At 45.4% G+C, this 65124-nt stretch overlaps 1 protein-coding gene across 2 annotated transcripts; it reads left to right on the top strand.

Moving 5' to 3' along the window:
• The first annotated feature begins 10628 nt into the window (after window positions 1-10628).
• LOC129381945 (venom metalloproteinase antarease-like TtrivMP_A) lies at window positions 10629-63447 on the top strand. 2 transcript variants are annotated; one of them, XM_055065233.2, is made up of 13 exons: window positions 10629-10722; window positions 19598-19764; window positions 22000-22092; window positions 26638-26761; window positions 38470-38621; window positions 42207-42278; window positions 44525-44649; window positions 44834-44883; window positions 48077-48185; window positions 48499-48642; window positions 56019-56172; window positions 62711-62821; window positions 63313-63447. In XM_055065233.2, exons 1-13 carry the CDS (start codon window positions 10659-10661, stop codon window positions 63352-63354), a joined length of 1407 nt encoding a protein of 468 aa, XP_054921208.1. In that variant the 5' UTR covers window positions 10629-10658; the 3' UTR covers window positions 63355-63447. The 2 variants fall into 2 exon arrangements, with proteins under 2 accessions (XP_054921208.1, XP_054921207.1); XM_055065232.2 differs by having other exon boundaries at window positions 19595-19764.
• The last annotated feature ends 1677 nt before the right edge of the window (window positions 63448-65124 follow it).

Raw genomic sequence — 65124 nt, 5'->3', positions numbered from 1 at the left:
TTTACTTAACGTTAGAAAATGCTCGATATTGGTTTTCCTCCTTAGCAATCCCGTTAACATGTCGATATCCTATCGCCTCGAGACTATACCTCAAGTGGAGTGGGTGAAATATTTAGGGGTAGTATATGACGGCTCCCTCAGCTGGCTCGGCCATATGACCATATAGTTAAAGAAGGAGTGCGAGCAGTTGGTATGCTACGTGGCCCTGTATTACCATTACTTCCTCCAATAGCTTACCTAACGACTACGAGATTCAGGAGATATACAATTATTCAAGACTTCTTGAACCCAGCTGTAGCTAATTTTTCAGAATATCGACACCTCCTATTCCCTTGGCCCAAAAATTTCTTTCACACCAGAATAACTGAAGTCATCTTTGCCCGATTGCGTTGTCGAAAACCAAAATTAAACTTCTATCGTCACAGGGCTGGTCTGGTGCCCTCCCCTCTGTGCCAAGTCTGTGGAGAAGATGAAACAATAGATAATTTTTTTTCATATTCTGCCACCGTTTTACTTCTTTAAGAAAAAATATTCTAGAATCAAGATTTACACAGCTTGGCTCAAGCTTTTCAATTAGAAATATTCTTTCTCTAGGAGCCTCCTCTCTTGGGAGGTGCCACAGGGATATTTGCTCAACCGTGGCGGAATTTGTAATTGCTACAAAGAGATTGTCTTGGATTCTTAAACATATTATTTCTGTTCATTTCCTCCAGTTAGCATTACCAATTTTAGTATTTCATAAAGATTGCCTAATTTCACCCAAACCTTGGCCAATCCCCCACAGTGGGTGTGCGTTATCGCATAAGGAATACCATGCCACACCATACCGTACCATACAAACAGCAACGTGTCGGCGCTGCAAGGTATATTACATAATTGCTCAAATTATTCACAGCCACAAAAATTGCATTTATATCAGCAACGCAAGTACACAGGCCGAATAATATCCCTCATCCCTCGTAGGAGGTACTTTGTCCTTCCGTTCGTGACACCAGTTTAAGTAAAGGTTCGGGTGTCACAGTTGATTAATGCCCAGGAGGGACCTTCACAACGACTCATACGGCTCAAAAATGTAAAAAGCCTTTAACGCAGCAACGGCCTGCCCAGCTGCGGTCCTGAACTTTTAGCTTGCACGAAAACTGAATTTAATAAATGGTGTACGAACATTTCAAATATGAAAGTGATCTCAATTGTCACCCTCCAGTCACGTGGGGCTGGTAGGTATTTGGGCTTTGTCCAACTGAGCGTCCAAAACAAATGAATGCGTGTCAGTTTTATCCAAGTTCTCCAAACTCCTTGCACTGACAACGCTACCTGACCTTCCTAAGATACAAAAACAAAAATGAACATTATGAATCGTGACTAGCTGGACCAAATACATTCAAATGGCAAGATGTTGAACCCCTCGTGAAAAAAAGGATTCAACGTGAGCCTTTGGCCAAGCAGCTGCGAATCACAAGTTCAATAAAAGATTGCATTATAAATTATAAATCTAGCCTACTCAGAGAGGGAGAGTCTCGGAGTGGTCGACTGTTCACGTGAGCAGTTCGCATTCCTGATAACCCGAGCAGGATAAGCCGGCTTACATTACTACACTATAGAAGCACCATTTGCATGTTTGCATGCTTTTGCCGTGCGTTTCAGCAACATTGTTGAAAAAACGTTTTTCAGGGCTGGGACAGTGTCACAACATTTCCGAGAAAACAGATGCTTTTTGGAAAGCATTGAAGGCTATAGATTTCACATATATTGAGCTTTCATGAGTACCAAGAGCTTATAAATTGATAATCTGTTATCGATAAGTGTGAGAATGACATGTAAAGGTCCTCTATAGAACCACATCGAAATTACGAAAGCACAGTTGTCACGAAACAATGTATCGACGTTCTTTCAGTGCAGGAATGTGGAGCGGAGCGGCCGGCGGATAGCCGGAGAATACAAGCGCAGCATAACTCTGCTAAATACTAACCAAAAACATTTTCGGTTAAAGTACTTGCACACGTTTTACGTACGGTAAAATAATTACACAATCACTTGAATTTTAAAAATGTAACTATATCTTCACCAACCAGTGCTTTCATTAAAATATTTATGTTCTAATCACTTTAGCAAAAAAACAGCGTTTTGGTCACTTAAGTGATATGATTCTAGCGGACCGAACATTGGCTGGGTCATTTGAAGAGAAAGGGCCTAGCTAGCTGTGCTCTTTCATATTTTGTTGACTTTTGGACAGTTACTGTGCTTAGAAATTTATAAAAAAATTATTTACACCGTTCAATGTCTGAGTCGCTTCATGAGCGGATTCTGAATTTCCTGTTAAAACAGTCAGATACAAGGGCCTTGAGTGATGAAGCAATCTGATGTAAATACTTCATCAGAAGCAGTAACCTTAGACCTGACACCAAGTTTACTCAGGGGAAGGCAGCTGAAGCAACAAACAGAAACCAATTTCTGTATCATATTTCGTTTTCTCCAGAGGCTCCCACAAGACGACACTCCTTTACCATACTGGCATGTGTGCTTGTTTATTTTTTTCGAGTTAGCGCTTTTCACCGTCTAACAAATCTTATCGCTCAGTGCTGGACGCATCCGCATGTATCGGAAGTTTCTCGAGTGTTATCGATGGTTCTATTTTCTGTCTGTTGTCACCAAAGCTTGTGCAACTTGACTGCATCTGCGACGCGAATTGTGTAGAACATTCTGGAAGACACGCTGCCACCAGCGAATACTCTGGAACCATTGATGACGCATGTATAAAAGCTGACGCGCTTGACTGGCGGATCAGATTCCTATAATCGCCAATGTGTTCGCCGCTATCCTTGTGCTTTGAGTGCAACTTGCTTTTGTGGGCACAAGGTCGCCCAATAAAAGTCAGTTTTGTTATCCGCAGTTTTGCTTCTGTATTCTTCACAGTTGCTACCACGTGACAATATGACCAGACAAATGCTCTGATAAAGCCTTTCAAAGGTGCCTCAGCAAATGTGTTTTGTTATTACCACAGCATGTCTGCCCGGAAGTACTTGCTGTCTTCTAATTTACGTTTCCACGCTCAATACGGGTAACATTAACCGGTTTCACCTAATGGAAAAGATAAAAACTCATTAAAATCTTACACTGCATCGGTAATTCTTCCTTCTTGTTGATAATCAAACTCTGTTTGAATCTTCGCTAAGCAATTCTCAAAATGGAGTAACTATAAAGAGGCATTATAACAGTATTTCCAGAGACTAATGTCATCAAATAAGCTTCGTTGTTTGGGTGATTGAGATCTGGGGAGGGGGGTATAGGAGGGGAATACAAACATTTACAAATCAAATATTTTGAGCATGGAAACTTGTACGTTGAAACACAAAAAGGGGCAATAAATTAAAATTAATAACACCAAGAGGTAGGAGCATAAACCACCGAAGAAAACAAAGAGACAAAGTAAAGTATATATTTACAAACTAGGATATCTCCAATGTGTTTTGCGAAGAAATCAATTGATGAGGATGAAACGGCTTCTTGCGACAGGGAGTTCCATTCTTTGATAGCCTTTGGAAAAAAGCTGTACTTAAAACAATCGGTATGAATAACAGGGCAACGAATAAACATTGAATTACGATGTCTAGTGGCTCCACCGGAAAAAATTCAGAAAAGTCTGTATACCTAATATGAACATGATATGAATTATTAGGCAAATATACTTAAGTCTTTCATATTTAGTTCTAGCCTGTAATGTCGGTAGGTCTGCCTGTACACAAAGTTGAAAATTGGAGTCCGTCCGCCGATATTTATTGAATATGAATCTGACTGCCAGATGCTGTATTCTTTCAATTTTTGATATGTTTATACCAGTGTAAGGGTCCCAGACAGCCTTAGCATATTCAATTATAGGTCTAATTATTGTTTTATAAGCTAGAAGTTTTGTTTCTTGAGTTGCAAATGGTAAATTATGCCTCAGACACCAGAGTGACTTGTTGGCCTTGGCACACACATAATCTAAATGGTGGTTCCAGCGAAGATCACTTGTGAAAATCATGCCAAGATACTTATGCTGATCAACTCGTATAAGTTCAGGAGTATTAGTAAAATAAGAATAGTTTAAGTAATTTAACTTCACAACTCACGAAGTCTTACCTCATAGCTATATATATATATATATATATATATATACATATATATATGTATATATATGTGTGTGTGTGTGTGTGTGTGTGTTTGTGTGTGTGTGTCCGTGTTTGTGTGAGTGGTGGCGCTGGCTAACACTCCCAGGGTTCTACTAGGAAACATAAACACCCAAGAAAGTTGATGGGGAAACAGCGCAGTGGTAGCGCAATTGGTAGAGCATCGCACGCGAAATGCGAAGGTTGCGGGGTCGTTCTCCACCTGCGGCAAGTTGCTTTTCATCCACTTTCATTTCCATTAATTCATCGTTTCTTTATTTCATTTATTAAGCACAAGTAATTCCCCCTATGTTGTCCTTAGTGTCAGTGTTTGTTGGGTTCTTAATATATATATATATATATATGTGTGTGTGTGTGTGTGTGTGTGTGTGTATGAGTATAGTGCACAGGGTTTAATTTATTAAAAGCTCTATAGTGTTTGCTGGTGGTCCAGGTGCTTGGTAGCAGCATTACTCGACATGTAAGCGCCGAAAAAACGAAGCAGGAACAAAACGCAGTGCTGACCTTCAACTCAAGCTTTCTTTAGAGGCACCTTGTCAAATAGGGACAAGGACCCACCATTCACGGCAAGATTTAACAAAGAAAGAAAAGAAGGCGCACACGCGACCACATCGCAGGTGCCATCGAAGAACCACAAAAGGCTACATCCTGTCTATTCACGTGAAAACACGGTCCTTTCTTGATAATACGTACAATGTATGTTCATCTGGCACACAAGGTGCCAGCCTTCTATATTTCAATGGCTTCAATTACCTTCCATGCTTTCTTTTTTCAGCATTCTTAGATACCGTGGTCCGTTCAAAGTACTGATTACGGCCACAGTCACGGCAGTGCAGACCTACATTATCTGACGTCAGCCTAGTCCAATTACAGCGACGTTCTTTTTCAGCATCTCATTCAAGTACCTGCCTCTCCTGCCAATAGACGTTTATTTTATCGGCACATCGCTGAGATGATAATTTGGGTTCAAGCCTCAAACACACGCGAACGTGAGAGGCTGTAACTAGCCACTTGCATGACAGCTAGGTCGGGACGTCTGCCCACCACAGAGCAGACCATACGGAGGCTTGGCTGCACCAGAACACGCTGGCGTCGGATGCCCGCAGAGCAGTGGAGCACAGGGACAGTTCTGGCACAGGGATAGCCCGACCTGCTGTCCCTACTCATCTAGGAACACCGGCCCTGGGTAAATGGCTAAGAAAATTTTCTGCTGGAATAGTTGGTTCCTGCTCATAAATGAATACTGGTAAGTGCACTTTAAATATGGGACAAGAAAACACAAAGGCACCGGACAAGCGCTTGTCTTATACATCGGTGTTTTGTCTTATCCCGTCTTGAAACTGCACTTACCAGTGTCTATTGGTACAGAAGAACTTCAGTTTGGCCTTGTTGGTATTTACTGCATCTTACTGCATTGCCTATTATGTCCACTGGCTGCTGTGAATAAAACAGTTGAAAGTTACCCCCCGTGATGTTTATCTGTTCTCTCCCTATGTCCCCGTCTTTATTTGCGGTCAATATGATAAGCCGTGTCTAATGGATAGACGGACTGCTCGGCTCGTTGGGCACCAGGCAGCTCAGGCTGGTGGCATGACTGTTCATGTTCTTGTTCCCTAGTGGAATGGCGCAACCCACTCTGTGGCATCGGCCATGAATCGGGCGGTAAAGGAATTGTTAGCATCTTTTCTTTTAATAAATTAGGGTGAAATTAAGTATCTTCCAATTGGGATTTAAAGTATCTACTGTTACAGGTATGAATAATCAAGTATGTAGATATCTTTTTAAACATTCTGTGGACATTACAAGAATTTTGAAGAATTCTAACATACAATTCCTTTTGTCTCACGCCGAAAGATGCAGGCCCCTTCGGCGCCAGACACCGACTCATCCTCTTCATCGTCCGTCGCGGCACCACAGCAGCCACGCACATTCGACCTCGTAGTTCAAATAGTCTCAACTCCTATCACATCCCCTGTCCCGTGTTTTAGAAATCGAGGACGGTAGCGCACTGCCAAGAAAGAAACTATAAAATTACAACATCCTTCGGGACCGCAGCCTCTCGACTGCCGGACCTGCCCGATCCTATAGCCGGCTTCAACAGCCCCGAAATTGTTTAGTGTGACTGATGTGTGAGTCTTGTTCTCAGCGCTCACTTTCCGTCGAAGCAATAGACAGCACGAAGGTCTCTTCGCTCACTGGTGATGCCGCGCTTGCCACACCAGCGTTTGGACAGCGAGTGCCCGCGGTCATCGAGTTTTCGTGTTCGCTGTGAGCACTTACACAATGCTTGGTAATTTAGTCAGGAAGCGAATGTTCCCAAGTTGATACTGCCGATAAAGGTGCTATCCTTAAGTCATATGACTGTCTGCTAATTTCCTAACGCAATCGATGCTTCCCCTCTCTGGAGAAACTGCGACTTTTTTTTGCAGGTGCCCTGCGGAGAAATCGTCAATAATGGGCCACAATTGGCAACGCTCACAACAGATTTTTCGATGCAGAAAGTGAACCTGTGTCGCATTTTTCCTTTGCCCTCAATACAGTATCCTTGTGATAGAAATACAACCTAATCAAACTTGCGCACGCTTAGAAATATTGAGAAAGACGTTTTACTCGATTGAAAAATTAACCTGGAACATACCTGCACTGTCCAGCATTTCAGAACAACTAAAATAAATGAAACCGGCTCTGACCAGCGGATCTCGTCCTTCATGCAACAAGACAGGAATCGATTGGAGGTGTTCGCCTTAGATGAGAAATACAGGTGTCTGGAATATATTTTTGTTCTTGAAACCAATTTTTTACGTAATATGTAAAGTCCACACCAAGAAAATGGCATAAGATCAGCGAGAAATTAGGGTAAACTTCGGAACGGTTTTTTTACATGCCTTTTCCTTCCTATCTAATATTCATTCAAGATATCTCGTTATCATATGCGGAGAGTTGTGCACACACCAGCTAATGAATACAAACAAAGGAGCACGCTCACAGGTTTTGGCGGCGTCCTCAGGGATTGTGATCTGCAAGAAGAAATGGAGCTGTGTGAAACTTCTTTATTATTGCTTCGGTTGACTTCATGCGCTCATTTACATTTCCTGCTTTTCACTTTCAGCTCCTGTAATGCCCCAGGACAGGCTGTTCATGCTTTCAAATACAGTACAACTAAAGACTGACCTTCTTTCGCTTTTCGCAAGGATTATTCTCTGCATTCATGTAACCTTTATGTAGTATCAATTATTACAGCCTGAGCGATATTTGGTGAGGTTAGACAGAACACAAGAAAGCTCACCAACAGATGTTGAGTGCCTCATTCCCATACAAGAGCCAAAATGGTGGTTTTGTTCATTGTTCTGGTAACCTCTTTCCTTTCTAATGGGCTCTTGGCTGCATGAGATCGACTTTAATTACACAGCCTAACAGATGGATACAACACTGCCGAACGCTGCACAACACAAAAGGAAAGGAGTCACACACACGAACGCTTGTAGCAATCGCTGTTGTGGCGATTCCTTTCCTTCCATGTATTTATGTTGCCTTACTTTAGGAAGTTCTCATTATTCATAAATGCTGCTGGACTGCACAGCAACCACACAAATTCATTACGGTAACGTTACAGTCACGACGCCTCACAGGTCAGATTCCTCATGCGCCCCTTACGGTTGCAACCCTGAACTTGAACTTGCATGTTACATTTATGTAACTGCTTGCCCATGGTACGACACTGACAATGCGGTAGGTAACTACGGTTTTAAAAGTTTTTGTTCGTGGTATGGCATTGGCAATGTTGGGAGGTACTATGGCTTCAGTGGTAGTTTCATGAGTTACAGAATTTGTAATGCTAGAAAACAGGTATGGCTTCGGGGGTTTTTAGTTGGGGTACAGGATTGGTAATGTTAAGATTACCTAGGCTGCAATAGTAGTTTTTGGAGTTACGGCATTGGGAATGCTGTTTGGTAACTATGCCTTCAGTGGTAAAATGTATCATTTCGGGAACTTCCTGACATCAAGAGTTTTCAGGTAGTTATACCGAAAATGTTGAAACTTTTTATACCAGCGTAACACGATGGAGTATCGAGTCACACAGTTCACGCTATAACTTTCTTGTCACATTAATCCCGGTTCGTAGCTATTTTGCTTAAACAATCTCCACCAACGTTGTCACCGCCATGAATCTACTCTACGTGGAAGTCGTAATCGAAAAGGAATAAACTCATGTGTAGCACACCTGTTCACATGCTTCGCGGAATTGAAATATCGCAGTGGTTGGTGGTCGGACTGCAGGAGGAACGGGTGAGCGTAAAGGTACACATGAAATTTCTGTACCGTCCACACTATCTCGAGGCACTCTCTCAATTAAGGAGAAGGCAGCTTCACGAGGGAGAAGTTTCGGGCTAGGGTAGAGGACAGGGTGCAAACGTCCTCTGTTTTCCTGCAGAATAACTGCTTCAAGGCTTCGCGAACAGGTGTCCATACGTAACGAAAAGTGTTTGCTCAAATCTGGGGCGTTTACTACGGGTTGATGTGACAACAGCTTCTTTAGTCGCATAAACGCCTCTTCATGGGGTGTCTGCCGATTCAGCCGGGTCGTACAGCCTTTCTTCGTAAGATCGGTTAATGGATGGCCAAGCTCAGCGCAACTTGGAACAAAGTCCCGGTAATAGTCCGTGAGTCCTAAGAAGGCGCTGAGCTCCTTTTTGTTTCAGGTGGCTTAGCAGTGTTGATCTTGTCGGCTGTCTTCCAAGGGTTGTAAAATGCCTTGTCCCACCACATGGCCCAAGAAGCATAGTGTTGGGAAGCTAATTTCACTTTTCATAGGTTTTGTGGTTAGTTTAGATGGCATCGCATACAATGTGATGTCATCGGCGAAGGCTGTGACCTTCAGAACACCACTACCAGGCAGTGGGTGCGCAGGGAGGCATACCGCACGCGTAAGGGTTTCTCAGTACAGAGTGAAGAAATTGCTCAAGGCTAAGCACAAAGAGTGCTGAGAATAGACGGCACCCTTGATGAACACCATGAGTAACGGGAAATGGCGCACTTTCACGACCATCTAGAACCAATGTACTTCGGATATTTGAACAGGCATTCCTAATAAGTTCAACAAGATTTGACGGAAACCCGAACGAGGTCAGTACATTAAATATGTGGCTATGTTCAAGGCAATCGTATGCCTTCTTTTATATAGTGAAACCAACAGACTACATGCTGACCCAGTCAGCGCGTATGTCATTATTTCACGTCCAATGAACGAGAGACTGTTTCTCTTTGCCAGGTACTGAGCACGCCTGATGGTGTCCTATTAACAAAGGCATCAGGCTTCCCGTGCGTCAAGTGACAACAGCTGTGAAGATTTTCGTGTCAACGTTGAGAAGCGTGATCGGCCTCCATTCTTTTCGATGAGCTGATCTTGGATCGTGCTTAGGTTTCAGCGCAATAAGACCGTCGCGAAAACTAGACGGACATTCAAAGTTCTCAAAGCAGCGGCTCATAACAGACACAAGAATGTCCCCAATATGTTCCCAGAATGTTATATAAACTCTACGGGTAACCCGTCCGGCCCTGGGCCCGAGCCACGCTTCATGGAACATGATGCTGCCTTCACCTCGCCAGCTGACGGTCCTGCACAAAGATGTTCAGCGACCTCAAGTGGAACCTGAGGCCGCCCACTAAGCATTTCTACGTTGCCATGATCCATTCGCAAAGTCATACGAGCCATGTTTTCAAAAGGCGATACAAAGAGCGAATAACCAGGCCTGGGAGACAAAATAACAGGAAGTGCTCTTGGGCCGCAGATTAGCCTCGATTGGCGGATATATTTGTGTATATATTTGACGAAAGTTCCATGAAACTACCATCGAAGTGGCTTACAGAACCCTTGTATGTTTGGCAAGTCTGCCATAATTATTATGTTGCTTTCCTGCACAAAACCTGTACATATAAAGTGGACTCGCAGGCTTTTCTAAAGTACGCCTATCGTTCACTCGAATTGTGAAATATATTTAGGGGATTCTTGGATCTACTCTGCTTTCTTTGATTTCTTTACAAGCTGCTCGTTGTCGGGCAATCATTCAGACTGAGCATGTCCCACTACGACTCCTAAAAAAGACTGAACATTTCATGTCGCCTCCCACATATGGCTACAGCTCACCGATCACTTAAAGCATGTTGCCCAAGAGCGTCAAAACAAGATTCTACGGCACCGCACACTCTACTGAAGATCTACTCTACTGAAGAATAGGTGAGTGCCGTCAGCACAGCCGTGGCGCCTTTTTTAGCTTTCAGTGCTCGTATGAGGCGTCATAAGAACAGTCACCTTTCAGTTTCTCTCCAAGTCGGAAATGTGAAGGGGAAATTTCTCGTCTTTTGTCTTCGTGGTAAACACGAGTGGCGACGCAAACAATATGAGACTGTTGGGGTCCGCAGTATAAGGCAAAACTTCTCACCGTTTCGTTTGTGAAGGGTAAACATACGTGTTAACAGGCACTTCTGCTGAGCATGGACCCACTAACGATGCTTGCTGCCCTCTTTCTCCTACAACTTTTCCAATGCTCCTATGCAGGTAAATCTTCATTTCATATTTAACATTTCCCAACCCATCTATGATATCACAGAAGGAAAGTTAAGAATATTTACACTAACTTCACCATTCGTTCGAAGTCTCAATAATACAGATTTCTATATTAAGCACAATTATTTCTTGACACCGTGTCTGTACGTACGTTTCACGTTATTGAAACTTGAAAAAAATGCGTCATTGCTGTGATTACTTTAGCCCATTTACCAGTTGATAACGTTTCGTAATGAAAATTTCGTAGTTAGAGGTAAGGATGGCCTCTGATGTGGACCAGTTGGCTGCAGTGCGGGGAAGGTGCAACGTTGTCATTGTTAACTTGGTGTTGACGGCTCGCCACAAAATTATTGCGTCATTCTTCTTTAGTACTGTCAGCTCATATTTACTAATAAATTTATTGACTACAAATTATATAAATGCTCCCTGAGGGTGATTGCCCGCAGCTTGTTTTAGAACATCTGTAGTGCAAAATACAACAACGCATCTAGAATGAAGGAGTTTAATGGACGCTATGTTCGTGAAGGGTTTAACGGAATGCTTGTTCGATTCTCTCAACGTCCGAGGAAAAAAACGTAAAGTAAATCTTGCGCCAAGCGGTGTAAGAGAATGTTCATGGCCATGCCTAGTCATGTGTTTTGAATAGCTTAAGATAGGTGGCTAGAGTCACAGGTAATTTATTTATGTTTAGAAATCTTCAAATTCCGTAGTAGAACATTCGAAAGCATATTATCTGAAGGCAGCTCCTGTTGAAATGTTGGCTTTGTATACCGATCAAAGGAAATGAATGAGTTCATGCTGAACTGTTTTACTGGATCAACATATTTTATAGTGATTCAATTTGTGTATTATTACGCTTCACGTATCCCGTATCACGTATCAGCAAGTATCAATTCGCAGTGTGTGTTCGTAAGTTTGTACCATACTAAACACGGCTCACGCAATTGTGTATATGAACATGTCAGAAGTATGGAGATTTCAGTTCCATCAATATCTCTTACGGATAATATGTCTATACTGACCATGTTTCTCGTTTCCGTTGCAATATTTGTGAAAGATTCATAAACAGTTGTCACGAAGAGCTGTGAGACATTTGAGCTTACCCATGTCTGACTCGAAAATTTATTTGCCTTTTGAAATCCAAGCTTTCTTGCCTCTTCCTCTGACTTTGCACTTGCTGCCTGCTGGGAGCGGCCTTGCAGGGTTGGTAGATAGCGAGCATACAGCAAAGCGGCACCACTTACAGTTGTCATCAAGAACTGCGCGGGGTGGAAGGCGATGTACGCACATGAGGACATGAGCACCAGCACAAACACGCCTTTGTCATCATTCCCTAGTCGTAAGAATACACACCGTTCTTTGTGATGGCGTTGAAGGGGTGGTAGTAGACACTAAATATACATGTGTTCTCATTATTTACTAGTATAAGAGTAGTGACCGATGGACTGCTGCATTGCTGGACAACGCATTTTTTGATCGTGCCGTTGATGCGCTCCGGGTTCGTTTTCACATTGAAGTAGGTAGCTGGTGGTAGGGTTTCTTGTGTATCGGGGTAGCTTCTCCTTACTTGAGGTGGTCGTGCATACAGGAAATGCAAAGGAATGTTGCGTTGAAGAAAAATAGGGGACTGATGTGCAATCTGCGAGAACTCCTTGGAGCACAAGATATACTCGGCAGAATATGGCGAATTCTCTATCATGGGCGTCAATTCAGACGAGTAGCTAGCCAACTGCTGGTTAGACTAAGAAGATCGTGGAACACCTTGTACTGTAAATGCGAGTTCACCAACAACTTGCACTTCGAGATCAATGAGGTCGAACGACACACGTTGGGGAAACATTTACTATCCAGAGGAAAGCCAGACCGTCGAGGGCTTCTTGAAGTGTAAATAAGCGAAGACAACTGCCGGAAAGTGGATTCCAGGCGGTCAATGATGAAACGCAAGGACGGGTCACGGCGCTGCTCGTCGGCGACATGGAGCAGTGGAGAAACAGAGAGCACACAGGCATCGGTGTCAGTATCAGACGTAAATGTCGTGTCTTCGACTGGGTAGCGAGCGAGGCAATCTACGTCCTGGTGTTCGCATTCCGACTTGTAAGTCACTGTGTAGGGATATTCTTGTAGTCGGAGGGCCGAACGACCGAGCCGGCCAGTAGGATCCTTGAGCGAGGAAAGCCAACAGAGCGCATGATGGTCTGTGATTACTGAGAAGGGCTTGCTATATAAATTTGGGCGGAACTTCGAAACAGCCCAGACGAGAGCAAGACATTCGCGCTCGGTAATCAAATAGTTGCGCTCTGCAGTTGTCAGGAGCCGGCTAGCGTAGGTTATAAAGCGGTCGTGTCCGTGTTGGCGTTGCGAAGAGACGGCGCCGATCCCATAACCACTGGCATCGGTTCGGACCTCTGGAGGTGCGGACGGGTCAAAGTGGCCCAAGATCGGTGGATTGGTGAGAATCTTGATAAGGCGTGAAAATGCGGCAGCCTGATGTGACCCCACGTAAAACGCACGGCTTCAGAAGTTCAATGAGTGGTCGAGCAATTGCTGCGAAACCTTCCACGAACCGCCTGAAATAAGAACAGAGCCCCACAAAACTCCGGACGTCTTTGACAGACTGAAGCACAGGAAAAGCCATTACTGCTCGAGCCTTCTCCCGGTCGGGTTGTACGCCGGAATCATCGACGAGATGGCCTAGCACTATAATCGGTCGGCGCGCGAAGTGGCACTTCGATTAGTTTTATGGGAGTCCAGCCTTGCGGAAAAGGTCAAGGATAGCTGCGACGCGCTCAAGGTGCGTCTCAAATGTAGGAGCAAACACAAGGACGTCATTGAGGTAACAAAGGCAAGTTGACCATTTGAAAACTTAAAGCAGAGAGTCCATCATCTGTTCGAACTTGGCGGGGCATAACATAAACCGAAGGGCATAACCTTGAATTGGTACAGGCCATCTGGAGTGACGAAAGCGGTCTTTTCTTGGTCCTACTCATCGATTGAAATCCGCCAATAACTAGATCAAAGATCGATGGACGAAAAGTATTTGATACCGTGAAGACAGTCAGGAGCATCGTCGATTCATGTTAAAGGGTAGACGTCCTTTTTAATGATTCGGCTTAGGTGGCGGTAATCAACGCAAATATGCCACGTGCCATCTTTTTTTTTTTGACGAGTACGACAGCCGACGCCCAAGGACTCGACGAGGGCTCAAGAATGCACCTGGTGAGCCATATTGTTTACTTCCTGCTGAAAAAGTTGCCACTCTACCGTGGACACGTGATACGGTCGGCGGTGAATGGGACCAGCATCAACAGTGTTTATCCGATGCCTAACAAGGGACGTCTGCCCAAGTGGTCGATTGCCAGTGTGAAATGTGTCGTGGTAGTAAAGCAAAAGGCGATATGGGGCGGCTGCTTCGTCAGGTGTGAGGTCCGGAGCGACCATGGGACGTAATGGGCCGTCAAGGTTCAAGGCAACCTGCGGGTAATCAGGAGGATTTGGAGACGCGTCGGCTACAAAAGCAGTGACGTGGTCGTCTGTCACAGACCGGAGCGTGGCCACCGCTATGCCTTCTGGTAACACTTGCTTTGTCAAGCCAAAATTCATAACGGGAAGACACATCCGATTATCAAAAAAATCAAATCAAAAATGTTTTATTTCCAACAAACCTGTTGGGGGTCCTCCAGGCGAAAAGCTGCGACATACAGCTTGAATGTGCCTGAAGGCCCTCACATGGCAGCAGTACAAATACAAATACAGTATACAATGCAATGGGTTACATTTACAATAATTACAAAGATCACATTTCAAAAATTTCTTTACAAAAATTTGCTCTAAGCTGTTTTCGAGTCAAGGTATTTGTCATAACAATTTCTTTCCCAAATTTATTGAACAGTGAAGGTAGCGTGTGTTAGCGACTGCATGAGGTAATTTGTACGCCTGTACGCTACTAACCACCTGTCTTTGCTGCGGGTACGCGCATCACTCCTGTCATATTCAAGTCGTGACGTATTTTTTAAAAATATTTGAAACATTTCGGAGCCAAAGCAGAAAGAATACAGTAGCCTGTATTCGTAAATGTTAGTTACTTGTATTATGTTATAACTTTCAAAAAGTTGCGCAGTAGAATGGCAATAAGGTACATTCGCTACATGTCGAAGTGCTCGTTTTTGAAGTTGAAGAAGCGCATGAAGATTACGTTTCGTGGTGGTAGCCCATACAAGCGCACAATAATTCAGATGCGATTGAAACAAGGCATAATATATGTACAACTTTACTTTCTCTGGGAAAAAATGACGGCAACGGGACAATGCACCTGCGGCAGATGACAATGATTTCATAATTTGTTCAATGTGATATGTCCAGTTCATACCTTCTGACAGCGTCACGCCCAATACTTTGTATTTGGTTACAATCTCAACGGGCGCGCCATCCAACAATAATTCTTCATTTAAATAAGACCGCCTGCCTCTTGCCTTGAACAATATGGCCTTTGATTTGGAGCTATTAATTGTTAGAGCGTTATCACGAGACCAACTCGACAGTTTAGAAAGGATACTGCGAGATCTTTGTAACAGATTATCAAGATCATTGTCAGAGACAAACAGGCTCGTATCGTCAGCGTATAGTACAATGGATGTGTCACTTATTATTTCAGCAATATAGTTTACATAGATATTAAACAAAATCGGGCCTAAAACGCTGCCCTGGGGCACACCTGATTTAATTTCCCTATATGAAGAGCAGTATTTTTCGATAGCAACGCACTGCGTCCGCCCAGACAGATAAGATTGAAAGAGCCGATTTGCCACGCCACGGATACCATATCCTTCTAGTTTACTTATTAAAATTTGATGACTTAAACGATCAAATGCCTTGCTATAATCAATAACTATACCCAACGTTAGTTTGCCCGCATCAATATTATTAATTATTAGTTCTTTTTGGCGTAACAAAGCTGTTTCGGTTGACCTGCCCGAGCGGAATCCGTGTTGACAATCAGAAAGAATGTCATTCTTCGCAAAGAAATTGGTAATGCGTGCAGAAATCAGTTTTTCTAAACCCTTAGAAAAAGCGGATAAAATGGAAATAGGCCTATAATTCCCCAGATCATTTCGGTTCCCACCTTTGAAAATAACTGACACCCTTGCTTTCTTCATATTTGTTGGAAAATGTCCAGATTCTATAACAAGGTTAAACACAAATGCGAGATGAACTGCGATGACATCAATTACAAATTTTATAGGTCTGATTTGAATGCCGTCTGCATCGACAGCATTGCTGTTTTTTAAGCCCAAAAATATACGACAAATTTCGGCATCGTCAGTAGGCTCGAGAAAAATGCTGTGCGTACATCTCTTAACAGTAGTACCACTGACAGTGTTATTTGATGATGCCGTCATGTTCACAAAGTGTTCATTGAAACGTTCGGTTAAGAGGATGCCCGAAACCTTTTCATTATTCACGGTTATCTCACCCAAACTGCGATTCACATTCCCCTGTCTGATTGCATCATTGATAATTGTCCAAGTCTTCTCTGGATTTTTTCTCTGCACGGCTGCAAAAAGGCTCTCGCAATAGAGTGCTTTAGCTTTTCGCAGTTCTTTATTTAGTGTATTCCTTAACTTCCTAAATGCAACGAGATCACTTTGCTGACGCGTACGCAGAAATTTATTGAACATCCTATTTTTTTGTTAATCATTCGAACATGCTGTGGTTGCACCCACGGCTTTCTAATGCGTTTTTTTACCTTTCCTGTTTTAAGCGGGAAAGACAAATTGTATAGGCGACTGAATATGGATAGAAATTCATCGTACGCTTGACTAGCATCTTTATTGTTATAAAGAGAAGACCAGTCTGTGCGCAAAGCAAGTGCGCGAAAGTGTTCCATATTTTCGCCTGACAGGCATCTGTAGCTGAACGTGGTATCAGGTAAAGTTCTTTCGTGAATATAAAATGAGCATATTATGAATATCGGACAATGATCACTGATATCATAGCTGATAGTCCCAGCTGTGTATATCTCTGCACCAGCGTTAACAATGAAATTGTCGAGACCTGATTGACAAGATGGTGTCACGCGAGTAGGTGTCGTAATAACGCTGCAGAAACCGGAAGAATTGATTACATTGGTTACTGCACGAGTTGGAGCGCTTTCATCAAGCACGTTAATGTTGAAGTCACCACCAAGAAGCACTTTGTAATTGTGAAAAGTAGCATGCTCTAATAGCTTTTCAGTAAATTCTAAGAAATTAGATATATTACCAGTAGGTGGTCGGTACATCACAACAAACAGGTTATTGTCAGATTTAACGCTTAGCACTTCGTAATGTGGCGTGACGCAGGTGAATTCCTCAAGCACATCACACTGTATGCCGCGCTTGACATGCAATGCTACACCGCCCCCACGTTTATCGGTGCGATTAATAAAGAAATGACTGTAACCATCTATGATCAGCATTTCACTGTGTTCCTGATACCATGTTTCAGAGAACATGATAATGTCAAATGGAAAAGTAAACTCGGCTAGAAACATAGTTACTATGTCGTGCTTATAGGCAAGTGAACGCGCATTCACGTGAAGCGCGGAAATGTTTTTTGCGTGTGCGGGCAGAGAAATTTCGCTTGGGAAGCTATACTCACGATACATCGTGTAGTCAAAAGAGAGCAAAGTTTAACTTCTTTAGACGCTGCAGTTTAGGCAATCTTTTGAAGGTCAGTCTCTGAGGCAATGTGGACAACACTACTGGCTTCAGTCTTGCGTGCAAGTACTTTACCATTTCGCGTCCAGACAAAGCGCCACTGACATTCAAGCGGCAAGGGTTACGACGGAGTGTGGAACAGAGATGTCGCGCGCCAGGAGGACATCACGGATAGGTGCGACGACATAGTCGCCATCAGACACGGTTGCTGTTGAGGCCAGTTCCACGAACCTTAGGCCTTTTGGAGGTAAGCGAACAAACGCTGTATTGCAGAGGGTGTTCCGTTGTTCGGGGCGAAGGTCTGAAAGAAGACGAAACTCGAGGCACAGCGTACCGGTGGAACAGTCGATGAGGGCAGAATGCGTCGTCAGAAAGTCGAGCCCGAAGATTAGGTTATAAGGGCAACTATATATATATATGGGCGAGGAGCAGGGAATGAGCTCCAGTACTGCGGCATCCAGGTGGTGCGGCAGTGGCGGGCTACATGACCAGCGCGGTGGCAGCGGACGCGGATCGGTCTGTCGTCTGGGGTTCGCCATTCAACAGGTTTGCGTGGTCTGGGAGCGAAATATAGGTCATTACAGGTTGTGGACATGGGGAATTGGTGCCGAATCAGGTCGGGAGACAGAGCAAGCGGTAGGGATGCCAAGGTTTGCAATTTCTTGCCGCAGAACCGCTTTAATAGCAGAAAAAGTGGGGGGGGGGGGGCGCTTCGTCTAAGGTGCCGTCAAGAGGTCGTGGATAAAGGGGCGCCGTACTCGCCGCTTCAATCTCACGGCGAACGATACGTGGGACGTTCTCATGAAATGGTCGTGTGGCGGTAAAAGTGGAGCGAGAGGATGTGGCAGGGGTTTTTGGGAACCGGGAGAACACTGGGGCACGGCGGCGGCTTTTGGCTACCTCGAAGCGGCGGCATTCTTTGACGATGGCGTCGATGGTATAAACGTCGTTATAGACCAGCAAATTGAAGGCGTCGTCGGCGATGCCTTTTAGGATAAGGTCCACCTTGTCTGCCTCGCTCATGTGCTCGTCGACTTTCCGGCAATGCGCGAGCACTTCCTGTATGTAGGAGACATACGATTCGGTCGACGACTGGACACGGGTGGCAAGCTCTTTTCGAAAAGCTTTTCGGTGACCTGACGGGTTGCGAAATAGGTCGCGAAGCCTCTCTTTGGAGATGTGCCAGCTGGAGAGCTCGACCTCATGGGCGTGAAACCAGACACGCGGTGTCCCGTACAGGTAAAATATCGCATTGGCAACCATGATGGTAGGGTCCCAGCGGTGGCTTTGGCTAACATGCTCAGACATGCTGAGACAGTCTTCAACGTCAACGTCATATTGGGCGGAGAATGTCCAAGAATCACGGAGACTAGGAACCGTAACGTACGTTGTGGTAGGCGCCGCAGGTGTAGGTGACGACGGGGTGGATCCATCGGAAGCCATGGCTGAGAAGACGACGGCGCGGCCGCTTCGGAGCTCCGTGGCGAGGACGGGAACGTTCTACCTCCACCACAATGTTACGCGAAGGACGAGTCAGTAAGACGAGCAACTATTTGCAGGTTAGATTTACAACAGCGGTTGCGGCGCTTCCGGTTAGATTCACCGCGCGAGCCCAGTTGGTTCTTCCTTCTCCTTTCTCGAGTGATGGCGCCCACGCGCCTCGTTCAAACAATCAAATGCCACACGCGTGTAGCACTATTCCTGTGGCCGGAAACTTATTTCATTGAAGTGGGGTGCTATACATTAAAACTGTTCCAAAATTTTCTGTTCAAATTCTTCAATCAGCCCTCCGCAATTGGTAAAAAAAACGATTTTGGGCCACCCTCACTTCGCCTTTATCTTATCTTAAACCTTATCTTTTACCGGTATGGCGGTGCCGGCAGATTGGCCAAGCGCTGTCCAAATGCGTGCGCGAGAAGTTCTCGGCTCGTCGTCACACACTTCCCTTCGCACATGCAGCTTACGGCACACGGCTGCGATCTTGTTGCACTTGGACTTTATACGCAACCTCGCTTCGGCGTCGACGCGAGGTTGAGTCGCGAGGCGGCGCAAATCGGCCAGAAGCGCCCACGTAACGGCTATTGCAGTAAAGGAGGACTAAGCATTTTGGTCCTAATGCATGTTTTTTTGGCGGTGAGTGTTGTTTATTACTTCTTTTTATCTTTCAGCAGAACAAGATTCCTATGTGTACCCAACCATTCTGCAAGAGAGAACAAGACCCGGAAATTTGATTCTCCGCCTGACCAACAATCTAACTCTCAACCTTGAAAAGAGCTCGGTGCTCGCTGATCAACTACTGCTTGTTACGAGCAGTCACGCAGGACATCGGACGGACATGGTAAACAAACAAGAGTGGTGAGGCTTTAAATTAAATAGCCTAAGCTGGCATCATGCTTACCCAGCTATGCCGTTGAATCACCGTTATTTATTGCGTAAGCGCTCAACCTCCCCCCGCCCCACTCACCGCTGTCATATTCGTTAAACATCTGCATGTTGTGGCCCAAAAAGATAAATTTCGCTGTTGCGCCGCTTTTTAAGAACGCCTACGCTCCTGCGTAATTGCATACTTTCCGAAGACACAAATTCGTTATTGTACCACTTTCAGCATACCGTGCAATGTAGAGTTGTGACGTAGCGGAAAGCGCGTTTTCGCGATCGTTATCAGCACAAAAATAACAAGGCCGCACAGTTTTACAAAAACAAAAATGTGGTCGAAAAAAATACCCAAGAAGTATATTTAGCGAAGCTTAATTTTTCTCAATAAAGCATTCAGCGAAATGCTGTAATGAGCTTGTGAGAGACGAATTCCACACTGTATAATTTCGGTCATACAGGTATAGTAGGTATAAACATAGACCTTTGAAATTTACGCTTACTTGTGACCAATCCATGCTCCAGTCAATCCACATAGCGCTTGCACTTATGGGCATCCGAATGCATTGATATGTAAGCATAGGTAGAATTTTAAATATATTTCAAGGCTGCGAAGAAAGTCGTTAAAACAAAGTCAATCTCTCAGGCGACAGGCAACGTCTCAGTTTCTATCTTCCCGGTCTACCTTCTCTTCTAGCCTAGCCTTGTAAAAAAAGACGTATCATGGGTAGCAATAATATTCTAGCTCTTTATCTAAGGCTACTGGTACTTATTTTGCCATACATTGTTTAAAGTATGTACAGACCCTGCAGTTTTCTCGAAGCATGTATTGATATTGTACATAGCCGAACAAAGGCGACGAAAAAAGCCGTTTATTTTCGAAGTAATGCAAGGTCCTCTTTTCTGAAAGCAAATGGTCGACAGGAAATGTCTGGTCGCACTTCAAGTTATCTTTTATTTTTTCAGAAGAGAAAGTTTGCTTTTGGTAGATAGCGCAATTCTACTGTCTTATGTAGATTCCTTGATGATGCGTACACTAAACGTAGATATACCGCAATCGAAACTTTCATATTTAGCAGATTTGAATAATTACTTTTAAACGTATTCTCTTGAGGAGTTTTTTTTTAATTGGGTGGAAAGAAAAAGATAAGATTAAGGCATGTTGGCAAAAAATAAGATGAGTTTTAAGAATTGCGAAAATACCCAGAGTTCCATCTAGCACTCCTAAAGCTTTTGTTAAACGGCATATCGAAAATTTAGGTCAAACATACATCATCATTATCATCATCATCATCATCAGCCTGGTTACGCCCACTGCAGGGCAAATGCCTCTTCCATACTTCTCCAACAACCCCGGTCATGTACTAATTGTGGCCATGTCGTCCCTGCAAACTTGATTTCATCCGCCCACCTAAGTTTCTGCCGCCCCCTGCTACGCTTCCCTTCCCGTGAAATCCAGTTCGTAACCCCTAATGACCATCGGTTATCTTCCCTCCTCATTGCATATCCTGCCCATGTCCTGCCCAGTTCATGGCGTTACAAGTTCATGAATAGGACTTCGGGAAGGCGCGTGTATAAGATGCCCATGAACGTGAGATCGGCCACAGAACATTTTACAAAATTAGATTCCGATCAAAAGCCCACGAAGTATTTGGGCAATAAATTGAAAGTGTTTTGCTGTGCTCCTTGGTACACTTCAATTTAAAACATCGAATTTTTATAACAATACATATACAATAGACTTCCAGTTCTGCAATACACGAAGCGCCCTATACCACAGGGTCAAGAACTACGTGCAAACAAAAAAGTCCCGCGCACAACACCTATCGAAGCACGAACGGAAGACCAGTGGTCCAAGACCTGAGGACCAGCTACGGCTGGTGAACTGGTCTAGGCTATCATCGCAGGACATCGGCTACTTGTAATAGGGTGGCCGCCCACCTTCCAGCATTAGCAGCTTGGTCTCTGTAATTAAGTTAATTCACTCACTCACTCACTCACTCACTCACTCACTCACTCACTCACTCACTCGCTCACTCGCTCACTCACTACATCACTTAATCACTCACTGGGAAAAATGCTACTGTATATGACTGGTGATCTCGTCACCTTGTTTCAAACAAGGCAGGTTTCAGCATAAAATAAATGACCATACATTCTTCAGATGCCTACGAACTCTAAAAATGACGTGTATACGCAGGTTGACACCTCAGCAATTCAAGAGGTTCTCTACCAGGACGTGCATCATCAATCCTCTCTCACCTTACGCCAGAGGGAAGGCGTGGTGCAAGTCGTAAGTCCTTCCTTATGCAACTATTCCTATTTATTCGCTGGGTGTTATGGGTAATATGTTGTTAGCAAAATGAATAACAACATGGATAACATATTTGGTAACATATACCTAAAACCTCTAATGCATGGCCTCGTCCTATCCTATAGGCGCGAAATGTTCGATATGGCTCTCCAGACGTCACTAGAGAGAATCTCAGTGACATCGCAACGTAGGTGGTGGGTTTGGCTCCCACTGCCAGTGGGTCTTTCTTTTTCGTCGTCTTGCATTTTCCCTTAGGTTGTGATTTCTACATTTCAAATAAAATTACAAATAGTTTCGCTAATGCTTTGCTTTGTTTCATTATCTGCGGGCTTCATGCGGTAATAGGTAATGCAACTTTTTCTCTGTGTTTACTGAAGGCTGAGAGTATCAACTCGACCATCACGCGTTTACAATGTTCAGTTATGTGAAAAAGCTAATATGTCTGTCTATACAGTAGTATATTAGTACGGAAGTCTAAGTCACCATTTCGACCGAAGGGCACATCAATACAGCACGGGGTAAGGCTCGTAGCTCCGTATGCAATGCAAGTTTCAGCCAACATTCGCTAAGTATACACCATCTCACGCGTCCCAACACACGAGAACATAGTCCACTCGATGACCGCGATTGCTCCCGTTCGCAACACTCAAGTTATGCGAAGAGTATTGGCCGGTTGGCAGCAGGAATCACGCGTAGATGGCGTAAAATGTGCCGCACTCACTTCACCATGTCACTGTTTCGCACCCCCGAAATACTGCAGGGCTTGCCAAATTCGGCTGAGCGTGCATCGAAGCACAATTCCTTTAGACTAACCCCTTCTTGTATAGATTTCGCATGCGGTCCTTGCACCCGCCGCAATTACGTGACCTGAAACCTGCATCGCGCAAGCTTCGCATTCGCCCGACGGTATGCCAGGGAAAGGAGGCTGCGCGAGCAGCTCATGGTGCCATGACAAGCCTCACCCCGTGCAGCCGAAATTTAAGCCGACGATCCGTGCGCACACCGCGTGTCTCTCAAATCCCTTTCGTAATGAAATTGTGCCTCCGCGCACGTCGCAATCGTCTCCTTTCACACAGGACACCAGTTGTGTCACACCGGCCTTCGCTCAAAACTTGCTGGTCTATGGACCGGGTGGTGGATCCAATACTCGTGGCGCACGTGCGCTGCAAAGCCCCTTGAACAAAGGGGCGTCTCTAGCCGAGAGACTTTCATACAAGTTGACACACGACAAAGAACTGTCTCCTCCCTAGTAAGAGTCCCGTACAGAAAGGGATTCAAATGACTTCAAATGACTTTACTTCACGCGTGTGTCAAGGGTAAAACATTGTGACGTAAATCCTTTCGCATTCCCGAGAAGAACGTGAAAACGAAAAGGCAGATGGTGACTAAAACGGACGCAAACCTCATTCGCAGCCCATCAACAAGAGAAACGTTGCGAACTCTGTATTTTGGGTGTATTATTATTGCTTCTAAGTATGTTTCCTACAGTTAGCAGACCAAAGATTTGTCTCGCAGTAAACTTTTATACCAGACCTAGCGTTTGATTCAGTCGAAACCTAAGCAGTCATGAAGGCATTACGGAATCAGGGTGCAGATGAGCCATATGTAAAGATACTGGAAGATATCTATAGCGGCTCCACAGCCACCGTAGTCCTCCACAAAGAAAGCAACAAAATCCCAATAAAGAAAGGCGTCAAACAAGGAGATACGATCTCTCCAATGCTATTCACAGCGTGTTTACAGGAGATATTCAGAGACCTGGAGTGGGAAGAATTGGGGATAAAAGTTGATGCAGAATACCTTAGCAACTTGCGATTTGCTGATGATATTGCCTTGCTTACTAAGTGAGGAGACCAATTGCAATGCATACTCACTGACCTGGAGAGGCAAAGCAGAAGGGTGGGTATGAAAATTAATCTGCAGAAAACTAAAGTAATGTTTAACAGTCTCGGAAGAGAACAGCAGTTTACGATAGGCAGCGAGGCACTGGAAGTGGTAAGGGAATACATCTACTTAGGGCAGGTAGTGACCACGGATCCGGATCATGAGACTGAAATAACCAGAAGAGTAAGAATGGGCTGGGGTGCGTTTGGCAGGAATTCTCAAATCATGAACAGCTGGTTGCCACTATCCCTCAAGAGGAAAGTGTATAACAGCTGTGTGTTACCAGTACTTACGTATGGGGCAGAAACCTGGAGGCTTGCGAAAAGGGTTCTGCTGAAATTGAGGACGACGCAACGAGCTATGGAAAGAAGAATGATGGGTGTAACGTTAAGGGATAAGAAAAGAGCAGATTGGGTGAGGGAACAAACGCAGGTAAATGACATCTTAGTTGAAATCAAGAAAAAGAAATGGGTATGGGCAGGACATGTAATGCGAAGGGAAGATAACCGATGGTCATTAAGGGTTACGGACTGGATTCCAAGGGAAGGGAAGCGTAGCAGGGGGCGGCAGAAACTTAGGTGGGGGGATGAGATTACGACGTTTGCAGTGACAACATGGCCACATTTAGTACATATCCGGGGTAGTTGGAGAAGTATGGGAGAGGCGATTGCCCTGCAGTGGGCGTAACTAGGCTGATGATGATGATGATGATGAAACTTTTATACAGCCATACTTTCAAACGCATGAAAATGGTCCTGCTGCAGACGTCACCACCGTGGCATCGCACTTTTTTTCTCAGGCAGCTTCACCGGCGTGTTGTTTCGGCCATCCAGTTTCGTCGGCATAGCCTCCTCGTGATCTGCCCAATAGCATTGACCTATCCAATACGGCCCCGGCAGTGGGAAACCACAAGAAGCCTCGCGTCCAGCAGCCAGAGAAAGCCACATAGAACCTTAGCAGTTTCTGGGGAGATCATTTGAGCAGACTGTTAATAATGCAGGTAATAACGGATGCGGGAATTGTAATGCTGCCAGGAATTGCAAGCCTTATGCTGCCTGTTCTTATCAGTTATGATTTCCTTTTCTTTTGAATTTACGAGGTGCACAAATTTCCAGTGTTTTCTCAGTTTCAGTTTTAACAAACAGCGGTTCTTGTCTTGCTTCCGTGCTTGCTGACAACCAATAAAGGAAATCGCAGCGTAAAGTGTGTGGCCGGTGAAACTCCCTTTTCTAAGCAGTCCTTCTGTGCCAAGTAAACGGATAACGTTCAAGGAACTTAGCCCGTGTGTCAAGGGCATGCCATTGCGACGTGAATTCTTCGCATTCCTCAGAATAACGTGAAAGCAGAAAGGCAGACAGTGACTTAAGGAAGTTCCAGTGACGCTTCAGCTCATGAATGCGGATCACGCGCAGGCGTATGGGCGCTGCTCCCTTTTTGTTCACTGCGTGTGGAATGTTATAAAAATGCTTAGATTGTGTGCAAGCATAGTGGCTTTCTCGAATCTTATTTTTATTTTGCATGTCTTCTGTCCGGTTTTCGATATTTGTAAAGTGTAAAGTGCCATTAGGAAATATCGTAAGGCACTGTAACGAAATGCACGGTCTTTATTATTTCAAGCAATCTGGCAGTGAACTATGCACAATATTTAGTTTCCCCTGCTTCGCCTTTTTACTCTTCTGGAGTCGTCTGGACTCAAATGTGTGTGACGTGCAGCGCCAGACATGTGTGTAGTCTGTCTGCTTCTTTTGTCCCGTTTCTGATGCGCTATGCCTTTTGCCTCCATCTTGGTATACGAAGAAGCCCAACATGAAGCTTTAGTCAACTTCTGGGCAAGCCAAGCACACATCGTTTGCTGGAGTTGTCCAGCTCGTGCCCGCCACTTGGCGGTGACTTCGGAGTCGGCCTGCCGCCGCTCGCGTCGACGCTCAGTCCTCGCTTGGCACTCGGCCTCGCGTTCACGAGAGGAACCCGGTACTAGCACATACAGAAGCCGCAGCAACTACCACAGAAGGTGAACCCAGTGTGCCTCCAGCTACCCTCCTCCTCCGCGACGCTTCATCCGCTTTCTCCTTCACCGTGCCGCTCAACGCCACCCAGACATTCCTCTAGGTAGTGTTACTTTGCTTCGCGCTCAGCACGCTCCTCTGTTCCTTCCCCGGCATGTGTTTCTCTTCACCTTCCAGGCGCCTTCTTCCCCCGGTGTTCGCTTCCCATGCTGCGACACACATAATCTCGCCGATCTCACAGACGGGGCACGTACGCTTGCGCGTAAATGCTAAGCGTCTTTTTGTTGATTTTCTCAAACGACGCCCTCATTGGAAATTATAATTCAAGATGGTTATGGCAAAGTTTCACTTGTGATGTAACAGTGCGTAGAAAGCTAGGAGAGCTCTAGTGTGGAAACATCACTCGCAACCAACCTTACTATGTGTTTTGTGACGTCACGCAATGAGGTACAAAAACATTTGCCTGCTTTCGAATAGAGAGAGGTTATAGATGTATGACTCGGGTTTTTGAACTTTCTCAAAATCTTCAACATAACCGTACAGTTTTTTCGTTCTTTGAAACGTGAAATAAATAAAATATTGCTTTCTGTATTTTTGACTGTGAATCGGTTACATTTACTCCTATTTCTACCAGGAAGGTATTATCAACCACGAACTGAGAATAAAGCCTCTACCACAAGACGAACGGTCGTTACAAGATAAAATACTGCATAAGATCTACAAAGTAGAAGAGATAGATGGTACCTATATGGATATGGGTAAGCAATGTTACTCCTCTCCGCCTTGCTGGTTTCCGTAGAACTATTACGCCAAACCCTTACCTTTGTTTCTGAATTGTTGATAAATTTGACTTTGCCTGCCATCTGCTAGCTGCCCGGTTAGCTCAGATGGTAGAGCGGCTGCCCCGGAAAGGTGGTGGTCCCGTGTTCAAGTCCCGGACCGGGAGGAATTTTTCTTCATCTGCAAAGCCTTTCTTTCGAGGAAGATTTCGCTACATTTCGCCAAGTTTTTGCGAGGCCATACACGGCCAGACCGGTAAGCCACACAAGCCCTAGGAAGTCGCACGCATACGAGCCGCAGTAGGTGCATCACAATTCATTATGCACAGTCCTTCACTACCAGCCGTCATCATCGTCACCTGGTCCTCGTCCTTGATGCCCGACCATCGTCGTGGCCGCCGTCGTGGCCGCCGTCGTGGTCGTCGTCGTGGTCGGGGGCAGCGCGGAAGGCTTCGCTATAAGCACATGCAAGGCAGAGCTCTTCTGTTTAAAGTTCCGCACCGATCTCACCGTAGAGAGATTCACGTCAAACCAGAACCGGTCACAGAGGCGGTAGCTGTGCCCGAACTCTATGCCGAGAAATTCGCGCTGGAAACGGCCGTTCGCACCTGCCATGGATTTGCGGGTTTCGGGTTGAAAGTTCTCGGTGACACGCAGGCCCGAAAGCGATTCACGGCAGCGCCGAGCATTCAGTCGGCAGGGTTCGTTGTCTGTGGTCTGTAACTCGGGATCCTCGGCTCGGCGATGGCGTTTGTCGGCGCCGGCCTCGGCGCGATGGGCCGGATAGGCTCTCCTTCGTCGATCGTAGTCCCGCTGAGCCGTGCGCCGAGCTTCCTTGTAGGTCGCACACGCGACAGCTGTGCCCAAACTCTATGCCCAGAAATTCGCGCTGAAATCGGCCGTTCGCACCCCTGTGTGTCGGCGGGCTTGAAGCTGGAAGTTTTGGAGCAGTCGCAGGCCGGGATCGCTTTTCGGTGACGCCGAGCGTTTGGGCGACAACTCTCGTGTTCCCTAAACTGAAACTCGAGATACACGACTCGACGTCGCCTTTTAGCCGCAGCTTCAGCGCGGTGTTCTGGATCAGCTTGGCGGGACGCATAGCTTCTCGCTTGGCAGTACGGCACTCTTCGTTGTAAGCCGCTCCTTCTTCGGGCGTCCGGACTTTCTTCGGTCCTCCCACGGCAGCAGCACGTACGCAGGCAGTAAAGGACGCGAGAGGTGTGCTGCCATGCCGGCTCGAGGTTTTACTAGCCTGTGACGTCACAACTCCGCACTACGAGCGTGGGGTGCGAGGAGGTTACGAGACTCGGTACTCTCGCAGCTGGTTGCTAGGCAACGCGTGGCAGCGCACAGCTGGGCTGAATTTTCTGGTAATGCTCCACGGCAAAACGAAAGCTTAAACAGTTCCCTCTTAAAAGTGCAAAGGCGGCTTCGAGATCTCCTGGCACACTCCTTATTTAAAATATTTTCCTCATTGGTTTGAGTTGTAACCGTCACTATTCCGAAGAATAGTTGGGGAATCTAAAACATAGCGATGCTACATAAGAGATACCTCCATCAAGGCAGTGACGTCGCAGCAACCGACTGCCTTTTCGCATGGTACAAAATTCTCGTCGAATAGTCCAGTGCCCTGTGTAATATGCGTCCCTTTTCGTACTGGTATACGCACATAGCACCTGTTGCTTAATAAGTATGTCTGATGTTCTCTCTGCGTACGGGAAAGTCAATACGCTTTAATGTCTAGCACCCACACATGATTACAGCAGCTGGCAACAACATTACTAGTTGTCATGCCATTAGTTTTCCTTTGTTTAACCACAACCGTTAAACTGCCTCAATAAGACTCAATAATTTCCAACTTACTGTGCATCGAAGGAACTATGTATATCTATTTTTTCAGAGCCGACACTCTCACAAGTTTACCAACGCTCGTATGAGCTCAACCAGTGTAAGAAAAGAGACCGTAGAAATTGGAACGTTAAGCATTGCAGATTTAAATTTGAAGTAATTGGTTATGTTTCACTATTTGTCCTTTTGTTATAATCCACGCCAATGCATGATAAACACTCGCGTAACTTACAAAACCATTTAATGCGGATGAATTCAGCCTGAAAATTAAATAAGCACACGTTTCGTTCAAGAGCTTAAACTAGGTATTTATCATCAGTGGACGTTTCCACAAACCGCATTCTTCATTCGTCATCCACCGCACAAAATGCAGTTGGACTTAAATTCAAGAGAACTTGGTGACCACTAAGAAGTATTTAGCTAAATAAAAGAAAGCTGTTAAATATATTGCATTTGTGAAAAGTCATGCTGGTAACATTATTGGGGGCGAGGACTTACGGAGTCGCCATCTGTCGGAAGCGCCTCCCTTGCGTAGTATGAGGGATCACGCGGCGCGCTCCTCATAGGTTTCGCTTACGGCGCTCAATAGAAACACCACGCGGCAGCCCTCCTGGACATTTATGTAGGTACTGTCAAAACGAGGGAAGTTTTTGACTGCTGATATAATAACCCTGGGCAAACTTAAAGCACAGAATCATTTACAGACGCTATCTTTTTACCAAATACGTACAGCGAAAATCCACTACGCGTGGTCACCGCGAAGGAGACTGCCGAACAGGTTTCTTGCGTGAAAACTTTCGCGCTTTTGCAAACTTTTCCTTTGACAAATGGTGAAAGAAAACTATCTAAAATATGTTCTTATAGTAGGCTGTCTGTGTAAACAAACGGGGCATAACATAATGAAGCCTCAATGCGGCGATCGCACGCGTTCGCAGCGACCGACGGCGCGTCTGTATGCATGTCCGGGCACAATGTTTTGGTTTCGCTTTGAGCGCGTTTTCCTACCGTGTGTGTGTGTGTGCGTGCCGTGAGCTTTAGGCCGCAGCATGTGAGCATTTGACAGTGCACTTGCAGCCATTGTTGCGTGGACGCTACCAGAACTGTCAAAAAATAATTTCGTTTTAGAGACTTCGACGTTATAGTGATTCGCCGTCGCGACGATTCAATCTTTTTTTGTCTTCTAAATTTATGGACATTTCAATGTTATTTCTTAAGTTGCTTCGCACTCTATGTTTATGGGTCTTCTCAGCGTGCGATTTCCCTCTGCTGCTTTTTCGTAATCTAGTGCAATAATTTTTAACACAAACATGACCATATGCCATGCCTTTCTTTCATGTGCGTCTTACCGCTCCCTTTCCGTTCCAGTGAACTTGCCAGTATATAGCATGAACAAGTTCATAGACCAAACCGTCCTCACATTAGCCTTGGAGAGGGCGCGGGCGAGCATCTCAGTGCGTGTTTTATGCTGCTCCCCGAACATCGCAGTCCCGGCGCCATAGCAGAAATCTTCCTCACGTGTGTGCTTGCTGCATACCCGAGTTGTAGCCTATGGCTGTCTGCCGGTTCTAAATTTCACCAGACAAGCTTCACGCAGCTCCTTGACCTGCGGTACGGGTGAAAAAGGCTGACACCGGGCTCCGTTGGGTACATCCGGCACTGCGGTACCGAGCAGTAGCCTACCATGCTGCACTGCTTCCAAAAGCAGCCACTACCTATTATAGTAGTTTCAGATGTTCTCAAGTTGACACCCAAAGCGGTAAAGCCTCACCACTTAATCAGAACCGCGGCGTAGGTGGGATTTTTGACTTTAGTTTTCAGCTCGCTTCGGCGCTTCCGAAGCAGCCGCCGCGGCCGCTGTGTCCACGTGATCCCTCATGAGACGTCACGCCGACGGTGGCGCCAGCTTTTCCAGTGGTGGAGTTCGCCGCCAATATTATTACAACGTTATAAAAGTAAACAGTATTAAATTCCGCCAGAAATCACTTGAGGATGACTATCGACGTTAATAAGATTGGCATTGTAGCCGTGCACCAACGCACCGTATCACCAACGCGAAAACGCGCCATGTGTGAAGCATGTACTGCAGCCTGGATCATCTCTCGCGCTTTTGTCTGCGCACGCTGCTCCACCTAGTGGTGCGCCGTGAGCTACGCATGCCAGGCCATGGCCTCCGAGATTTGCGCGCCGCCGGCTGGTTGGTCTACGGGAGTCTCGATCGCACGGAAAAAGCGTAATTTCAGACGTGGGCGTGGTCCAGTCCTCCTCCCGGCCGCGGCCCTTGTAACCGAGGCGTTGGGGAAGCTTTCTGGTGCTCTGGTACTGATGCCGCGGCTTCGATGAGGAGAGAAAAGAATGATATTGCGCTGCTTTATAATTGACCTTTCGAAAGCCTTTGGCCGCGTACTTCATAAACGACTAACACGATCGTAATCTAACATAACATAACGTAATCTCGATCTTGATAGCAAAACAACACGATCGCTTGAAGAATTTCTAACCAATCGTTTTTAGGTGTCTAAGTTGAATGATAATATTTCCCGTCCAACTCTTGTCAATTCGTGTGTCCCTCAAGGTACAGTAATCGGTCCGCTTTTATTTTTAATATATATTAATCACATATCATTAAATAATAAATCAACAGTTCGCCTTTTCCCCGTTGGCTGTGTAATTTAAAGAGAGATAACTAGCCCTAAGAATGTCATAAGTTCGTAATCTGACCTTAATAAACTCACAGAATGGGGCTGAAAAAGGCAGATGCAAATTAATAAAGAAAAGACCAAACACTGGAAGTTCATTTTTGTCTCAAAGTCCCAACCAAATGCTTGCGTATTAAACGATAGCACAGTAGACTCGGCAACATCAGTTAGATACCTCGGCGCCTTCATAAATTCTAGTTGAACATGGACTGACTATACAGAACATATTCCATCTAAAGCGCAAAAGAAAATTCGCTTTCTTAGAAGACGCTTATATCTGGCCGACGCTTATATCCGGACAGGCCGCCATTGGAATATGAACCTGGCAACGTTTAACGCAAGAACATTATCTAGTGAGGCGAGTCTAGCAGTGCTATTGGAAGAATTAGAGGGCAGTAAATGGGATATAATAGGGCTCAGTGAAGTTAGGAGGCCAAAAGAAGCATATACAGTGTTAAGGAGCGGGCACGTCCTGTGCTACCGGGGCTTAGCGGAGAGACGAGAACTAGGAGTCGGATTCCTGATTAATAAGAATATAGCTGGTAACATACAGGAATTCTATAGCATTAACGAGAGGGTGGCATGTCTTGTTGTGAAACTTAATAAGAGGTACAAAATGAAGGTTGTACAGGTCTACGCCCCTACATCCAGTCATGATGACCAGGAAGTCGAAAGCTTCTACGAAGACGTGGAATTGGCGATGGGTAGAGTGAAAACAAAATACACTATACTGATGGGCGATTTCAATGCCAAGGTAGGCAAGAAGCATGCTGGAGACAAGGCAGTGGGGGAATATGGCATAGGCACTAGGAATAGCAGGGGGGAGGTATTAGTAGAGTTTGCAGAACAGAATAATATGAGGATAATGAATACCTTCTTCCGCAAGCGGAATAACCGAAAGTGGACATGGAGGAGCCCGAACGGCGAGACTAGAAATGAAATAGATTTCATACTCTGCGCTAACCCTGGCATCATACAAGATGTGGACGTGCTCGGTAAGGTGCGCTGCAGTGACCACAGGATGGTAAGAACTCGAATTAGCCTAGACCTGAGGAGGGAACGGAGGAAACTGGTACATAAGAAGCCGATCAATGAGTTAGCGCTAAGAGGGAAAATAGAGGAATTCCAGATCAAGCTACAGAACAGGTATTCGGCTTTAAGCCACGAAGAGGATCTTAGTGTTGAAGCAATGAACGACAATCTTGTGGGCATCATTAAGGAGTGTGCAATAGAAGTCGGTGGTAACTGCGTTAGACAGGATACCAGTAAGCTATCGCAGGAGACGAAAGATCTGATCAAGAAACGCCAATGTATGAAAGCCTCTAACCCTACAGCTAGAATAGAACTGGCAGAACTTTCGAAGTTAATCAACAAGCGTAAGACAGCTGACATAAGGAAGCATAACATGGATAGAATTGAACAAGCTCTCAGGAACGGAGGAAGCCTAAAAGCAGTGAAGAAGAAACTAGGAATTGGCAAGAATCAGATGTATGCGCTAAGAGACAAAGCCGGCAATATCATTACTAATATGGATGAGATAGTTCAAGTGGCTGAGGAGTTCTATAGAGATTTATACAGTACGAGTGGCACCCACGATGATAATGGAAGAGAGAATAATCTAGAGGAATTCGATATCCCAGAAGTAACGCCGGAAGAAGTAAAGAAAGCCTTGGGAGCTATGCAAAGGGGGAAGGCAGCTGGGGAGGATCAGGTAACAGCAGATTTGCTGAAGGATGGTGGGCAGATTGTTCTAGAAAAACTGGCCAGCCTCTATACGCAATGCCTCAAGACCTCGAGCGTACCGGAATCTTGGAAGAACGCTAACATAATCCTAATCCATAAGAAAGGCGACGCCAAAGACTTGAAAAATTATAGACCGATCAGCTTACTGTCCGTTGCCTACAAAGTATTTACTAAGGTAATTGCAAATAGAATCCGGAACACCTTAGACTTCCGTCAACCAAAGGACCAGGCAGGATTCCGTAAAGGCTACTCAACAATAGATCATATTCACACTATCAATCAGGTGATAGAGAAATGTGCGGAATATAACCAACCATTATATATAGCTTTCATTGATTACGAGAAAGCGTTTGATTCAGTCGAAACCTCAGCAGTCATGGAGGCATTGCGGAATCAGGGTGTAGACGAGCCGTATGTAAAAATACTGAAAGATATCTATAGCGGCTCCACAGCCACTGTACTCCTCCATAAAGAAAGCAACAAAATCCCAATAAAGAAAGGCGTCAGGCAGGGAGATACGATCTCTCCAATGCTATTCACAGCGTGTTTACAGGAGGTATTCAGAGACCTGGATTGGGAAGAATTGGGGATAAGAGTAAATGGAGAATACCTTAGTAACTTGCGCTTCGCTGATGATATTGCCTTGCTTAGTAACTCAGGGGACCAACTGCAATGCATGCTCACTGATCTGGAGAGGCAGAGCAGAAGGGTGGGACTAAAAATGAATCTGCAGAAAACTAAAGTAATGTTTAACAGTCTCGGAAGGGAACAGCAGTTTACGATAGGTAGCGAGGCACTGGTAAGAGAATACATCTACTTAGGACAGGTAGTGACTGCTGATCCAGATCATGAGAGTGAAATAATCAGAAGAATAAGAATGGGCTGGGGTGCGTTTGGCAGGCATTCGCAGATCATGAACAGCAGGTTGCCATTATCCCTCAAGAGAAACGTGTATAACAGCTGTGTCTTACCAGTACTCACGTATGGGGCAGAAACCTGGAGGCTTACGAAAAGGGTTCTACTTAAATTGAGGACGACGCAACGAGCTATGGAAAGAAAAATGATAGGTGTAACGTTAAGGGATAAGAAAAGAGCAGATTGGGTGAGGGAACAAACGCGCGTTAATGACATCTTAGTTGAAATCAAGAAAAAGAAATGGGCATGGGCAGGACATGTAATGAGGAGGGAAGATAACCGATGGTCATTAAGGGTTACGGACTGGATTCCGAGGGAAGGGAAGCGTAGCAGGGGGCGACAGAAAGTTAGGTGGGCAGATGAGATTAGGAAGTTTGGAGGGTCAACATGGCCACAATTAGTACATGACCGGGGTAGTTGGAGAAGTATGGGAGAGGCCTTTGCCCTGCAGTGGGCGTAATCAGGCTGATGATGATGATGATGATGATGATGATGATGATGATGATGATATCTGGCCGATAGGGACACCAGGCTTCAAGCCTACAATTTCCTCGTGCGTCCTTCCCTCGAATATGCATCGATTATTTCGAACCCCCACTCTTACCCATCTGCCCGAAGCCTTCCAGAATAAAGCAGCATCATTCATGTTGTCATCCTGCTCGCGATTTCAAAGCTTTTAATATCTGAAGGAAACGCTGAACATGGCCGCTACTCTCAATGCGCAGAAAATTCGCTAGATTATCTTTTTTTTTTCACACACTGTATCACAGCAACACATCGTTTGCCCATTCGCATATTTTACCGCCACCTCGTACTTCGCATTGCATCGATCATGCCCACATATTTAGCCCTATCGTCGGCTTGACGGAAAGTTACAATTCGCCTTTAACCTTGTCATTAAAAGAATAGAATGAGTTACCCTCCAGAATAGCTACGATGGCACAGTCCTTTTTATTTCGTTTTGCATTGCTAACGTATCTAGAATCCTAACACTTGCAGTAACAAAATTTTGTCTTCCAGGGCACTTATTCGCATTTGCTATTTTTTTATTTCTGTGTTCACAGGAATTTTCTAAGGATGTTCACATTGTTGCTTGTTTTACGACTCGCTGTACCAAAGTGCTGTATTAACCACCGGCAATGCTCCTTCGTTTGTTGAAATTTTGTTCTCCTATAACCTCCCCCCCCCTATGTAATGCCCCTTGTGGGCCCTTAGGGTATCTAAATAAAAGAAAATGAATAGCAGTTGCGTGGCATATATATATATATATATATATATATATATATATATATATATATATACGATACGTAGCGATGTAGCGATAGGTAGGTAGGTAGCGAGGCACTGGAAGTGGCAAGGGAATACATCACTTAGGGCAGGTAGTGACCGCGGATCTGGATCATGAGACGGAAATAATCAGAAGAATCAGAACGAGCTGGGGTGCGTTTGGCAGGCATTCTCAGATCATGAACAGCAGGCTGCCATTATCCCTCAAGGGAAAAGTATATGACAGCTGTGTCTTACCTGTACTTACGTACGGGGCAGAAACCTGGAGGCTTACGAAAAGGGTTCTACTTAAGTTGAGGACGACACAACGAGCTATGGAAAGAAGAATGATAGGTGTAACATTAAGGGATAAGAAAAGAGCAGATTGGGTGAGGGAACAAACGGGAGTTAATGACATCTTAGTTGAAATCAAGAAAAATGAATGGGCATGGGCAGGACATGTAATTAGGAGGGAAGATAACCGATGGTCATTCAGGGTTACGGACTGGATTCCAAGGGAAGGGAAGCGTAGCTGGGGGCGCCAGAAAGTTAGGTGGGCATATGAGATTAAGAAGTTTGCAGGGACAACATGGCCACAATTATTACATGACCAGGGTAGTTAGAGAAGTATGGGAGAGGCCTTTGCCTTGCAGTGAGCGTAACCAGGCTGATGATGATGATGATACTAAGTTGTACTGTGAAAGATTGTGTTGTTTTCTACTGATTGAGTGATTTGTTTTAATGCATCCATTTGAAACAAGTGCCTTCTCATAGACAAACCTACGTGGAGTGCTGGAGGCCATATAAACTTCAAATCTCCTACTTGAAGTAAATCATGCCATATTTATTAGGAAAACAGGCCACCAGCCCCAACGAGGGGGGGGGGCAGCACCAATGACAAGGACGTACTGAGCAGTAACACAGAATACTTCATAATCTGCCATTCTACATGAACAATTGGTTAGTATGTTATATGTGTTCAAACATTAATAGCGACACACCTTGATCCCCAGTTGCGATGTCCTATTCAGCTGGAATGTTTTCTTCCGAGATAGCTGAAAGACACCACAATCAGTCATATATCATGTTTCATTTATCATTACAATTTTGCAGACCTTATCAATACCTTCAAAAAGCTTTCAAGTTGTTCTTTTGTGCTATTAACAAATTTGGCACTGATATGGGCACAGCTAATTATAACCTTTCCATTTCCCTCAACGGGGCCGTACAATTCCTGTTTTCTGGATAACCCAAAGTGAGTCATGGTTATGTTGAGAAATTAGAGCACAATATGACAAAGAGATAACAAAAACTACTAGGCAAGATTACGAAGCATTTCCTCTTTCTCAGCCACTGCTACTGAAGCACTGTTTTCTTTGCGTACAAGTATTTTTCAGTTTGCGTGGTGTGCGTACTTGTACACGGAATATTTCACCCCTTCCTTCGCGTCAAGCACAGACCATTCCTGGTTCGACTTTTCATATGCTCGGTTATAAAAGCTTTTGCTGAGCGGCACTCTAAAAGATACGAGGGCGCTTAAGCACTTATGAGTTGTGAATGCGAAACAATAATTGTTTAATTGAGCGCTTACGAGCAGTTCTTCGAGTTATGAACTCCTCAAGGGCAAGCGAGCGCATTGAGATGCTTGGCCAATGCCTCCTTGATAGCGCATTGCCGGTGCACTTCGATCCACGACGTCGTGCTGCCTTGTCTGACTGCCATAAGATCTAACGGCGACGATCTCGAATAATCCATGGTGAATTTTGACGTCACACCTTTTGCCATGCCGGGCTTGACAGGGGAAATTTCGGCCCAAGTTGCACGATGTGACAAGGAGAGTGCATAGGCCTGCTTTTAAGGAGGCGCTGGTGTAGCCCATTTCGTAAGACATTCGGCTCCTGCGCGTGCCGTAATTTGTTCGAAAGACACTACCGTCAACATGTCTTCTTTAAAATTTCTGGTGTTTTTATTCATTAATTTCTGTATAGCGATAACCTAGGCGAAGTCAGAACCCAGGTGAGACCTTTCGCGCACAAGGAACGTGCGCATAGCAGAGGCTTCCGACTGTGAGGGTGACGTGGCGTCGTGTCGATGCCCTCTCCCCTCACGCAACAGCTGACGTGCCTATGTGGCAGCAGTTCCTTTTCAAGTGCTCTGCTCCGTCGCGGCGCGCACGTGAAGTGATTTTGCAGCCAATGAGAACTTTGGTTCCGTTTCACTGCTTTTCGCTCAAGCAGCCATTTAATGGCATCGCGTCAGAACAATTGCGTGCTTTGTAGAGTGTCTTTGTCGAACAACAACACATCAACAAGAAGACAAGAACACTAACTTCCTGTATATTTAAGTTTAAACGTCTGTTAGGCCACTCCAGGACCGTCAACGCCATCCCGAAGTTGACTGCGTTCCTGAGGAACCCCAGATGTCCCAATGTTTTCAACATTTCGCTTCACATTCTTCATAACTTGGTCCAGGCAGTAGAGGCGTTTCGTAATTTCATCAATTTGATCAGACAGCCTATGGATATGATGCTCGAAGCCGTGTATTTTACATGCTAAGCCTAAAAGCAAGTTGTGCTTCAAATTCATCTTGTGAACTAGAAGATGACATTTGATTCTGTTTTGTAACCCTGGCCAGAAGCAACACCGTTGTTATGAACGCCTCGGCATGTCTCACGCTTACATTTTTTTAAAGGCTTCTCGTTTGGCCTTCTCGTTCAATCGAAAAAGCATGCGAAAATTTAAAAGTACCCTACATTCGGAGCTCAATAAGTCTGAGTCATTTTCGCTCATAGGAGAACAAGAAGACATTAAAAGCCGCTATTGCAAGCAGCTCTTAGTATTGAAAGTGCTACAATTTGTTACAACTGAGTTGTATTAGAAGTAGAGCGTAAAGTAGAAAGACTAAAATGTTTAAATTTCGCCAACCTAAAGAACATACAGAAGACCGTTCAAAATTTGATGTGCGGTGTGCTCCACCACTGCAGCCAAAAAAACAATACCAAGTTGAAGTATCAAAATGAATCCAGGAGGTCGTGCTTACGAACGCAATATTCATGCTATGGGAATGACAGTTTTTTAATGCTGACAACCTTGTGTGGCAGCATTACTGGCTATCACTTCCCCTTTCGCCATACATATCTCGGAATGATTTGGAGCCCGTTGCAAGTAGCTTACATACAAGAAACACTACTAAAAATGTTCACTTTGATTTCATGTGTAGCGCATCATTACACGGAATATAAAGAAGAGGAGCGATCAGCGAACCAAGATAATTTTACTGTGGAGCTTCACGTTATTTCGGACTCGGTGCACCAAAAATCATTTGAGAAAGATGATGAGTTAATTGCTTATCTGGCAGTCATGACAAATGCAGTGAGTACCTCTCCTTATTTCCTGAGGATGCAAATACTGTGTGTTTATACATTCGAAACATTTATGTTTCCTTACTGCGAATGTGTTTCTCTTGAATTGTTTAATTATTTTGAACGGCTATGCCGGTTCAGGGAGTATTTCTAATATTGATACGGGAAGGAAGAAGCGTGCGTCTATTTACAGATGGCTTTTAATGGCTGTGCCAGCAAGCGTAGATCAGCGATAATGCTACACTCTTCGTCGTCTCCAAGGCCACCATCATCGTCCTCCTTTTCCCACATTACCGACTGTGACAATATGTTCACACATTTACGTAAGTGGACTCGTTTGTGCAGGCTGTTTACTCCGTTAACATGGGAATGGAATTTTCTGTTCTAACGTTTTTGTGCGACCGTTATTTGTACCTTCTGACGAGGTGTAGCCGGTGACACCAAAATCTACCACCGGTCTCTTCCCACTATTACGCTATGGCGCCTCATTGACGAGGTGAAGAAATGCTTTTGTAGACCCAGCCATAAAAAGGAAGCGTACCGAACGTACGCTTTTGAAATATTTTGAACTTCCAAGTTAGACATGCAGTATGGACATAAATGACGTACTGAAGACGTTTAAATGTGTGGACCCATTCTTGGCAAACAAAAAATATCGGGGAATCGGAATATAACGTGACCAATACGCGCATGCGCACGCTAATCCCATTGCTTGATACAGCGAGCGGTCGAAAAGTCTTGTTTACGGATTCATCTCAAAGAAGCGCTGTTTCACTTAAAGAGCTAGCGTCCTTCTTTCTCATATATGGAGTTTCCATTATCTGTCGTGCGTTGTGATTCTTGTATCTGCCGAAAATCTGCCTTTCCAAATGGGGTTCATACATGCATGCTATGCAGTGTGCTGGAAAATGCGCCTTGTCGTGTTTTTAAAAGTTTTAGGCCGTGCTCCCTGGCTCGTTGCTTTATAGAGTGGCCGGTCTGTCCGATGTAGTGTAGCCAGGAAGCTCGCCCGAAGCGACACTAGGATTAGACGTGGTAATGAAAGGGTACTATTCGGCAAAGAGAAACAGTATGATTTATACATCGCTACAGCTGTTTCAGTCAGAGATGGGGTGGTTAGAGGCCTCGTTGTCAGAAGTATTGAGGACAGTGTGTGCGTGCGTACATTTGTCCAGTTATTCGTGCGTCTGTACCGTACGTAAATCCATTGCAAGGGCCACCGGTGTCATACCAATGTGTCTTTGCTTTTCTTTGTGCCCTGCTTGAGGCCCTTATGTCTTTCAGCAAATTCACGCTAGACCAAAACAGCTTTTCTCCTGAAGGCTTCTGGATGAAAGTATGGCAAGTATGACTTAGGGTGGGAAAGTACTTAAGGAATAATTTACAGTTTATTTCAACTACATACACCGTGGGTTACTAAGGATAGTTCCCCTAAAACGCTAGTGGTGCTACCATGGAGTAGGGTGCTTGTGAAGTATTTGGCGCTCTCGCAAAGCAGTCTCTGGTTGCCAAGACACTCTAGTCTTCGCGGAAAATGTACCGTTGCCAGCGTTGTTCATAGTACGAGTGCCTCTTGATGCCTGTGGCGTCGACAATAATACCTTCGATGTTCTACTTGGGGTGATATCTCTAAACACCGCAAGAAAATGTGCTTGCCTGATTTCTTTCACATTAGCAACTTAATCTTCCAATTGTGTGCCTTGGATTTTTTTAACCTGTCTTTCTGTACACCGGGAGGCCACTCACCTCCCTTGAGCCAGACATTAGCACAGACATGGAGGGCCTACGTGACGACATCGATGATACCGCCACTGTTGCCTGGCTTGATGATGTCATATTACCGACTGCGCTGAATGTCTGTTATCAATGAAGCCAGAAGCCAAGGTTCACATTCTCTCAAAGCATAGTCTCATCCGTGACTCTAACAAGAATGCCAAACCCTGAACCAGCAAGTTTGGGTGACTCCTGCACAAACTATCCTACTATAGAGTATTAGAGGTTGGAGTGCGCAACATGTTTAGGAGACACACAGAAGAGAACATTGGCTACTATAGAGACTAGAACTCCAGCCTAATCCAACGGAGGTCATATCGAGTCTCACTGGCTGAGTAAAATTATTGCGGAACATGTAAAACTAATCATAACGACGAGGTTCATATAAGAGTCATCGGCTGCATCTTGCATCTTCGTAAAAAAAATATGGCTCAGGCAGGTTCTGCGTCAGTTATCTACAACTGAGCCCTTCTGCAAAAAAAAAAAAAGGAAGAAGAAAACCTTCCTGATCCTGTGCACAACTGCATCCGTCCTCTACTGTCAGCTTTGCATTTTCTTTCCGTGGAGCTCAGATCTATATTTGCAATTTTTGCAACCAAGCGGTCTTTATATTGGCGAATTACAATACCTTCATAAGAGGAAGAACAGAGCATATAAACCCAAACACCTAGCTCAAGTTTATTATGTGTAATGCCGTGTCGTTTGTGTAGTGCCCCTTCTTACTTTCTGCTGTCTATTGACATAGTTATCTGTAGCTTCAAGTACACCACCTCTCTTACATTTATCCCCAAGACGTTGTCATCTTTTCCAGGATTACTTTCCACGAGTACATTGAGGACAACTGTCCTTTTGACTTAGTCTTCACATGCCTCGACATGGCTGCGTTGCCTTTGATCTCTCAGTGCCACCTTCGTGACCTTGAAATGTTAGTCCTCAGTCGCCTGACCAATAAGCACGGCGTTCGATCTGACCTACACCAAGTAGTCACAGTCAGCATGACGCTACCATGCTAGCTACAGGGCCATGAAAGATTTTTAGATCAGAACTCTTACATCCGGTGTCCTCCTCCCAAATTTGCTAAGGTTGATTACCGGTTCACTTGCACGCTCAATTTCATTTTTCCAACATAATCAAGCTTGGCTTCACGTGATACTATCATGATTAGGAGTCTGGCTCATCGGCCGTTCCCATACTTTTTATCTCAAATCATTCAGTCTCCCTAAGATAGACGACCTAAGTATATCTCATGCACAAAAAGAGATGCGGTTTGGCATTGAACTGCACATCGCAAGCGTGGCTTGCACCTAATTCATGTTCCACTACACTGGCCCCTTCAACATTCTGGCGTACCTCAATGCCGTCACTTAGGTGATTTTCGGCATCACGTGCGTCAGGAGCCACTACCGCATTACCAATACCGTTCATGTCACCATTTTGAAAAATTTGCACTGTGGGATTTCCGAATAACTCCCCCTTGACACCATCTGTAATGTGCATAGTGCTACGATATGGCGGACAACTCTTGAAGAGGGGGGCTATGCTCTCCGGCAATCCGATTGGCCTTACAGCTATCGTCTCGCTGTCAGGAACCATCATATTATATCGAATAAACGTATCATTCTAACAAAATCACGAACAAATGGTCAGCGATAACGTCTTTATTAAATGTCCAATCTTGCAGCCAGACTACACCCCCTCTTATTTCCTAACCATAAAAAAAGTGAATCTGTTAAAATAGCGGTGACCAAGTTTCAGCGTACTATGTGTAAGGAACAACAGGTTCGTTAAGGATGTCATAACTGTAAATGATGCTATATTTCAGGTGAACTTAAGATATCTGGACATGAGAAATCCACGGATAAGCTTCCTCCTCGTTGGACTTACACGTAGTAAAGTAAGTCTTTCAATCAGTGTTACCCGCAACAGTAGAACAAAACTGAAGAGAACCCCTTGGTTCTTCTCTGTAGTGGCACAGTGTTAGCGTTCTCTCCACAAGGAGAGCTAGTACGTGAGGTCTCGAATCAAGCTATTGGTGGTATTAGCGTATTGTGTCTATATAAAAGTGTGAACAAGCGAAAAGCGCACTTGATGCTTTGTTCTGAAGCTCCACGTTTCCACTCACTAGTTGAAGAAAAAAAAAAGCTTTTTTAGGCCAAGACTGGTTTAGTCCTTCCAAGGCACCTGAAAGATGTCGCTCTTTTCTTGGTGTCCTTTGCCACACCATCAACAAACTGACCACGTGTACTAGGCATGAAGTTGATTATTTACTCCACTGCGGTATAAGCTTAGCACTAGCGAGCGACTTCTCAGCAAACGTAAGAATGGTGCTGGGAGTGGCGCCCCTCCTGCCATCCCACGAATTTCTAGACTCGTCACAACACGTTTAAGAAAAATAGTAGAGGAGGAGTAAGAGTGATTTTTGGGCCAAAACTGCGATATCACTTAACAAGAAGCTTAAGGCGTGGATAGCGCCACGGAAGTAGTCTGCAATAGACAGCACTGATATCTAGAAAAAAATTAAGGCCGGAATTCCGTAATGGGAATTATCGGAAATGTGCGTAGCTTGTGCTCGTCGGTAAGACTGGCGTACTGTCCTTTGTTCCGTGCCTGCTTTGCCAAGCAGCTTGGGAGCAACGCTAACTCCCCTCGGGTCGCTCCACTTTTCTTTCCGCACCAACTGCTTTACACATATAACGGCTCTGGGCGTACCACGTGAAACCAATTGCACATGCTCAGTGCTGCCTTCCGCTGCCTTCGAGACGGTCGCACAGGCACCACTATGAAGACCAGAGGGCGCAGCCTCCCTGCCCCCCTTTCCCCCCCACGTATACCCGCGACGCCGAATCACCGCTAACTGTAGGTTCGCACACTAGGAAGACTTATAGCATGTCTTTGTGTCCATACCTGGCTCCTAGACCACACACTTTCACCGTTTTCCACTGTAATGAGAGTTGATATCGTTCTAGAAGATTGATGACATCACTCTGGAACGTGAAACATTGATATTGCATTCCTCATGAACTATATCTTATATATTAGGCATTTTTGAGCGACTCTGGCCAGGCTAGAGTCATGCTTTCGGCGCCCGTGTGAGTAGCCATATACTACTTCACGTTAAAAGACCAACGTCGCGTAATGGCGCCCAGTTACAAGTGCACCGTGCATTACAAAGTATTTTTTCAACCCAGTTTTTCGGTGACCGATGGCACTTGGGGTTCTTGGTGACCTCCTTTTGAAGCAACGACCAAGAACAATGCTGCCTATAAATTACACTTCGACTAGACTCAGTTTTTGCGGTATTGCGTCACGAAGGTTCAACAATGCTGGTAACACAATTAAGAAAATAGGTGCACCTGCATTCTCGCACTTTCTTTTTTCGAATTATCGCTGTAGCTAGCAGACAAATTCGCAACCGCATGGTAATCAACAGGACCCCAAGGATCTTGAGCCAAGGAGGCTAGTGACTTCAAGAGATGAAAATATAGCAGTGCGCTTTTTGTACCACAACTTTATTGTTGGGCGTCCGATAATACAAGGAAGCAGACAACACTTTGAGAACATGCAACAGACAAATGACGTCTTCTAGGTTCATGCATTCGCCACTAGCTCAAGTGAATTGCAAAAAAAAACCGCAGAGAAAAGAGGCAAACAGTGGAGAAAAATATTACGTTGTTCTTTCTTTGATACAAAACTGGGCTGGTTTGCAGGCTTCAACACACATTCTGTTAAGAAGCAGGGCTTAGAGCTTCTTTATCATCAATATGGCCATGAGGATGAAAATCAAGGATGAATTATGTTCTTGGCAGTGTGAGTGTCCGGACAATGCATTCCCGACGATGTCAACACCACCGGTATTTCGCTCATGACGTGCTATGTACTTTTACGGTTTGAAAGTTCTTTGAAAGGACAAGCACTTTCGATGCAAACAACTGAAATGATCACTGTCTCGTACATTTTCTCAGAGGTACTGGTAGTGTCCTATGCACCTTTTTTGTGGGTGTGTGACAGTGCGCTGGTGCGTTCTTCCGGCTGAATGACTGATGATATAAAAAACGGCAAGCAAAATGCCATCAGAGAATGAAAATTGCTCGAATATCACGCATATGCGCCTCAAAAGCTTTTCCTTACATTTTCACGCAGGACGATCCTTTCGCTGAACATAAGGAGGGCTTCCTTGATGCCTCAGGTATATTGAGAGGACTTAGAGAGTATAACAAGAAAGGGAAAATACCTGGAAATGCTGACATGGTGTATCTTTTAACCGGGTAAGCGAACGTACTTTATATATTTCAGGTTACTGTTAAAGCCGGACATTACGCTAGCTGCGTTGTCAGGTATACTGGGTTGACCATGAAGAAATGTTAGAAACAACCTATTTCAGTTGTGTGGAGAAATGTATAAATCACCGTTTACTTAGGAATACCCCATAATAATTATCTTTTATTGCAGCCAAGATCTTGCAAATGGGAATGATGGAAATATGACCCGATCCATATCAGGTGAGTCGAATATGTTTCGAGGGGCTAAATGTACTGGTGCACATCCTACGCTATTCCACGACTACGGTGTTAAGATGTGTACGACATAGGTTTTGTGCCCCATTTACTGGTATTAACTTACTGAAGCATCCAACGAAACTTAGCTAATTCTGTTGTCATAGAAGAGAATGCAGTTAATTAACCTTGTACATTTGGTGCAGAACTGAGTTTGTCCGACTGGTCCCGCAACTACGTATATGATTAAGTGGCCTAAAGACAGTTTTTTATCCCCTTACCCCCAATACACGTACAGGCCCCATGTTTAAAGAAATCAATTCACAAACTTTTCGCACAAAATCTGAAGTCAGGAAAGCTAGGAGGTGGTGTCAAAATTATATGGGAAAAACCCTAATACAGAGCACAGCTTTCCTTGCATTATCAGTCGTCTCAACAAATATTCGCATAGCTTCCACTAGAGGCAAAACTTAACCACATTGTCTCTGCAGAATTGTCGTATAAACCGTATATCTATCGAAGACGTCACTAATAGCGTTTCGATTGCTTACGAGAGACGTGCACTTGCTCATAGAGTTGTATTTATTGTTTAATAGCAATGTGTGCTATTGAATTCAATTCACCATTCTCAACCCTTTGGGCTGTGTAATGAACAAAGGCTTCGGCGCAGAAACGTACGATTCTTATCAAGACAGGCGATGTCGAAAGCAGAGACTAAAATCATGGCCGCCGAGGTTTTATGACATCGCTGGTTTCTGCAAAAGCGCCTCCCAGTGATGATAAATGGCGCGCTTCATTTTTTCCTTGTGGCTATTCCCATAGGTTCAATAAGTTATCTAGTGCGTAATGCAATCAAAATGATTAACTTTAACTTTCGTAAATTGAAGGTATATGTTTGTCATGCAGCATGGCTTCTTGGTGCAACTTGACGATCAATAAGCGAGAGATTTCGTCTTGTGATGCGGAGCCTTTCTTGCGGAAAGCTAGCTAATACTGAGACTCGAGCTTCCCGTTCTTTCTTACTCTTGAGCTTTGACTACGGGCGAGGCATTAAACCCGAATATTTGTGATTAATCAGTTTGACCTTGGCATATTGTAAGAAACCTTTTAGCTGCAATTTCTAGAGGCATTGCCAAGACAACGCATATGCCAGTCTTTATACCGCCTTTGCACATATTCTAATGAAGAATGAAGAATTAGGTTAGGAAAGGCAATAACTTATCTGTAATTAACGCAGTCATCTGCAAGGACCCCAATATTTACATTAGTCTATAGAGGGCAAACTAATAATAGATAGCTTGAACAATATTAACATCCTAAATACTTTGTTGTGCGCCTGATGTGACTGGGCTTAAACTAGATGCAGTGACGTAATGGTAGAAATTATAAGCGATCACTGAAGTAACATTTAATATAATGAAGAATAGTGCTACTTCGGAGGGCTGGTTCTAATTTCTTTTACTAGTTTTTTTGTGAGGCGCTGTAGAAGGCTTTAGAGAAATGTAACATATACAAGTGCTTAGCAATGGACTGCGCTACAGAACTTCTGTTTTTTCTGCAACTTGGATAATTGTTGATAGGCCTTTGAAGAAACAAGAAACCATGCTGGGCCGGAGACAGGGCCGGAGATGGTTCAGGCAGCGTTTGCGATTTTCAAAGCTCTTACGGCAGCGACAAGTGATAAAATCACATGCTGTTTCCGCGACGACTGGCTTTTCCGATTGACATCAAGAGACGCAGAGCACTTGACTAGTCGGTTGCCAATCGCGTCGGCTAAACGCAGCGACGAGGGCCTCGCGACAGCATGTCATATAAGCTTAACGTACACGTAACTTAGAATTAAGTTACCGTGGAGGATTTGTTGTTATATCCAACGAATGGCGAAGACTGTCCTGTTTTCACGCCGGCACAAGGTGGCTATCAAACGATCTACCTTGGATGGCCTTGGTTCTTGCCCGCTGGCCGGGTCGTCTTTCTCCGGTGCGGTGCTGTTCCGCGATGTTGTACGCGCGGGCAGTGGGGCAACTGCGAGTGAAAAAGTAGAGCGCTGGCTCCGCTTCCCTTTGCACTGTGGCCGCCTGTTGTCTTAGAAGCAAAACGGTGTGCTCTTTGCTCAGCGTGCGTGAGAGATACATGGCCATGTTCGGGGCCAGCCTCGTATAGAGTTGAAACCGGAGCTTACGCTACGTTTTTCTCTCTGTTGCCGCAAGAGTTGAACGAGTCATCAAGAAACCCACTGAAGATGTGATAAAGTGGACACAGCATTGCGTAGATACAGATGGACACCTATTCGAACCCGTCCTCTAAGGAAACGGCTGGTGTTCAACGGCGCTTACGAATTCATAGATAAGGGCCATTGAAATGCGGTTGTTTCCTTTTTCTACTGTTTTTTCGTAGACGTCCTCATTGGCCATTCGGTTCCTTTGGAAGTATGTGTGTTTGACAACTTTATTTAAATATCGTGCAAATTGATCGCCTACGTCTATGGCGAGCCAGGGGCAGCAGAGAGACCCTGTCTCCCGGCAGTTACTTGAACGCATCGGTTTTGCCATTTCCCTACACGTGGGTCGCTTCCCTCTCTGTTTATTTGACTTTAAGCTTTTGCCACGAGCGTGTTTGCTATCGCAATAAGAGTGAGCTCGTCGGCATGGGTTAGTGATGTAGTTTGTGCAGCGCTCACGAAAGGACAAAGAACGAAGAAGGTACACACCGGACATGCGCTGCAGAGAGGAGGTAGCAGCAGGAGAGCGACAGCAATCCGCATTAAGTGTACAAGAAGGTATCAGCCGGGCGCATCGTTCAGTTGCTGCCGCTCCCTTGTAGTGTTGCCAAAAAGGGTGAAGCACAGGCAGCAGTAGGGCGTTGCGCTTTGACTTCTTTGGTGGTGCTGAACTGTGTGTTGGCGTGGCCCGTGTCACGATGGAGCGCACAAGGCAACTTCTGCTGAGCGGAAGGAACAGCACCCTGGCAGGGCTGCCAGGCGTCTCACAACGCTGGCGCAATGAGTACGTGCAGACGTCTCGGAACACTCGCGTGACGAGTGCATGCACTCAGTAGGCGGGCAGCAACACTGGTGTGGTTTTAGTGGCACGCGCCGAATGCTCCTGCCAGGCTTCAGCTTGAATATTGTTAGGTTCAAGTTAAAAGCAGAAAGGGGTAGTTTTTGACACGATTTTTAATGCTACATTCTTTTCCGTAGGAAAAGCATTTCTCGGACGTGTTTGCACAGTCAGAGGTGTGGGCGAAGGCGAGGACACTGCTAAAGGTTATACCGGAACCAAGACGATGGCTCATGAGCTCGCGCATATGTAAGTAAACCTAAGTTGAAAATCTTTCTGTTTCGATTTGACGGAACATATGAAGTGTATTCAACTGCGTTGTATATTTCTGGCACCGTTTCCGCCTTTAGCAACTCAATTTTTGAATAAAGTTCTGCGGTTTCCGCAGAACTACTACGTCAAATACTCAATTTTTGTTTAATAATATTTTGGCTGATTATTAATATAGTCCGAGAGTTTGCTCCGTCACTTATTCCTTTAAAATTAATGTGTAAGTAACGTTGTGTAACATTGTGTAAGGATGATTATCAGTAATAAATGCATTTGTCGATTCATCGCGCAGACTCGGATCACCGCATGACGAAGCCCAGCCTAAAAATCCAGAATGCGCGTGGTCTCAAGGATACCTGATGAGCTACCTCGACGGCGGAGTGAAAAAATATCGGCTTTCTCCGTGCAGTGAGGAGAAGATAAGGACCACGTTCGCGTAAGCTTTAGCACAATATTTGGTTTGAACCATACATCAATTTTTCAAGTAGGCGATATGGTAACAACGAAGTGGCATCTTTCATATTGACGTAATCTTAAGGCACGATGAGTCCTTCGCGCAACTCAACCAAACATTCTTGCAAATATTTTGCGTGTGCGCAGAATAACATATATTATTTCAAGAAAATTCTGAGTGACAAACAACAAAATGTATTTTCGATTTTCTCGACAAGCTGTATGTCGAAAATAATTAATTGTTTTTGTTTGTAACGTGGATTGCTTCAACAGCCTCTACAGTTGGCACGCATTGTAATATTGCATTTGCTCATGGCGAAGTTGTACTGTGAAACTTACTGTACAGCGTATTCATACATTTTCTTAAGTTTTTTCCTATTCGCAACTTTTTTTGTAGACAAGCGGCATAATGTAGCCGCATCTTGCAATATATATATATATATATATATATATATATATATATATGTATATATATATATATATATATATATATATATATATATATATATATATATATATATATATATATGTGTGTGTGTGTGTGTTATCACGAACAGTGGTGAAGACAAAGACGTTGTAGTGGCGCTGGGGCAGAGTGTCTCCCGTCGGACAGAAAGGTCTGCTAAAACCTGTGTGCCCTGTGCAGCCTTGACTAGCCTAGTGCTAGCCGTTTACTGTCGGTTTACTGTCCAATTTACTCCCCGTAACGTCTTTTTGGTGGAGGTTGCGGGCTCTATTCCTCCCGGCCCTGTATCTTCGGAAAGGACTTCACGTTTCACCCGCCTACATGACCGAAGACAGCACGCCGTCGTCCCAGCCCGCGCTGGCGGCTCCGGCAACCGTCTTCCTTTCGCATCCCCTCGGTCCCGGCATATTTTGCGGTGCGGACAACAATGACGTCGACGACTGGCTCCTATTGTACGAGCGCTTAAGCAAGCACCAGAGGTGGGACGAGTCGCTAATGCTCGCGAACATTTTCTACCTACGGGGCACAGCTCCCGTGTGGTTTACTACGCACTAAGAAGAACTGGCGAATTGGGAAGTATGTAAGGAGAAAACGCGCGAGCGCCTGCGTCAGCAGGCGTTTGGTGCGTTGCGACACCACGTACCCGAGCACACGAAGGTTGGCCCCTCCCGCCTTCTCCTTTCCTCTCTCTTCATCTTTTTCTCCCCACACCCTTTCCCCGTGCCGTGCTGTTGAGGTGTCCTCCTGTGAGAGACAGTTACGGCACTGCAATTATCTCTTCCATTCTCTTTAAAATCACTTCACACAATTGTTTGGCCATTCAGTCGTACGACAAATGATAGCCCGGCACGGACTCGCGGCCAGAGCTCACACGTCGAAGCAACCGTGCGTCACATATATCCAAGACGTGCTAGCCTTGTGCTACACCATTGACAAAGACATGCCAGAGGCAGACAAAGTTGGCCACGTGTTGAAAGGCATAGCTGACGATGCCTTCAACATGCCCATGTCTAAGCACTGTAGCACGGTTCACTCCATCATAACCGGAGGCCGTTGGTTTAAACAAGCAAAAAGCAGGCGCATCACTCACCGCTTTACCAGAGTCCCGAACACGGATGCGAAATCCTCATGTGGTGATCCCGTGACGCCGCCCCCTTCGTTCTAGCCGCCTGATAGCCTAACCAGAATTGTTCGCCAGGAGCTTGAAGCAATAGCTCGAACCGCTTACCAGGCACCTGCCCACGACCATTTGGCGACCATATCCCTCATTCAAGCCGTCGTTCGCCAACACATTGCGAATATGGGCATTCCACAAGCCGCCTGTCACGCACCTCAGCCCATGTGCGCTTCCGGTCCTCACACTGAACACTTCTCTGCCCCAACTGTTGCTGCTGCCACTGATCTGATCTGATCGATAGGACCCTCTCGCGCAACCTCGCACTTCCTCACACCATATTGCTTCTTGCCAACAACAGAACGATGCTTCCAGTCCTCAACGTTTCTAGTTCGGCCCATATTCTTCATCAAAGATTTTCACTAGCCGAACTTTCACCGCTGGAAGTACGTACAATTTCTACATTCGCTGCTGAAGCTGAGACCATGCCGCAACCTGTCATCCCGGCGCCAACCAAGGCACTTCTGAACAACATGGTATCCCCCGACATCTTACCTTCCCAAAGTTAAGCACTCTTTGCTGTCCTATTTTGTTACCTTGATGTTTTTGATGTTGGGAACAGTCCACTAGGCCATACACACGTCGTGGCCCACCGCATCGACACTGGAGATTCCAGCCCCCTTCACAAGCACCCTTACCGGCTGTCTCACTCTAAGCGCCAAGTCATCCAAAAGAAGGTGGTGCTTGTGAAAAAAAAGGACAACAGCTGGCGGCTTTCCGTCGATTATCGCCAACTCAATCGGGTAACGAAGAAGGATGTGTATGCTTTGCCTCGAATTGATGACGCGCTCGACTGCCTCCATGGTGCCAGATATTTCTTATTGCTAGATCTCCGGTCAGAATACTGGCAAATTGCCGTCAATCTGCCTGACCGCAAGAAGACGGATTTTAACACACCCGACCGCCTTTAACAATTTAAGGTCTGGTTGTGTAAGGCATCTGCAACTTTCGAACGCATGATGGACACTCTTCTACGCGGTATTAAGTGGTCAACCTGTCTTTGTTATCTGGACGACGTCATCGTTTTCTCGCCCAGCTTTGAAAGCCATCTCCTTCGTCTATTGGCCATTGTCGATATATTTCGCCGGGCTGGCCTCCTGCTCAATTCCTCTAAGTGCACCTTTGGGCGCCACCAGATCAAATTACTTGGGTACCTATGGTTGATGCTTCGTGTGTCCAACCAGACCCGGACAAAGTGCCTGCCATCCGCGAGTTCCCGGTTCTGCGGTCAATGCACGAAGTACGTAGCTTTTTTAGGCTCTGCTCCTACTTTCGCCACTTTGTTCTCAACTTCGCGGACATTCCTCGGCCCCTCATGGACCTCATCAAAAAGGATGCGTCATTTTCTTGGGGCGCGGAACAAGCGACTGCGTTCACATCAACAACTGTGCTGGCTCATTTTGACCCAGCTGCTATAACGGAGCTTTGAACTGACGCAAGCGGCCACGCCATAGGTGCTATCCTAGCACAAACACATAACGGAGCTAACTCTGTGATAGCGTATCTTAGTCACCTCCTGTCACAGGCGGGAAAAAATGACACCATTACTGAGCGGGGGTGCCTAGCTCTCGTCTGGGCTGTGACGAAATTCCATCCGTACCAATATGGACGGCCGTTCGTGGTCTTAACAGATCATCATTCGCTGTGCTGGCTCTCAGCAGTTGAAGACACCACAAGGACGCTCGGCCGTTGGGCATTACGATTACAGGAGTACACGTTTTCGGTTGTGCACAAATCTGGCATGTTGCACGCTGACGCCGAGTAGCAGTCCCGTTACGCCGTTGAACCATCCGACTCCACTGAAACAGACGCCGACACCTAATTCTTAGCAACCACAGAATTCATCCATGTGGCCGACGAACAACGTAGAGATCTATCGTTGCTCTCTCTTATTGATCGTCTGCAATCCGGCGCCCTCGACTCCTCACTCGACATGCTTTTGCTTCAGGATAAAGTTCTTTACCGCCGCAAGATGCACGCCGAGGGCGCAGAACTCCTGCTAGTTGTCCCGCGTCATCTACGCAGAGATGTCCTCGTCCAGTTTGATGGCGTCCCAACTTCCGGGCACTTAGGCGTCTCCAGAACTTATGATGGCATACGACGACGTTTCTTCGTCACCTACTCACAGATCGCGGTCGCTACTTCCTGTCTCGTGTGGTTGACGACATACTTCGATCATGTGCGACTTCATCCCATCTTTACCACCTCATATCATCCTCAAACCAATGTTCTCACCAAACGTCTCAACCGTACACTAACCGACATGCTTTCCTTGTACGTTTCCGACGATCACCACGATTGGGACCTTGCCCTTCCGTTCGTCACATTTTCATACAACTCATCGTGTCATGACACTGCCGGCTACTAACCCTTCTATCTTCTCATTGGCCGCCATCCCTTATTACCCTTTGACACCTTGCTACCTTCTGATCCGGCGTTTACGTCCACGACTTCCTATGCGCAAGACGCCGTCACACGTGCGCTCGTCGCGCGCACAGTATGCCCGCGCTCGGCTCTCGTCATCGCAGAGTGCACAAAAGTCCCTTTACTATCGCCGACACCGGGATCCTGCTTTTCCACCGGGCTCTCTCGTCTTTCTCTGGCTCCCATTCGCTCCCAGTATCCCAGTCAATGTTGTGCATGTCGGGCCCCACCACGTACGGCACCAGGTGACTCCTTCGACATAATTCCCATGGCCTCCACTTCGATGGCTACACCACGAAGTGACATCATACATGTTTCCCGCTTCAAGCGCTACAGCTGTGATAACCCATTTTGACAACAACTAGCACGTGGACTGTACTTCACCGGCCGGGGATAATGTCACGAAAAGCGGTGAAGACAAAGAGGTTGTAGTAAGGCTGGGGCAGAGTCTCTCCTGTCGGACTGAAAGACCTGCTGAAACCTGTGTGCCCTGTGCAGTCTTGACCTGCGAAGTGCTAGCCGTTTACTGTAGAATAAATACTTCCGGTAACAATATATATGAACAGTATGGGTATTTGAGCAGGTCCACGTTCCAAAAATAATTTTGTCGTTTCGGCCGGAGACAGGTCTTTCTCAAGAGTGGTTTTACAGGGGAACGGCAGCTGAATCATGCACTGTGTAGAACCTTGCTTCGAGATGGAGGAGTCAGTCTCTAAAGAAGTAGTTGTAAGCAAGAAGTAAGCAAAGGAAGCATGGGAATTCACATTACGATACAAGTTGCTCCTATGGCATGGCGCCAACGTAAGGTTTGGGCTTGCAGACCACAAAGGAAACGCATTTGCGTGGAATGTAGTTACATACGCGCAGAATACATGCCTAAGGTGAGTTAACATAATCATGGGCGTCCAAATTTTCAAGAAATACGCTTTTCCGCAGTCGGAATCTTCCTCTAATGTGCGCAGAATGACAACATAGCGTTTTTGCAACAATTCGCAACTATAGTTGCGAAAGTATAGTTCCGAAGGAGAACTAGGAGCAAACGCCTTGATCACCACGGTCAGACGACAACTGACAGGAACGTAACATATGCATACAAAAAATATTACAAAATAACGAAAGGATATGTTTCCAACAAACATGTCTTTTCAAAGGCATCATTGTCCCTCCGAATGAATAAAGAAAATGGGGGGAAGAGAGATGACCACCTGCTTTGACCATGCAAGAAATGCGAGGTGGAACTCAGCCTTGAGGTTGCTAGGAATTAATCGCTTCCTCGTAGCGCTAGTGGGTGAGTTCATGGGGACTAAGTGTCTCCACAATTATATAGGTACGTGCTACCATTTCCTGTATCTGGATGTAACTTGATGGCCACAGGTCAGGCGTAGTATAGTACAGGAAAAATAGGAAAATGAGACGGCGGGAATCGCAGCGCTAGAATGTCTACGTTTCTCGTGACATGGAAATTAAAAAAGAATGGAAGATTGTTAAAGTATTTAAAGAAATCACAAAAAAAGAAAAGAAAAAAAGATAACAATGAAAGAGTGCGGATATCCGTTTGCCAGTGAGTATATGCGTGTGCCATATGAACGAATTGATGCAGAGAAAAGTAACATCTTTTTCCTCTCTTACGCCATTTGCAGACTATTGCTGGACTACTGGGAGATTGACCTGAGTGTGTCATTGATTTCGTTGATGCACTCCGAACGCGCTATAAGTTTATAAATGATATAACACTCACAAGCTATCCTGAAGAGTGGGTTTGCAATGCAGACTGTCGAATGGTGAACTTCAGCGCTTCAAAGGGTTCCTACGTATGTAACATGTCTTTAAACGGGATCTTAGTTTTGTATTTTACGTCCATGTTCTGACTAATATACCCTGTGCGGGAAAAAGTATCTGTGTCTCCAATGTATAGATGACATTACAAGTGGCCGAGTCAAAGTCGCCTAGTTTTCAATAAGGTTTTGTTCCTTTGCAAACAGGCTGTCTATCGTCGTTTACTGCAGGGCACGCACCCTCTACAAATTTCAGAATACATTTGAAAAAATTAATATGTATTTATTCGTAGCTGCCGCCGAATCAATTTCTTTCAGGGGATTCGGAAACAACTTCGCTCATTTTATGACGTTCTATTATTGTGTCCCATTATGTTCGAGGTATCGAGTTTGTTTTAGGTATCGAAGACGAAAATTCTAGGACGAGATTAACGGTATGTGGATCTGAGTGAGGAGGTCTGCTGTTGTATAAAAATTTACCGCGTTTTTGTTTCTTGCTTTCTTCTTTTGACTCCTGAATGACCAACGACGGGTAATTCTGATGGGCTGCGTCCATGCTCAAACATTTGCAGTATGACCTACACTTCTTGTCCTTTGTGCATATGTGCCTGAATTGAGGAGATTCACTATAGGGAATCAATGTTATACAAATTCGTACGTGGTTAGCGTTAAAGTAGGAGAGCGTAGAGTTGTGCGTCAAAGGGTTAAGACAGAGAGCAGTGTAGCTTTTCCGTGTCCCGTATTGATCAGAATTTCTCATTGTTGAAACGTTGCAAGCTTAGACAGCTATATGCCCAGGGGTTTTTCTTGCCTCCGTGAGATCAAAAATGCCACGCCTTCATATCATACTCTTGCACTGCAAAGGTTTTCTCCCCGCTTCTAGCATCAGTATTGTAGTTTTCTTATAAATTGAATATTCCACCTCAAACTTATTTTATATAAACGTTTTTTTGGCTAAACAGACGTTTTGGTGCTGATCGCAACAGAGTTCGCAAAAATATTCTTGCTAACTGAGTCTGAGCTCCGATTACTTTGGCGCCTAATGTTCCGCACTCTCATGAAGAAAACCACTATATAATAAATCTAAGCGAGGCCTCGTCACTTGTTAAACAGGCAAACTGTGGTTGTGCTTTTATCATGTGGCCACCAGTGAACCCTACGCTGAATCTTCTGATGATGCGTCTACTAAATCGAAGCAAAGCCTCAGCACACACATTATGCAAATGCATTAGGAATCTAAAGAAAGTCTTTGAAAAGCGTTTCCAGCTCCACGCTGCATATATTATGTAAGAATTTGAGTACAACATACTAAGCCTACAAGTGATTTCCGCAAGCATTAGCAGTTCATGCTGATGTCACGTTACTTTTGAACGTGTTTCTTATCTAAAATATGTGCTTTTTCTAAGAGGCCCCCAAGAACTCAATATAATGTCATAGTTCCACAAAGCCAATATACACAATGTGCACTCTATTTCCCACAATCAACGAATGCAATAATGATTTACGTGGTTTTGTCGCAGGAACCTAACATCGGAATGCATAGAGGTGAAGGCGAAGCAAAACTACCAGAAAGACCACAAGAAGTTCCCTGGCCAAACAGTGGGCGAAGAGTTATTTTGCAGGTACTTCATGAAAGAAAGCAAAGGAAGCCAAAACAAGGTGGTAGTGAAAAAGGTGAGCTACCTCAATGCACGGATATTTTTCTTCCACAATGAAACTAATAAACACATTAATAAGGAGTTAAAATTTGTCGCTGGGCTAGTTGGCTTAAGGTGTGCTTACACATTATTAATAAGGAGGTCATTGTTACTCTGGTGAAATGTCTCGATTATTTCCGGAAGCCTGGCTTATTATGTTTAAAAGATTTATAGCATACATTTTCTTTCCCATTCCTCCTCTCGCTCAGCAGCCTTCCTGCTATGCACTCGCGCTTTGTTTTCCGCGTGCCAGAGATTAGGTGAGCTTCATTGGGAGCGATAAGCGTTCTGCTAATTGTAACTCACTCGCACTTATCTTTCAAGGCTTTCTAGGATTTCAAGGCTTTCAAGGTTTGACAAGGGTTGTCTTTGAAAGTTTATCGCTGACAAGGTGGCAAAGGGTTCTTTCCTGCAATGAACTCCAATTTACAGCGCGAGTTTTTATTATTTTCTTTTTTTACGTGGAACGTCCTTCGCTCGGTCAAATGGGATCGCTTGCTAAACCACATGTGACGAATTTGTGTGATACTATCATTTTTTTTTATTCTTTCGGCACCACACAACCCACGTACCTTACTTTGCTATTGTTGCGTAGATGTAAGAAATTATTATTCTATTAGGGTATCATGTATTTCTTTTTGACGTGGAACGTACTTTGCTTGCTCAGCTGGGATGGCTTGCTAAAACCGCATCTAACAATTTTATCAAATTCGAGTGAGTGAGGTGAAGCGCACCGCCACACTTTTCTTCCCTACTTGTTTTAAGGGCTGTTCAAGCTTGTTAAAAATGTCTAGTGTACCTAGCCGCTTCCACGGTTGCCTGCTTACGTGAACGTACGGTTCGGAACCAAGATGTTAGAACCATTTGGGAATAGTGTTACATAATGCTACCTACCGCGTTTAGTTGTACTCCGTTACCTTTGCGCTGCTTTCTAGCATAAATTAGTTATAGCTTTCTCCTTCCAGTCCGCCCAAGTTACGGCCGATGGCTCGCCCCTCGATGTAAGCCACAACTTGTTCTGGCAATCATTTCTTGCACGGCTCTCTCCCTGCGCGAAGTGTACAAGCCGTGTTTGGCGAATGACACCCTGTGGGTCACAGACACGTTTGACACAGCTAATTGATAAGACATAACATTTCTGATTTGGTAGCCACCACGACTGGGACAGTAAGCAGATGGACATGCCCCCGTGTGTGCGTGGCTCGTGGTCTCCGGGTCAGTCAGGCGAACTACTCCACCATAATTTCTTTCCCTACTCCTTTTAGTGCTGCTTAAGCTTGATGAAAATGTTCACTGTACCTAGCAGCTTTCATAGTTGCCTGCTTACGTGCTTACGTGCGGTGCGGAACCACGATACATATCCATATATCATATATCCACCTGCCTATCTGAAACCCGTCTATCAAGGATAATTCAAGGGAATGTTTAGACGTGTAGGATCGTCTGGGCTGGTATTCTGCACCATAAGGTGGCCTCGCCGCCTACAGGGTTATCTGACTGAGCTATCTAGATTGCCCGGTTGCTATAGTCACAAGTTCAAATCTTCGGGTCTTTCTTTAAGTGTCCCATTAGAAGTGTTCCATTTGCTCTCATGTGACTGAGACGGGGCGTGGAGCAGAGGTAGAAAATGTGGCCTCTAATCTGAAATTCGTACGCTCAAATCGTCCTCCAGTACGCTAGATCTCCAGGCTTGGAGTGGCACCTGACATGGGCAAAAGATGAGACTGCGGTAAAACCAAACTAGGAAGACCCACTAAGCTTCAACGATAGACACCCCATCACCAGAACGGGAATGGGCCTCTCTGGTGCAGTATTCGGTCACTCCCTCCAATGTGACTCATTCGATCAACCAATGGCCCTCAGTCCCCAGCAGCTGCTGAGCACCTGGCGAAGGCGGTGGCCAGACCTGCAACGCACCAGAGATTTCAAAGAATCTCTCGACCGGACAGGCCGCCACTGGAAACTGAATCTGGCAATGTTCAACAAATGAACCCTCTCGACTGAAGCTAGCTTAGCAGTACTCCTTGAGGAACTATTAGGCATTGTGGGATATTATTGGCCTTAGTCAGATTGGAACTGGTGAGGCGTATGCAGTGTTGACTAACGGCCACGTCCTCTGCTGAAGAGGACTCCGAGATTAGAGGAGTTACAATCGGTGGGTCGAAGTGAACGGACGTGTCGTCGGCGCGCTCCAAAACCACCTACACGACGCCACCTTGCCCGACCGCCCTTGACCGGGCCTCTTTCGCCGGGAGTGATATGGGAAGCGGCCTTCTCGTCGTTTCCCACGGAACGTCTTCTTCTCGGGACTGGGCACTAGGGGTTCTCTTCGCTTCGGCTCCGCTCTGTCAGAGTGAAAATTGCTAAGCGCTGGTATCTTGAGTGCCCCCAACTTCATCAACGTCTTCATACAGGTGAGCGCTCTCTACTGACCCCTCTTGAGGTTTTGTCGAGCCCCGTGGGGGACACTGGGCCCGAAAACCCGGCCCGTTGCGCCACTGGCGCGCTAGGCTTCGCGACGCATCGCGACGCAACATCCCCTTCAGGTGCAAGGTACGGACATGGTCCCGAGCCAATATGACCCTCGGGATTGCACCCAATTCCTGAGAACCCAGGCGAACAACCGGCAAACCAGAAAAGCGACACACGATACAAAAGCCGATCCGTCTGTGTGGGAGACGCGGCGCCAGTCGCGGGAGACGCGGAAGACTGCCACAAATCCCGCTCTACAGAGCTCCTCGACGAAGCTACGCGCACTCTGTAAAGCTGCAGAAAAGATCACGCAATTGCCGGCTCATCCACCAGATGATTATAAATGTCGTCTTCCACTCCCAGAGAGGGCTTGAGCTGACCGCGCTCTATCCGCGCTACCTCGTCACCGGTGTCATGTAGGCCGCTGCACTGATTGACCCATCTACGCTGACACTTTGGATTCAACACGTCAATAACACTTGCATAGTGTCTGCGGTGAATCAAGATGACTCTCTCAAGCTCCTACAACTCCAGCACATTATCTACGAGCAACATGAGTATGCAATTGTGGTATATATTGTAACCCCTCATCGCTCAGTTAGGGGACTTATTAAGAACGCCTACTGGAAAGAATCGCTACAAGATCTTCCCACAGACTAGATCGCCCGCAACCCCCCCGCAACTATACTAGACGCCCGACGGATGGGACTCACACGTTCGATCTCATCACCTTTGGTCAAGCCATCGTCCCGCAATAAATTTTTTAAAGTGGACGACTGCATCTGTGAACGCCCTATACACGAAGGGTCGAGACCTGCAGTAACTGCCGGATCATAGGCCACCGCATGGATATCTGTATCCAACCTAGGACGCTCAAGTGCCCCAGATGCGGCGAGTTACACCTAAAGGAGCCAACTCCAACATGCACTACCGTCTGCATCATTTGCTAGGGCCCACACTTTTCCGAGACCCGGGAATGGAAGCACGGCCTCTTCCCTAGGACAACCAAGCCCACCTCCAAATGCCAAGCACGATTCCAGCGACCAGATGACCACCATTTACTGCACAGTGCAGGATCCGAACACCTGGAACCATCTTACCGCCAAGAAATATGGCGCTCCAAGAGCTCGGACCGACCGACATGGACCGACAGGCTGAAGACGCCCAACGTGACCACAAAACTATATAGCAAGCAGCAGCCCGCCTACCCCGGACCGCCGTGACCACATGCTTCGGGCCCTGTGTGGGGAGGTAAGCCGCCTCACAACACTCTTAACACACAACCCTGTTTCCCCCTCCTTTCCTCCCCAGCATCGCTCCCCAGAACGAATCCACCCACTGTGGAGTCACCCAGCACACCCACCATACGCGCCTCATTTGCCCATAAAATGAAACGCACATCGGAGTCGCGCGATGGTTACTTGGAATAAGACTTGGAATAAAAATTTCACGCTAAATTGGCAGCTCTGGAGGCACGCCTCAAAACCAAATTCACAACACTCGCCGAGCAGCTATCTTCTCGCCTTGATCAGCACATACACTTTTCACACGCCTAACTCTAACTCTCGAACATGCTTTTACGCAATTTGAGACGCACCTTCAGAGACTAGAGACAAATGCCAGCTCTTCACATGAGGGGTCTCCTACCTTCATCCTACACCAACGTAATATTCTTATCCCGCTTCACTACCACCACGAGAACCTATCCTCGCCCCATTCACGCTCCAATATGGCGGGCCGGGATAATTATATTCACGTATCACTAATCCAATGGAACTGCCACGGCTTTCGGGGTAAACGCGCCGCTGCAACTCTGAATATCTACCCGACCTGTCATACCTCAGATTCTTTTGTTACAGGACAAAAAACGCCAAGCCAAAATTCCCAGTTATCATGCGGTAGACTCAAACACCACTAGCACCCCTCCTCGGATGTCCACACTGATATATCGCTCTTTTACCTACCGAGAACACAAAATCACCTCCTCCACCACGTATCATAGCCACAAAACGTAACACACCTCCGATCTTTATTGCCAACGTTTACCACACCCCACGCCAGGCCATGACCACTCTCGATGCGGTAATCGAGAAAATTCATCGCATCGCGGGCAGAAATCCCCTACTCCATAGAGACGACCTTAACTCTCAGCATAGAGACTGGGGTTATCGGTACACCACAGCACGGGGTCACAGGCTTTGGTCTACCATCCAAGACCTGCGCTTCATCATACATAACAACTTTCACACTCCAATCCGAATCGGCAATAGTGTAACCATGTACACACTAGCCCGGACCTTCACTCAGCCGTTGCCTCAAAGGACTCTCGTCGGGACGTGAGCAATGCACACTTAGCGACCATTGCATTATCGCCATGCAAATACCTCACACACAACGCAACCCTCGATTCCTCACCTACAATCACATTAAATGGGATTCAATCCGGTCCGCACGCCGAGAACTCCTACTCACCCCGATACAAGTAATTGGTCATTGGGTGACATCTCTCTTAAACGACATAACCGCACACACACAACACATTAACATGGCACCCGACACTCCCACACAGGACACACACGCCAGAGATCGCTGAGTGGAGCATTTGTCCTCATGTAACTTGGACAGGCCAGGATCACATTCCAATGGCACCCTGTCCGGATCCAGAGATTCTTAACACCCTCTGCTGTGTCACAGGTCTTACCCGCCGCCGTGGTCAGTTGCTTCACAGCTGCTGGGGACTGAGGGGCCGGGGTTTGATTGTTGTATTCATATAGGAGGTTGTGGCCAAGTAGTGCGCCAGGGTGGCCAAGCCTGCTCTGGTGAGGGAGTGCGCGCGTTGCCGGTTCTGGACACCGGGGTCAGGCCGCACTCCAGGCCTGCTTTTCAATTTTATCAACACGCGGATTTTTTTTTTAATCCGGTGAAAAATTGCGCGGCAGTGGGATTCGAACCACGGTCCTCTTGCACGCGAGCCGGATGCTCTACCTCTACGCCACCGCTGCAATGCATGCTCACGGACCTGGACAGTCAAAGCAGAAGGGTGGGTCTAAAAATTAATCTGCAGAAAACTAAAGTAACGTTTAACAGTCTCGGTGGAGAGAACAGCAGATCAAGATAGGTAGAGAGGCACTGGAAGTGCTAAGAGAATACATCTACTTAGGGCAGGTAATGACCGCGGATCCGGATCATGAGACTGAAATAATCAGAAGAATAAGAATGGGCTGGGGTGCATTTGGCAGGCATTCTCAGATCATGAAGAGTAGGTTGCCATTATCCCTCAAGAGAAAAGCCTATAACAGCTGTGTCTTACCAGTACTCACGTACGGTGCAGAAACCTGGAGGCTTACGAAAAGGGGTTCTACTTAAATTGAAGACGACGGAACGGCCTATGGAAAGAAGAATGATGGGTGCAACGTTAAGGGATAAGACAAGATCAGATTGGGTAAGGGAACAAACGCGAGTTAATGACATCTTAGATGATATCAAGAAAAAGAAATGGGCATAGACAGGACATGTAATAAAGAGGGAAGGTAACCGATGGTCATTAAGGGTTACGGACTGGATTCCGAGGGAAGGGAAGCGCAGCAGGGGGCGGAAGAAAATTAGGTGGGCAGATGAGATTAAGAAGTTTGCAGGGACGACATGGCCACAATTTGTACATGGCCGGGGTAGTTGGAGAAGTATGGGAGAGGCTTTTGCCCTGCAATGGGCGCAACTAGGCTGATGATGATGATGATGATGATGATGATGATGATGATGATACGTCTTATGTCGTATAATAGATACGTTTTGAATTGTCTTACTCCCTGGCGCTTTTCATTCGGTACAAATGAGTACACTGAAAAACGTTTCCTTTTCTATCGTTGATCGGCCATTTCTCAATTAAAGTTCTTGTAGGCACATTTATAGAGACCTTGAAGGAAGCATAAATGGGTGTCACCTGGATGCGTAATGACAGCATTAAGATCACTTAGCATCAATGATAATTTTCTAAGATATCACAATATGAGAAAGCTCTTATGTAACATTTCCTGCACTTTCAGATTCCCGAGCTTACCAGTAAGTGCGAAATTAAATGTTGCCTTACGGTTGACGGCCATACCCGCTGCCGAAGAGCAAAAATGCCAGCTGGCATGGCGTGTGATCAAGGAAAGGTATGTAACCTCTGGCGAATTTTTTTTGGGAATGCGTAGCAGCAAGCTAGTGTGGTTGGAAATAAATTGCTGCAAAGGGAAAAAGAACGTGTTTTATGTTTAATAAACAGGACAGGTAACTGACATACGTGTACGATGGGAAATATAATGGGCTTGTAATATAAATATCAGTTATGCAGGTTGCGAAAACAAAACTAACGTGACCGCTTATCTAGGAGAATTGTGAGGAGGAAATAATGACGTGTTAAACGCGAAACATATTTCGAGATTATTTATCTTGCAACCAATGGCAATTACAAGCAAATGCTTTTCAAGAATGGTATTTTTGAGTCATAACCTTGCCATTAAAGTGTAATAATTCGTCAACAACCTTTGTTCTAGTAATGCAAATAAATATACTGCAGTTTTTAAATAGCATATAATATACAAAGTAATTTTAACATTCAGTGGTGTAATCAGGCTTCGCCATATTTTATTTCTTCCTTTTTCAGACGTGCAAAAGAGGTGTCTGTGGAGTCCACACTTGGGAATAGTTCAAGTAAATTTACGTGTTTTTATTCTATGGGCTGGCACAAATTAACTATAATTTTCCCAAGAAATAAAACACTGGCATCAAATTCACCAGATTTTGCACCTTAACCAAATGCGCTTTACAGGTACCATGACCACGTGGGGGCCGCTGGCCACCCTACAAAATTGTGAGCAATATATATAAAATCCAATTGACCTGTCATGCGTGTACCAAAATGGAGAAAATCACTACAAGGACGTAACAGTATTGACGAATTACCCGTATGCCAGCGGTGTTGTGAATTATAATTTGTTTCAGAAGAAGAAGATGATTAACGGTTTTCAGTGAGTCACCTCGGTTTCGTATGTCACTGTCAATCCAGATTTCCCTCTATCCAGACCAACGGATTTGATTGGATCCGGGATATTGTCCAGTTTACTAGGAATGCTTGTATGGCGATATTTCCAAGTAGAATACAAATAATATGCACTCTTTAATTTTCAAACTAATCAAAGTAGAAATGTTGAGTTGAGTGTGCTTCATTGAATACAGAATCAGTTCCAGTTTCATGCAAGCATGTATTTCCATTGACAGTTGGATATGCGGTCATCTCTGCAGCTTGTGACTGCGGAACAACTGCTTCCAGCTGTCGCGTGTAACATGACAATGAGAGCGTCACAACAAGAAAACAGCGCGCTGCCAGATGGTGGGTTAATGCAATTGGGTTTTTTTTTTTTTTTGCCTAGTTGGGGCCCACTTCAAGGCTATGTATTTATCTATTGCCTCGACCACTTCAGTCTTCTTTGCTCACTGCGGCTCTGTGCACATAGCAGTACGAGGCTTCTTGACTTGCAAAATGTCGTCAGGGTCATTTATTAAAACTGCTACTGAGACAACAATTAGGCGCCTGAAAATTTGCTTTACGTTGTTCGTCCCGCCCGTTCGTCTGGTCGGCGCCGTTTGCCTGTCCGTTCAGCTTTGTTGACGACGAGCGTTTTCGTCAACGACAACACAGATCTGTTATTTCTCTCATCGTCAAGAGGCCTGGTTATCTTAAGGTTAGCCATTGCCACATCGGGAAGAACAATCTCCTTCCATAACATTTGAATCCATGTCAGGTTAGCAATGCTCAGTTATGTGACGAGAGTGCTAACCACTGATTGATCACACAATTTTTTGCTCTTTACTGCATGAAAAAAACGTTATTGGGCATGTAGTGCAAGGCTTTTCGCAGACGGACTCGCCGTGCTGTGGCATCTGTGTATGCATGTCGGAAGCCATAATCCAGCTATAGTGTAGTGGGCAATAATTGAGTTACGTGCATCGAGTAGAGAATGCCGTAGACAAGATGAAGGTGTGTTTGCTCACAATTTTTGCGTTCCTTACTCGCGAAGACAGCGTCGGTGCCACAAATGAGGTGTGCATAGGAATGATGATGATGAGCCTCGAACATAGCCCGCAACTATAGTACAGGATTCGCCGAAAATGAAGTACGGTAGTTGGTGGAAATCAACGTGGAAAGGAACGACCACGTCAATGTCAACAGCAAGGTGACGGCACTGCCAGGTATTTTACATAATTGTTCAAAGTATTCAGAGCCACAGAAATTCCCTTCATATCACCACTGCAAGTATACAGGCAGAATAAAGTCGCTCATACCTCGTAGGTGGTGCTGTGTCATTCCGTTCTCAATACCAGTTTTAGTAAAGGTTTGGGGGTCACAGCTGTTGAATCACCAGGGGGGATCTTCACAACGACTAATCGGCTCGGTAATGCGAAAAGCCTTTAACAC

The sequence above is a fragment of the Dermacentor andersoni genome, chromosome 10 (genome assembly GCF_023375885.2).
Source record: "Dermacentor andersoni chromosome 10, qqDerAnde1_hic_scaffold, whole genome shotgun sequence".
NCBI lineage: Eukaryota > Metazoa > Arthropoda > Arachnida > Ixodida > Ixodidae > Dermacentor > Dermacentor andersoni.
This window is presented reverse-complemented; position numbering and strand designations above follow the sequence as displayed.

Bases quoted from the DNA above. Each gene is read 5' to 3' on its own strand.
- LOC129381945 (XM_055065232.2), top strand. From the start codon at position 10,659: ATGGACCCACTAACGATGCTTGCTGCCCTCTTTCTCCTACAACTTTTC. The intron at 42,279-44,524 runs GTAAGTCTTTCA...ATTTTCACGCAG, and splicing joins TTGGACTTACACGTAGTAAA to GACGATCCTTTCGCTGAACA. The intron at 48,186-48,498 runs GTAAGTAAACCT...TTCATCGCGCAG, and splicing joins GCTCATGAGCTCGCGCATAT to ACTCGGATCACCGCATGACG.